At 45.7% G+C, this 72,089-nt stretch overlaps 2 protein-coding genes across 7 annotated transcripts in view; one reads left to right on the top strand and one right to left on the bottom strand.

Moving 5' to 3' along the window:
* Positions 1–4,156: 4,156 nt before the first annotated feature.
* Positions 4,157–59,774, bottom strand: LOC143528424 (spermatogenesis-associated protein 16-like). The gene is made up of 11 exons (XM_077024133.1): positions 59,740–59,774; positions 54,096–54,567; positions 52,957–53,102; positions 42,096–42,185; positions 28,299–28,383; positions 23,668–23,815; positions 22,099–22,242; positions 19,783–19,895; positions 16,294–16,458; positions 12,309–12,392; positions 4,157–5,134 (listed from the first exon to the last, which is right to left on the bottom strand). The coding sequence occupies exons 2-11, from the start codon at positions 54,558–54,560 to the stop codon at positions 4,853–4,855; spliced, it is 1,722 nt and encodes a 573-aa protein (XP_076880248.1). The 5' UTR covers positions 54,561–54,567; positions 59,740–59,774; the 3' UTR covers positions 4,157–4,852.
* An 11,354-nt stretch (positions 59,775–71,128) lies between these two features.
* nlgn1 (neuroligin 1) overlaps positions 71,129–72,089 on the top strand; it is a 191,744-nt gene continuing 190,783 nt past the window's right edge. For 3 of the 6 annotated variants that reach the window (XM_077023395.1, XM_077023399.1, XM_077023401.1), the window contains exon 1: positions 71,130–71,751. The gene's annotated coding sequence lies outside the window, so the exon portion shown is untranslated. Of the gene's footprint in view, positions 71,752–72,089 lie in introns of all 6 variants that reach the window. The other 3 variants (XM_077023400.1, XM_077023402.1, XM_077023398.1) reach the window with 2 other exon arrangements.

Consider the following 72,089-nt stretch of genomic DNA (forward strand, 5'->3'; position numbering starts at 1 on the left):
AATAAAAGACTATGGGGACAATAACTATGCTACACCCAACTGCACCAGGGACGGCTCATCCACCACTATTGTGCACTACTGGACAGTGTGAAACAGCCACAGATTTACACCATGGATCACTAATTGAACTATAGACAATATGGTGTAACAGTGATATCAGTACAGTGATAACAGTGACATAATATCTGTCCAGTCTGATACGTAGTGTGTCCCCAGCTACTGTTATATAATCTGAATCAGACTGTGTGCTCAGCTTTTGTTATATAGTCTGACTGAAGTGGGAACAAAAGAATGTGTGAAGCATGGTGTCTTACATTTAGGTTGGATGGGTCTATGATCTGATTACATTTAGATGGAATAAGTTTATGATCTGATAACATTTAGGTGGAATGAGTCTGTGACTAAATGACCTGGTCGAGTGCCACAATTCCTTACTCAGATGGTGAGAACTACACTACCCAACTACACCACACAATTAGACCTCCCAACTGCATTGCTCAACTACACTTCCCAGCTACACTCTCAAACTACACTACCCAACTACACTCCCCAATTACACTACAACTACACTCCTCAGCCACACTCCCCAGCTACACCACCAAACTACACTCCCCAACTACACTGGCCAGCTACACTACCAACTACACTCCCAAACTACACTACCTAGCTACACTACCCAGCTACACTACCAACTACACTACCCAAACAACACTACCCAAACAACATTCCCCAACTACACTCCCAAACTAAACTACCAACTACACTCCCCAGCTACACTACCCAACTACAGATACCAAACAACATAGGATAAAAGGAAACATCAACATTTCCACCACACTCCCAAACTACACTACCCAACTGCACTCCCCAACTACACTACCTAGCTACACTCCCAAACTACACTCCCAAACCACACTACCCAGCTACACTCCTAAACTACACTCCCCCTGCTACACTACCCAACTACACCCCTAACTACACTACCCAACTACACTCCCAAACTACACTCGTAAACTACACTCCCCAACTACACTCCCCAGCTACATTACCGAACTACACTCCCCAACTACACTGCCCAACTACAATACCCAATTACACTCCGCAACTACACTCAAACAAATACATGACAAATAAACTTGAAACTTGAACACTAAAGGGTAGTTGGGTAGTGTAGTTGGGGAAACTACACTACCCAGCTACACTACCGAACTACACGCCCCAACTACACTGCCCAACTACACTACCCAATTACACTCCTCAACTACACTCCCCAACTACACTCCTAAACTAGACTCCCCATCTACACTGCCCATCTACAGCCCTCTGTGTTTTGGCTGTTTTGGAGTGCTGCTGGCTTCATGCCTCGTCCTGCACCACTCTGGTCTTCTCAAGCCCGCTCTGCTTATCGCAGGCATGATAGCAGGAAGTGTGGAAGCAGCTTGGAGTCATTTCAGTGTCATCTGTAATCCCTGCTGATTACAGGAAGGCTGTGCAGGGTGTATCTGATCAAACCTCCTCAAACCACTGTCCTACCTAAACACCAGTCCAGTCCCTGCTCTACACGCAACTATTACAACAGAGCTGCATTTTACACAGGCTCTCGGAGTTGCAATGACCAGATAATTTAGGTCTGCCACAGCACCTTTTGTAATAATAGAGGTTATATCTGCTTATCATTGTGCCTTTCCAAATAAGGTAAAATACTTCACTTCTAGCCTAGTTTATTGAAACTGTGCAGAAGGGATGAGCTGATTGGATAACAGTGTCTGTCAGCATCAGAAAGTTATAGTCTCAAACATACCTTTGTGTTAGCAGTCATAAGTGGAAAATCTTTTTTAGCTATTCCATTCTCAATATTTCATGTATTTCAGATCACTCCAAAACATGAAGTTACCTCTCCAAAACACACTCTCCAAAACACACACTCTCCAAAGTTTCATACTGTGCTACAGCAAAGCTTCCAGGATTTCATCATTGTAAAGTTATTCTGAAGGGTGCCATGTTTGGATTCTGTGGTCTGACTGTGGGGTGTGCAGAGATCAGACACACAGATCAGACATTCAGAGATCAGATACTACTGTGAACTGTGTGCATGCTCTAGTGACGCTTTTCAAAACTTTATATGTTTTATTTCATCATTTTCTTTGAGTGACTCTGGGATTGGTTAACACTGCCTGTGCTTCAGGAGGTCAACACTTCCTTCACTCCCATATCAGCCAGTCACATTTTCCCCCTAAACACACACATACACGTATATACATGCATGTGTATACACACAGAGACACATATACGCCTGTGTGCGCGCACACACACATAGAGACATGTCTCTGCATGTATGTGTGCACACACACCCCAGGACGAGATGACCAGCTTCCATTACCCGTTTTCCTGATCTTTTTATAGAGGATTCCTTGTTTCTTTCTTGAGTTCATCAGCACGCCCGGCCGCCCACTCCCTTTATCCGCCGAGCAGCATTGCCGTGTCAGCCTCCAGAGGCAGTTCAAACACGCTCTTGCCATTTGAAGCTTCTATTCTCTGTGCTTACAAGCACGACAGTTGATGACACATCTTCTGTGACGTCTGTGCATCTTACCCTTTTGTTTTCATTTTGCCCTATGCACATTAATGATAAGGAGACATTTTTAGATTTCACCCGGATGATGAGCAAATTCCTAAACTTGCATCTGTGAAACAACCCATACCCAGATATGTAGTTTGGATCATCAGCGTCACATCTCACACCCAGATGTCAAATATAAACACCAAGCATAAACACTTAAGATAAACACTAAACATTTGCTTCATTTTGGATTTTGCTTTCGTTTTGGTAACTTGCAGGTTAATACACCAGATAGCTTTGTCATGTGACTGTACTATGCCAGTCTAATCTACCTAAAAATGTTTTATTTTTGTAAATAAATTACATAATATCTGTGACATCTAAATGTATGTTTGTTGAGATGTATATGTATATTGGAAGGATTTTTACTTTTCAAAACAAACCAAACAACAGCAGTACCATTGCGGTCCACAGGGCGGCTGCGGCCCACCGGTTGAAAACCACTGGTGTAGATCATCAGATCACACAGGGCACCCACATGTGGTCTCGATGATGATTATCACCACTGCCACTTAGATATGCAGTCTTGCTCATCAGTACTTTACTGTAAATTATAACTGGATAATTGTAACATTATCTGCTGTAGCAAATTGCCACAGACAAAAAATGTATACGTCTCGTCTTCGTTTTAAAAACCAAAACAGAATCATGATGTGCAGTGCGTCTGTCTGTGACCGGTGTTTTGCAATGAATTTGTAAAGAGCAGCCTAAGGGATCAACAGTGTAAACGTGTCGAGATGTCTCGGCTGTACCGCTTCCATGGCGTTGGGCGCTATGTGCTGGACTCTGGTAATTGTGCTACGACGTTCCTCTACCGCTGATTGGGGCCCTCATTGGTGTTTGTATCCAGGTGTTTCTTGTTTCGTTTCTGTCCCCACACCGGTCTGGTCCCACACTTATAGCACTTAAACGTCATAGCTATTTTTCATCACTACAGTTGAAGATATTAAGTTACAGCTAACTCTGTATGCTTTCAAATACACTCCAATCACTTTAAGCAAGCCTCTCTTCATTGTTGTGGATGGTCAGATCACCATCTTTTGATTGGTGTCTATATTCAGGGACGTCAGTGGGTACTCACTGCCTTTGATATTAGACTTCAGGCATTGAGGTTGTTCTAGAAGAAGTGAGTGGTGATTTTTGTCACCAGTGAAGTCCCAGGTCATGTTAATCCCAACCTAATTAAGAGGCCTAATTAAGGAAACACAAGAACCATGTGTAAGGAGGCGTGAGATGAGCACACACTCTGCTGGGTTAATCATAGAACATTTCCGTTCCAAGTTCTCTTCCTGTCCCACACTGCCATGTGCACCAGTGGCCCTTTGACTCAGCATATTCACCGTTTCCTTTATGCCTTTATGCATTATACATGTAAGCCCGGATTATAATAATTGTTTATCAATTACACAACACCACAAGTATAATTAATCTCTACAACATGCCAATTCGGTACAATGCAAATGTGTTTCCCCTTCTGACCACTCGATAAGCACCATTAATTTATTCTGCATTGAAACGTATAGACATTCTTACTGCTGATCACAACAGTGTACAGACCAGCTGCCAGACCCTGATTGCTTTTAGGCCCAGCCCAGCCCATTCAAAACAGATTAAGCGTTAAGCACTAGATAGTCAGAGTGTGTGTGTAATAGGGGCTGGTTAACAGTGCTGGCATGTCACAAAACACTGGGATTCAGCAAATGAGTCAGCAACGAGTGACACGTGCAGGTGTGGGTGTGTGGTGCCTGGTATAGGGAGAGTCCTGTCAATACCGCCTGTTGTTGAGAACAGCTCCCATGGTGAGGTTCTGTGTGTGTGTGTGTGTGTGTGGCAGAGTGCCCCAGTGATGATTGCACACCATGTTTGAGTTACATGATTAATCTCCGTCAAGACTTCTCCCTGTGAGCCAGCACAGGCTGCTACGGCTGTCCTAACTGCTGCTAGCAGTGCTGTGCAGAATCATACATGACAACATCTTTTCTTACAAAACCCACATTAACAAAGCAATATCCCAAACTGTCAATATTAACCCCCGGTATTAACCCTCTTATTTGCATGACCCTCTTAATTCCTTTTTCCCCACAGTAATGTTCACTGTAAAATGATTGTGTGTGCATTAAACAGACATGTGAGATCTTCGCTTCCTCATGTGCTTTCGGAGGATTAAACAGATGTTCATAAATCAGAGGAGGGGCTGCTTAACGGTGTACAAAACGCTGAAGTTCAGCGCCTTTATCTCTGGGGCTGTGGTGTACAGGACGTCAGCGGAGGGCTCAGCAGGACTGTGCTCAGGGGCTCAGACCCTTGGCCTCCAGGGTTGGTCCCGGGCTGGGGGTCGGGGTGGGAAGCTCCATGCGGGCTGGGGGGCAAAGTAGTCCTCTTTTTAGGTGGGGAGACCATGGCATCTTTTAAAGATTTTCTCAGGGAGGCTTTCTGTTTCCTGGTGGCCTTCAGAGCCTTGGTCTTCAAGTATGTCTCCTCCAGCTTATAGATCATGTCTTCAATCAGGCCCACCTGTAAGAGTAACACGCATGCACACACACAAACACACACACACACACACACACACACGAAAGCTGTAAGAATGTCTCAGGTCAGGAGTACAAAACAGCTGCCCTGCAGTGCATGTCAGTTATGGAGAGGTTTGCAGATCGATGCATAAGTGCCGTCCTCAGCCGTGCCGAGTTAATTACCTCCTGAAAATGGAGGGATTACAGTTCTTCCCCTCGTTTGGGGAGACATGGCTGGTGAGGGGAGCTTTCTTCTGCAGTCAGAGAAAAGGAAATAAATGAATAATGAAGAAATGAATTAGAAAACATGTTTGCAGACAGAAGATTGCATGAAAAAGGAAAGCTTCTAAAATGAGTGGAAGACTTCATGAGGGGGATGGAGAGAGAGAAGAGAAGAGAAAAGAGGAAGAGAGAAAAAGAGGGAAGCTAGCCTGGCAGAGTGAAAGTCTGAGTGAGGTGCTAAGGTCTGTTTACAAGTCTGGTCTGAATTCAGCTCAAGACTGTGTGTGTGAGAGGGTCTTCCTCTGGGGATACACATAAATTCAACACACCAGTGTGCTGAACAGTCATTCCATTTCCTAAATGCACTCTCTCTCCCACTTCTTCAAATGGAGCAATGGCGAGGCTACCCATCCACAAACACACACACACACACACACACACACACACACACACACACACACACACACACACACACACACACACACACACACACACACACACACACACACACACACACACACACACACAGCAGAACCAGGCACCAACTAAACAACCATTAGGACTTCTATTAATGTGCAGCTCACATCACTGCTGTATGTGTGTGTGTGTGACGGAGCTGGCGAGGGTCATACAAACACAAGTGCTTCACAAGGTCTGGGTGTGGTGCCAGTGAGGAGGTCCCTGTGGGCCCCTGTGGGCCCCTTCGCGGCTGGAAGGACTAAGGCCCAGAACAGTGGTTCTTCTGGCCACATAGCAAAAGGCTCTGGGTGTTTTTTTAAATGGATCCTTATTGTTGGGTATTTAAAATATGCCAAATTGATTTTCTCTAAACCATGAACCAGGCTTGTGTGTTGAACCTAGTAGGTAACACTGGTTTAGAGTTCTCTACTCAAACAGTATTCTGGTTTAGAGTTTTCCACTCAAACAGTATTCTGGTTTGTCTTCTTCTATTGTTTCTAAGCTCTCTGTTGCACACTGTGAAGTTGAACCAAACCGATTACTTCATGCACACCAACAAACACAGTGTCAAATTAACACATCCAGTGTGGAGTGAACTGCTAGAGAGTGCATGTGTGTTTATCTGGACTTGACTCCATTTTTATAACCAGTTTTCTATTCCTGTCCACAAATCCATTATGTATGTTTTTCATTACTGACAGGACGCCTCCTCTCCAGGCTCTTCTGCCCTTTCTTGGCAGGCTTCCCCCCTCACTCTACTGCCTGATAGGTTCTCACGTTTGTCCTGGTAGGTCACGTCTTTTTCGGAAGCCCCTTTGTGACTGTGGTTACATTTATCTCTCGACAATGTGTTTGTGGATCCCGCGGTGCAAAAGCATTAGCGTCCGCATTATCACTCTTCAGAGTCGAGATAAGGGAGACAGATTTCAGCATGTAGCGTGACGCCCAGAGTCCTCTACCCAGACGTGTGTTATTGGGGTCACCTGCTCTCACGTGTGCTCAGTCTGATGGGCACAGACTGAGTCTAGAGTGTGGACAGGTGAGTGCGGACAGGTGAGTGCGGACAGGTGAGTGCGGACAGGTGTGTGTGGACTGGTGTGTGTGGACAGGTGTGTGTGGACAGGTGTGTGTGGACAGGTGAGTGTGGACAGGTGTGTGTGGACAGGTGAGTGTGGACAGGTGTGTGTGGACAGGTGTGTGTGGACAGGTGAGTCAAAACTGAGCCTTCAGCATTTTTGTCAGCTAGAGATTTTTGTTTGAGGGTTTCAGCCCGCGGTTATGCAGAGGTGAAAGAATTGTGTTAGTGGGGAAGCAGACCGGACCTGCCAACAAAAACATACGGAGGATAAACGACGCCGTTTGATCACTGATTAGGGATTTCTGTCATTTACAGAGAAATAAATTTGTGCTCTTTCGTAACCTGTGAAGTTTATGAGGTGATATTTGCTTCATCTCATCATAGTCCAGAAAGGGCCAGCTCGTAGCAGAAACTCAAGATTGAACTAGTAAATGATGTACCAGAGCACATGTATTCTTAAATCTGGATTAGATGACTCCGGTTTAGATGATTCTGGTTCGGATGATTCTGGTTTGGATGATTTTGTTTTGGATGACTCTGGTTTGGGTGATGACTATAGAGTGGAACAAACAGCCTGAAATTTCATCAGTTTGTTGTTGTGTTCAATCTCAGAGTTCCATATTCCTGTGATGTGTATTTAAACCATGGCTGCACTGAGATCAGTCCCATATTCCTGAAATGGGTATTTAAACCTTGGGTGCTCTGAGGTCCCATATTCCTGTGATGGGTATTTAAATCATGGCTGCACTGAGATCAGTCTGGGGCCTACCCTCTTGGCTCTGCAGAACCAGCAGTGGATGATGTATGGGACAGATCTGGAGGAAAAGTGGGCCATTTGTGTGAGTGTGTGTGTGTGTGTGTTAAGGAAGAGAGCAGGGCTAAGGTGTGGAAGTCTGATGGGGTGATTAATAATGTCCATCCATAACCTGCGGCAGCATACTGCTGTGTGTGTGTGCGTGTGTGTGTGTGTGTGTACGTGGGCATGCGTGAAGTGTGTATGTGCCTGGGAGTCTCTGTGCTGCTGTCTGAGTGTTTCTCTCCAGACTCAGGGTTGTTCCTCACCACCACACCCAGGGGGCCGTGCGGCCCCGTGCGCCTGCCCTGAGCCTGCCTCACACTGTGCCCCACATCATGAAGGCATGTCACTCACAGGCCAAACACCAGCCGCTCAGTGCAAACAGCACCTCTGCAAACCTTCCAGCTGCCCCATTCCTACAGTCACCACGTCAGACAATCACGGCATTCTTACAGTGCGCAAACCACTTGTGTCCTCTCCCCCCATTCAACACAGAACTTCCACAACACAAGACAAACTTCCTGACACTGGATTGACTTATATGTATGTCCCACATGCTGTGATGTTTCTAACATCTAACCATCACCTGGCACTACACACACTCCATCACCATCACCTACACCTGGCACTACATACAAACCATCACCATAACCCACACCTGGCACTACATATTCACCATCACCCACACTTGGCACTACATATTCACCATCACCCACACTTGGCACTACATATTCACCATCACCCACACCTGGCATACATACACTCAATCACCATCACCAGGCACTACATGCTGTCTCTTTGTTGTAGGTAGGACAGCAGCGACATTTACTCACATATGAACTAATGACTAATCACATCATGTAATCATGACAAGTAATCAAGTAATCGTATTGAGATACATATGATTGTTCTCATAGCTCCTGTCCTGTTTCTTCACAATCAGTATTGTTTGAACTCAAATATACTGGAATTCATGCACTGTACAAGCTAAACATCCATCCATTCATCCATCCATCCATCCACTAAATGATGGTGACCACAGAAATGTATGTTTTTCTTCAGACTGTCTCTCAGAGCCTTTAGACTGTCTCTCTCTCAGTCTGTATATTGTCTTTTCTCAATGTTTCTTCCTTGTGCCTTACCATGGAGGTTTTTTGTAACTGACACCTTTGACTTATCTTAGAATACAGGTTACTTATAGATTACTTGTAGTACAGGTATGGAGCCAAAGAAACACAGTTATCTAACCAGAAGTGCAAAATACAGTATTATTTACATATAAATTGCAAGAAGGGAACCATGTCTACAATATGTACAATAAAGGGCAGAAGAGTAGTTGAACAATCTAGATGTTTCAGGTATTTATGTAGTATTCATATGTAGAGAGTGAGTGGAGAGAGTGGATTGCATCCTGGATGATGTTTCTTTCCCTGTGCAAGCAGCGTTTGTGGTACATTTTGTGGTGGGTAAGTGGGTGTCAGTGCCATGTGGGGCACCTCCCCAATCCCTGGAACGCTTTGATCATCCTCTGCTCTGGCACCCTGTGCTGCCCTGTTGGGGCAGTAGGCAAATTGGTGTAGGTCCAGTGTAGACACGATGTCGAGAAAGAACAAGGTGGTGGACATCGTTCGGGCATGAAGCAGTCGAATGCTTTGGCACCGTCACAGTGCCAGTGGTCTCAAAGCTAGTTGGGACACTGCCTGGGCCAGCGAGAGATTGAAGATGTCCATGAAGAGCCCGGCCAGCAGCACAGTGCAGGCTCTAAGCTCGCTGCCAGATCCTCCGTCAGGGCCAGCTGCCTTCAGTGCTTTCACCTTGCTCAGAGTGCGACAGACATCCATGGTGGAGAGTATTACTGTTCATGTTTTGTAGATGGCTCCCTGGTCAAAGGGAGCCTAGACGTGGCTGAGCTCACTGTGAAGTGAGGCACAGCTGGTAAGGGGCTCAGAACTCAGGGGGTCAAGTCAGTGGTTGTTTGCCTTTCCATATTGGGGTCAGAGGAGCTGAAGTACGCTTCGGTCCACTGGCTGTGGCTGTGTTTAGCCTTTTGGAGAGACCTCTTCTGAGATTGAGACAATGCTTCTAAGATTGAGAGACCTCTTCTGAGTTCCAGATGAGTCTTCTGAGTTTCAGGTGAGTCTTCTGAGTTTGAGAGACCTCTCCTGAGTTTCAGATGAGTCTTTTGAGTTTCTGATAACTCTTCTGAGTTTCAGGTGAGTATTCTGAGTTTCAGGTGAGTCTTCTGAGTTTCAGGTGAGTCTTCTGAGTTTGAGAGACCTCTTCTGAGTTTCAGATGAGTCTTTTGAGTTTCTGATAACTCTTCTGAGTTTCAGGTGAGTATTCTGAGTTTCAGGTGAGTCTTCTGAGTTTCAGGTGAGTCTTCTGAGTTTGAGAGACCTCTTCTGAGTTTCAGATGAGTCAATGAAGCAATGTGCACTGTTCTTGAGGTAATCTGAAGACCACATGAAGTTTGGATGTCTGCATCTGCTGACCGCGCTCCGTCAGTTTTACGTGGTCTACCACTTCGTTGCTGTTGTTCCCAAACACTTCCATTTTCTTATAATACAGCTCACAGTTTACTGTGGAATATTTAGGAGGAAATTTCACAACTGGATTTGTTGCACAGGTGGCATCCTATCACAATTCCACGCTGGAATTCACTGATCTCCTGAGAGCTACCTATTCTTTCACAAATGTTTGTAAAAACAGTCTGCATGCCTAGGTGCTTAATTTTATACAGCTGTGGCCATGGAAGTGATTGGAACACCTGATTCCGATAATTTGGATGGGTGAGCGAATACTTTTGGCAATATAGTGTATATCAGGACAGAGCTGGGATATAATGTCATTGTTAATGTGAGAGTGTGTAGTCGTCTGGCCTGCAAACACACTCCAAACTTTGAGCTGGAGTTGGTGTTGAAGAAGGGTCTGCCCGTTCCATCCAGATCTCGACAGACCTTGTAGTTTCACACCGCTGAATGGAAAACGGTCATACTGTCCCAAGATGGGGGAGGGTGTGGCTCTCCATTGGCCACGCTGGTGTAAATGTGCTCCAAAGGAATATGTCCCCTTGTGGTGGAGGAGACACTCTCATATTTCAGTGATCCAGATGACCCACAGTGATAACATCTCCATCCAGATTCAAACTTTGCAGTTTGCTAACAGCACAAAGACCTTTCATAGCCACATTATTGTTAGCACCTGGAGAAACATAGACGTGATGACGAGTCGGCTCTGAAGACACACACCTTCAGTCTCACCACTCTGTTAGAAACACTGCTGCTAAAACATGAAACTGCAGTCCAGAACTTTTGTGTGAGGATCCAAGAACTTTCATTCTTCCAGCTAATTGACTAGATGATGTTAGATAGCACTGGCCAGCGTGGGTTTATCCACACAGGCCTCCATGCTTACCCTGTCTGAGCAACGATGGTTAATTGCAAGCAGTGTTTGTCGAATGAGAACTTCACATGAATGAGTGGAACGAAAACACAGGAAATGGGTTTGTAAATAAACAATGTTTTGTTGAAAACCAGTGAGATGCTGAGCATCATGATGTGTATGATAATACATGGCAAGTATTCCAATGAGATATAGACTTGTGTTCAGTAGCAACATGCACACAAAACTGAATGAACCTGAACACAGAATTAAATTTAATATGCAAAATGTTCAGTAAGCAGTGAGATTCAGGAATCTCTTAGTTTAACAACTGACTTGGAGGACAGGGCCACCAGTGCAGAGAAGAGTGAGATTTATTACGGACAGATCCATATACAACCAGGAGGGCAGTCAGACACAGATCAGTAACCAATATGTAAAGACGAATGAACTAAAGCAAACACCAAAGCCACAATAGAAGAAACAGATACTAGGAATCAACAAGACAAAAAAAGCTTCAATTAAACAACATCATAAAGGTACAAACTGAAGCGCAGAAACACAGAGGTTCAAAACTCAGGGGCTATGTACATAACATAGGGTTTAAATACATAGCTAAACAAGGAACTAAACTAGACACAGGTGAACACAATGACAAAGGGTGGAGACAAATGACAAGGCGTGGCAGGCTGGACTAATAACATAAGCGCATGGAAGGAGGAAACACACACATGACTGACATAAGGGGCGGAGCAAAGCGTGACACTTAGCTTGCAGTAAGCAGTGTGATTCAGGAATCTCTTAGCTTGGGCTTCTCAACTGGAAACGGCTGTGTTCCTGCTCCGAGTAACAATTTCAAATGTCACAGTAACACTAATTAACAAAAGAAAATAATTTGGACAGAAATATTAAATAGCCACCTCCCAAGCTGACAGGCATGCCTTTTGAATGTTCAGAAGCGCCTGGTAATTGTAACAGAGATGACAGCCACGACAAGAGAAGCTTCTTACCCTCACAACCCCCCCAAGCTCCCCCACTCCAAATTAATGCTTTCAAAATGTATTTCTGTCTCTGATTTGATATGTAAAATCTTTCTTTCTGTGCAGAGCATGAGCATGCTTCTAGATGACACAGTGGCCATCTTTATGCATGTGTGCGTGTGCATGAATGTGTGTGTGTGAGTGGGCACAGTGTGGCATTTGCACACACTCATTGTCCTTATCCATTTTTCCCTCTATTTACCGTTTGCATCGCATTCCACACACGTCCCCGGTCGGTCCGCTTGTCTTCTAGGGTGTCCACGGTGTCTGCCATTAGTGCTTGCAGCTGTGGGCCGGAGATAAAGATTATCAGAGCACAATTCACGTGCCTGCCATAACTCCTCTAAACACAACGCCTTAAAGGCTAATTAAAAAATCATTTGTCGGTGGCCGATTTTTAGAACTCATTCCTCATACAATGAGAGCTGTCATGTCACTGGCCTCAACTGCTGGAAGGCCAGGATGGGGGGAGAGGGGGATAGAGAGGGAGGGAGAGAGAGAGAGAGAGAGAGAGAGAGAGAGGGAGAGAGAGAGAGAGAGAGAGAGAGAGAGAGAGAGAGAGAGAGAGAGAGAGAGAGGGGAGGGAGAGGGAGAGAGAGTAAGGTGGAGAGAGAGGGAGTAAGAGGGAGAGAGAGGGGGAGAGGGAGAAGGAGAGAGAGAGAGAGAGGTAGGTAGGTAGAGAGAGAGAGAAATAGAGGAGAGAGAGTAGCTTTATTTCCCTATAAGCTTGCTGGGTCCGAGGGCCACAGACAATGTGAACAAATTGACAAACACCAGTCGTCCATCACAATGCAGGGGGAGGAAGCAGTATACAGGGGACAGCCTACTGAGCTCTATTCATCTAGACAGGAGAGAGAGAGGGAGAGAGAGAGGGAGGGGGAGGGAGAGAGAGAGGGAGGGAGGAGAGTGGAGGTCCAGACTCTGAGGAGGTGACAGCTGTCTGGGAGCCCTTAGCCAGGGTTTCTCTCTCACCCACCACTTTGGTGGAGTGCCTTCTCCACTCCAAACAACATGCCCAACATCTTGAATTATTCTGACTTCAGAGAGCGAGAAAGAGGGGAAGAGAGAGAGAGAGAGAGAGGGAGAGAGAGAGAGAGAGAGAGAAGATTGAGCTGCTTATTTCTGACCTTAGCTATATTCAGGGCCAGGATGAGAACACACATCTTCTTCCTATATGTGCAGCAGTACTATAGACACTACAATAAAGACTGTTTATGGATGACTGACACTAACATGTTTGTATGAGGTACATTTCTGTTGTGCCATCAATCCGCTGTGAAGAGGCTCCTTTCTAATGTACCAGAGCCATTCTAAGATTTGTCTTATTGTTCCAATACAAGCGTCCCACTAATTGGATGCCCCATGACTCCCTATTCATGGCAGATTTGGTTGCAATATCACATACATCACACTGCACTGATCTAATCTAATCTCACCACTGTGAGACACTAATCTAGTAAAGAGGCAATTATAGAGCCTCAGCACTGTATACCAGAATCAACGTTATGACAACCCTCCTCTCTCGCTCTCTCTCTTCTCTCATGTATATATATATATTAATATATCATTTTCCACTGCTTTCACACATGTACAGGGTGTGGTCTTCTACCAATTTCTTTGTCTCATAAATATTCAAAACATGTGCTGCTTATTTGCATACATAATTCAGGACTTTGTTATGACAAGCTAGATGAATTGTGTGACAGCATGGCTAGAGAACCTCAGCTTCCTTCTCCACAGCACCAGTGCCCCTTACAGCTGCCCCCAGTCACACCACTGCCCCTTACAGCTGCCCCCAGTCACACCAGTGCCCCTTACAGCTGCCCCCAGTCACACCAGTGCCCCTTACAGCTGCCCCCAGTCACACCACTGCCCCTTACAGCTGCCCCCAGTCACACCACTGCCCCTTACAGCTGCCCCCAGTCACACCACTGCCCCTTACAGCTGCCCCCAGTCACACCAGTGCCCCTTACAGCTGCCCCCAGTCACACCAGTGCCCCTTACAGCTGCCCCCAGTCACACCACTGCCCCTTACAGCTGCCCCCAGTCACACCACTGCCCCTTACAGCTGCCCCCAGTCACACCAGTGCCCCTTACAGCTGCCCCCAATCACACCACTGCCCCTTACAGCTGCCCCCAGTCACACCAGTGCCCCTTACAGCTGCCCCCAGTCACACCAGTGCCCCTTACAGCTGCCCCCAGTCACACCAGTGCCCCTTACAGCTGCCCCCAGTCACACCACTGCCCCTTACAGCTGCCCCCAGTCACACCACTGCCCCTTACAGCTGCCCCCAATCACACCACTGCCCCTTACAGCTGCCCCCAGTCACACCAGTGCCCCTTACAGCTGCCCCCAGTCACACCAGTGCCCCTTACAGCTGCCCCCAATCACACCACTGCCCCTTACAGCTGCCCCCAGTCACACCAGTGCCCCTTACAGCTGCCCCCAGTCACACCACTGCCCCTTACAGCTGCCCCCAGTCACACCAGTGCCCCTTACAGCTGCCCCCAGTCACACCACTGCCCCTTACAGCTGCCCCCAGTCACACCAGTGCCCCTTACAGCTGCCCCCAGTCACACCACTGCCCCTTACAGCTGCCCCCAGTCACACCAGTGCCCCTTACAGCTGCCCCCAGTCACACCACTGCCCCTTACAGCTGCCCCCAGTCACACCACTGCCCCTTACAGCTGCCCCCAGTCACACCACTGCCCCTTACAGCTGCCCCCAGTCACACCACTGCCCCTTACAGCTGCCCCCAGTCACACCAGTGCCCCTTACAGCTGCCCCCAGTCACACCACTGCCCCTTACAGCTGCCCCCAGTCACACCACTGCCCCTTACAGCTGCCCCCAGTCACACCAGTGCCCTTTACAGCTGCCCCCAGTCACACCACTGCCCCTTACAGCTGCCCCCAGTCACACCAGTGCCCTTTACAGCTGCCCCCAGTCACACCACTGCCCCTTACAGCTGCCCCCAGTCACACCAGTGCCCTTTACAGCTGCCCCCAGTCACACCACTGCCCCTTACAGCTGCCCCCAGTCACACCAGTGCCCCTTACAGCTGCCCCCAGTCACACCACTGCCCCTTACAGCTGCCCCCAGTCACACCAGTGCCCCTTACAGCTGCCCCCAGTCACACCACTGCCCCTTACAGCTGCCCCCAGTCACACCAGTGCCCTTTACAGCTGCCCCCAGTCACACCACTGCCCCTTACAGCTGCCCCCAGTCACACCAGTGCCCCTTACAGCTGCCCCCAGTCACACCACTGCCCCTTACAGCTGCCCCCAGTCACACCAGTGCCCCTTACAGCTGCCCCCAGTCACACCACTGCCCCTTACAGCTGCCCCCAGTCACACCACTGCCCTTTACAGCTGCCCCCAGTCACACCACTGCCCCTTACAGCTGCCCCCAGTCACACCAGTGGAAGATGAATGAAGGTGAATGAATGAGCATGTTTGCATATATATATATATGTGCAAAACATGCTTATTCATTCATCTTCCAAACTGCTATAAACAACTGATACCGGTACTTGTACTGGTAGCTATAAACATTTAAAAAGTCAATTATACCACTAAAACTTTCCCCAGGATGTTTTAAAAACTTGAATTTCCATTTATCTTAGCAAATAATTTGGTAGGTTTACATTTTGATAGATTTAAAGAATGTAAGTCACACATGACTCAGTCTCCATCTGAGGTAAGAGTGAGTCTGCAGCCTCCCTCTTTCTTTTAAGGTGGCACTCGTATGTAATGTAATGTGATGTCCACTGCTACTGTTACTTATTCATCCAAATACTTTCTTTTAAGGTGGCACTCGTATGTAATGTAATGTGATGTCCACTGCTACTGTTACTTATTCATCCAAATACTTTCTTTTAAGGTGGCACTCGTATGTAATGTAATGTGATGTCCACTGCTACTGTTACTTATTCATCCAAATACTTTCTTCTAAGGTGGCACTCGTATGTAATGTAATGTGATGTCCACTGCTACTGTTACTTATTCATCCAAATACTTTCTTTTCTGTGAGTAACACATAAATACACCCAAAGAACAAAACCACATAAAAAAAAGTTTTTAACTAAATAAGTTCTTGATTAATACAAATATAAAGTAAAAAACATGTATATGTAGTAGTAATGAATACAGACATATGTGCAGAGCAGGGTGTTGGGTGGAGACTCACCTGGGTGGTGTCAGTAGGGCTGAGCTCCTGTAGGTATGGTGCTAATGCTAACTCTGCTAGCACGTGCTGAAGCTCCTGTGTGTGGAGAGTGCTTCTCCCCAGCTGAAGCAGGCAGTCCGCGTACTGAAGCCTCTCTATCAGACCTGACCCTGCAGAAAGCCCAACCTAATGCCCCACACACACACGTGTCCATTTATTACTTTACTGACTTGAATATGTAGAAGACACAATCTCCCATTACTACAGTCCAAATGAACTGGATAAAACTCTCCAATCTCAGCTATTACAACACACTTACATATATAATGCGTGTTTTTATGGCTGTACATCACATCTTTCTAACATGTTTCCTTGCCATATTGAGCGTGTGCATTTCTGAGCACTTTGATTCCTGAGGCGTGAATACCAAATTGGCATAAAAAGACGAACAGTGACCTTTCAAGACAGGCCAACAACCCGTATGATAATCAGGCGTGCACTTTTACACAGCGTGCACTGCCCCCCACTGCTGCCACGGCCCTGTAGGGGCTTCACGAGGGCCTTCTCCTACACCGGAGCAGCATCTCCACCTGGCCTGCCCCTCCATCACAGCACCACCCGCCACGCTCTGCTTTGTGTCTGCTGCAGGGGGAGGGAGGGGGGGGGGGGGGGGGGGGTCCTTTTATTCTGCCCACTGAAAGGCTTCAAATCATGATGAAAAATTGAAAAATTACAATTCATTACTTCTTTTGTTCTGCTTTTTTGTGAGGCTAGCCCCCTCTCGCACATGTCCCTGTCACACAAGCTAAACACAAACCCCTCGGTCCTCAAGGCTGACCCCCACAAGGCAGAGCTCTCCCAGAAGAGCTGTTTTTAGTCGTGGTGAGGTCTCGGGTTTAAATGATGCCTCGCCCCACGCCTCCTCAAGCCCCTCCCTTTACTGCCAACTCACCCCACTATTATCCCCACTGTCATTCATCCTGTTTATGGCCATTTTTATTACAGATACATATCCTCCAGCAGGCCTGCCCCCCCCCCCCCCCCCCCCCCCCCCCCCCGACACTGTCTCAGGGCTGGGGCAGCTTCCGGGACTCCACTATGGACCACCCTGTGATGTTTACTTTCAACAACTCAGGGAGAGGGAGGGGAGGAGAGAGAGAGAGAGAGAGAGAGAGAGAGAGAGGGAAAGAGGGAAAGAGAGAGGGAGAGTCCTGCAACTCCCATCTTTACGAGTGATGATGTTTTCCTCTACTGAATATTTCATGGCTTCTGTTCGTTGTACACCAGCAGTGCACCAGTTTCTGTGGTTGGTTCAGGATGATGCAGTATAAAGACTCGTGAACAGGACTCCTTTATAATTATCTACATGAAACCATTTTACTTATACTTAACTATTTTACTACATCAGTGCTGCTGTGTAATTGCCTGTAGAGCAGCACTAATGTTTCGTTAATTGTCGCATTACCATTTTGTTAAGAATGTTTCAGCGAAAACATAAATCACTTCTATATTTTTTTTCTTCACTGTCAGCAAATGTTCTGGGGCTGGGATACAATATACACAGTATGTCTGTGTTCCTGAGCTTGTATGTGAATTAACATCTTCAAGTCTTGCTGATCATCCATTCATTTCCATTGACCAGTGCAATATCGATATATTCTCATTTGTAATTTTGCGTAATTCAATATTCAGTGCCTTGACTGAGTGATCGAGAGCATAGTACCCAGATGGACTTTACTGGGGCCTGTTATTCACAAAATTAATGTTGCTCACAATTCAGATCAAATCGATCCTGTTTTTAATAGCAGGGTAATGGAATTTCTTTTGGCTGTGACATACTAATGCAATTCGTGATGTCGGCCCTCGGCTCAGTTTGAAACCCATCATGGAGACACAAGGGGCCGAGAGAGACGCCGGTGTATGTACGGCAGGCAGGACGTCCCATCTGTGTGTTTCAAGTGTAGGACGTCCCATCTGTGTGTTTCAAGTGTAGGACGTCCCATCTGTGTGTTTCAAGTGTAGGACGTCCCATCTGTGTGTTTCAAGTGTAGGACGTCCCATCTGTGTGTTTCAAGTGTAGGACGTCCCATCTGTGTGTTTCAAGTGTAGGACGTCCCATCTGTGTGTTTCAAGTGTAGGACGTCCCATCTGTGTGTTTCAAGTGTAGGACGTCCCATCTGTGTGAGTGTTTCGAGTTCAGTGGGCTGTGGTCTGCTGCCCTGTGTCTGGTGTCTGCAGTGACATCTGTACACTGTATAATTTCATTATGGAATTGAGTGAGTGATAGTAACGATGCATAATTTCATTATGGATAGAGTGAGTGATATTAATGATGCATAATTTCATTATGTAATTGAGTGAGTCTGAGTGGATCCACAGGTACTACAGGTGAAGAAGGAAGCTACATCACAGCTCCACCCTCTGTTTGTTAAAGGAAGTGCACAATGGCTCATGAGCAAGATGTCAGTGCAACACTCCACCCAGGACACACACTAATGTATTACTCCACCAGGACACACACTAATGTATTACTCCACCCAGGACACACACTAATGTATTACTCCACCCAGGACACACACTAATGTATTACTCCACCAGGACACACACTAATGTATTACTCCACCCAGGACACACACTAATGTATTACTCCACCTAGGACACACACTAATGTATTACTCCACCCAGGACACACACTAATGTATTACTCCACCCAGGACACACACTAATGTATTACTCCACCCAGGACACACACTAATGTATTTCCCACCCAGGACATGCACTAATGAATTACCCCACCAGGACATGCACTAATGTATTACTCCACCAGGATATGCACTAATGTATTACTCCACCTAGGACATACACTAATGTATTACTCCACCTAGGACACGCACTAATGTATTACCCACCCAGGACACACACTAATGTATTACCCACCCAGGACATGCACTAATGAATTACCCCACCAGGACATGCACTAATGTATTACTCCACCAGGATATGCACTAATGTATTACTCCACCTAGGACATACACTAATGTATTACTCCACCAGGACACACACTAGTGTATTACTCCACCAGGACACACACTAATGTATTACCCCACCCAGGACATGCACTAATGTATTACCCACCCAGGACATGCACTAATGTATTACCCACCCAGGACACACACTAATGTATTACCCACCCAGGACACACACTAATGTATTATTCCACCCAGTCCGGGTTCATTTCAATTATAAATTGTAGACTAGTCCTAGCACAGTCAGTCCTGACACAGTCAGTCCTGACACAGTCAGTCCAACACAGTCAGTTATATGTATTATCAGGAATGCCATCTAGTATTCGATGTTCTGCAGGAGTTCACACCCTTGTGTTGAGAGCTGATGTCACGGATAAACCACCATTCACTGCCTCATCCAGGATCGGTTAAAAAACCTACAGAGCAAACAGTATACCCACAGTACACCCACAGTATACCCACAGTACACCCACAGTATACTCACAGTGAGCTTCGTGCAAGAGATAAAATCTAGAACAGGCAGGATCCTCCTTTCTAAGGTCTCACACATCCTGGGAAGAGAGCTGCAGTCCGGTGCCACAAATGGAGCGTGGGGCCCTTCAGAGTGAAACAGGAAGAGCAGGACTTACATCCATGTTCATATCCATTATTATATTACACACACACACACACACACACACACACACACACACACACACACACACACACACACACACACACAGGCATACATTATTATTTTTTATCTAGATTTATCTCACTGAAATCTTGAAGTTAATCTAGATTAATCTAGATTAAAATGGCTCATTCAGAATATGCGTGCTACCCAAGTAATGACTAAAAGTCAGTTTTTGAGATAGGGTTTCTTAATACAGAGGATGCATTAGACCAGGGACTCATCTTCTGTTTCCTAAATGCATCAATGACTGCTTGAGGAAGCTGTTCTACTTTGATACTTTTTGAAAAAAAACATGCTCAATAAAATGTAGGCTACTCGTGTTTATTCAGTTAAACATGAAAATAGTACTGTATGCCTACATACTTTAAGAGGGCATATTCAGTCAAACATGAATTTGTAAGCCTACATACTGTACATTAAAAGGAGTTGATAACATGTTTATTCAGCTAAACATGAGATTTGAAATGTAAACCAACATTTAGTACATTTAACCTGTTTTCGGCGGTGGCGACTCTTCCCCTGGGCTGCATCAGTGCTTGACCCAGCGTCAGCAGCATTAGCAAACGGGTGCTTTGTGTTTAAATGGTACTTCAGACTGGTAGAACTCCTACAATAAACTAATTCCACGTTGCATAAGGTGCAAACAACTTTAGTCTTGTCAATGTCTCCATTAGGAAGCTTCTTAAAAATGAATTTTCCATGAAGCAAACCTGGCGGCTTCGTGGCTGCATCCATGTAAGCACACGTGCGATTTGTTGTGGGTGGTAATTCACAGGTTTGAAAACTCGTTCTCGCCCCCTACTGTGCAATTTGTTTACGAATATAACCAAGCTAAACTATCAAGGTGAATGTCATCAGTTTGCTTACTTATTTTGACCCAGTTCCCAACCCAACTTGAATAGATTAACGGCGATAGTTTTTATATCGCCCGATAAGAGTATCACATTATCGAACACCGTTAATGCAGATAACGGCCCAATACTAATATATATAATACATAATACATTATATTGCGCTTAATCTTTTATCACGTTACATCATGTTTCACTGTAAAATCTAAACTGCATGGTGTACTGACAACATTATCACGCTCATGGTTATTGCCTGTGCAGGTCAGAACATGTCCTAGCGGGCTGCTCCTGCCTGTGTATGTCAGAACGCGTCCTAGTGGGCTGCTCCTGCCTGTGTATGTCAGAACGCGTCCTAGCGGGCTGCTCCTGCCTGTGTATGTCAGAACGCGTCCTAGCGGGCTGCTCCTGCCTGTGCAGGTCTGTTTCGTATGCTGTGCATGGGAGCGAGAGCTGCAGAGGAGACGCGTAGCCGGGCGTTTGTGAGAGGCGGCCGCTGTTCCCTGCTGATGACTGATGACTTTACAGACCCATGTGGAGCCCAGACCTTTGATACATTACACAAATGCATTGATTTTCCTCCTCTCAGAGCTGCGTCCGCTCGCCGCTACAAGGCCGGCAGCACTGACCCGATCCACCTTGCTCCCCTGTCTGACCGGGGCAGTCCATCTGCACGCCCCGCTGCCTCCACACACACCCCAGTTCATTAAGAAATTATATGTCAGGCCAGTCAATGGCCCTGTAAGCCCCTATAAGCCCTGCGCTACTGCACCAGTTACCATGAGATGCTCTCATCTTGGGACTTGATGCTTTGCTAATTCAACTCTCGTTGTTTTCAGTCGTATTCCCATAGGATATTTCACGAGAGACTGAAAACTAAATATATGAATAATATCCATGCAATAAGAGCTAAAAACAGATATAAATCTATTTTAGTATTTTTTCCACCAAGAACGTCTTAGTCACAGAAAGGGCTCTGGCTGACTACATACACTGGGTGCTCTAGCTGTTCCAGTTCTGCGGAGGAGAACATGTGCTCAGCCATGTTATTCAACCGGACCTGCTGCTGATATATAAACACAGTATGCAGCTTGTGAGGGACTCCAGAGTAAAACACCCACCGTGTGATGTCACAGCTATTTATCACCAGAGCACAACCCTCAATAACCCCCAACCTGTCTCGTCTATGCACTAAACACGTACTCATAAATGTGAATATATGTATTCATAGACTTAAAAATACTCAAAAAACGATGTTCTGTATGTAGAAAGGAACCTGTAAAGGTGGGGCACTTCCTGTGAAGCAGTTTGTCCAGGAAGTCTCCGTCCTGTCTTCGCCTGAAGCCCAAGGTGAGGACGTAGTGCTGGGCAGACACGCTCCAGTCTGTGCTGTGGGGCAAGACGTGCCCTCCATGTGGGTCTGAAGGAGAAGAATACCAGGGAAGCTGCCTTAGTCCCACACCTGTCCCACACCTGTCCCACACCTGTCCTGACCTCTGTGTCCCCATTATCAACATGCCTACACACTGAGAATCAACACAGCACCCTGACGCCTCACTGCATTGTGTCTAATGTCACGGTGAGAGCATTCGTTGGGACTTTTGGGGGAAAAACAAAAACGTAGTGAGAATGTCTGTCAACCTCATATACTGTATCCTTATACTAAGTAATGACAAATACACTGAATTTATAACTTGAATTTACATTAACATACCTCATTGCTTTTAGAGATAATTTTCCCATTTATGATTAGTTTTATTTATTAATTTTTTTTAGGGCAAATTTTTCCTTTCAAACAAAATGGGCACTTCCTGGATCCAGCATCAGAGCAGAGAGGAAGTGTGTGGAGCGTACCACAGATACAGCCCCACCAAAGTAGACGAACAGCCACAGTGTGAGGAAGACGACTCGTGGCGCATACACAGCACGCTGCAGTAGGGTAACGTCAGCGTGGCCTGAAGTCAAGCTCCGCTTCACTGGGTAAGAGTCACAGTGGGTGATTCCCTTTAGTGAGTCTCATGAACACCGGGGAGCATCGCTGGTGAGCCAAATGCCTTAGTTAATACTAAGCAACGGCAAATGGGCCGGAGAAGGCTCTGTCTCTAGGGAACGAGAGCGCTGACATTTCACCCTGCAGGGAGCTTGCTGAGTTACATGGGAGCAGGTGACACATGTCATCCCTGTCGCGGGGAAATGAGGAACTACACAACAGGCTGCGCCAGGCGGCTTCCTGCAAATAGCTGAATGGCATCAGTCGGCAGAAGGGGTGTGTGTGCCGCTGCCTTTGACTGAGCTAAGCGAGCTAGCAAGAACGCAGCGCTAACCTGCAGCACACCGGGGTCCATGGTGATTCTACATACTAAGGTTCTTCCAGCGTGTTACACTACTACTAGGCAACGAGGCTTTCTTCAAAGCACCAGAAAACTAATTTTCAAGATTGGGGAAATGTAAAGGTAGAGAAACAGCATACAGTCTCAGTCTCTACAGGCACAACTCTCACCACACTCATCCCCAGCCAGACAAGCTCACCGATTCGTTCCAAAAATGAGCAAATCCATATGGTAAGAACAAAATCCTGGTTAGGACAATGACTTTTTGACCCCCACTAGGGAAAGGCAGTCATGGCTGAGGCCAGGGTCAGGAAGGAGCTGTGGGTTACACAGTTCATACGTTTCATGAAGTAAAAGTTTGTGGACATTAAGTTTGCGAATTGAAGAGGAGAAGATGAGGTCTGTGAGGCAAACCCACCTCAGATATCCTCACCCAGTGCTGCTTCATTCACCTGGTACAGATGTAATTCCTTAATGCAGAATTCCGTCATAATTTGTTTTGTGATGTCTCTTACCAGTGAAGATGTAGGTGGTGAAAGCAGGATGCAGCGTTCGGAAGGTCTCCTCTGCGTGTAGGACTAAGCACCTGGTGGGTTTCCCAAAGCAAGGTGTGTACAAGACAGAGAAGTCATCCTCCATGGTGATGGCATCTTCCAGCAACCCCTGCAAGAGACACACAAGAAAGAGAGACTGGCATGTAAAACGGCACCTGTACTCAACAAGATCATCTGATTTCCAGGTGATTAAATCCTTAACCAGCTGCAAATGAATGTAATGCAATATGTGATTCTATGGGACGTGATTATATTATTTGCCAGTCCTATTGAGTATTCTGTGCACCAAACACAGAGAGGTAATGTAAAATTCTCTGGGTACACCACTGGCACACTCAGCCTCTCATATGGAAAGAAAAGATTTCCTTTCTGTGCTAAGACAGCACTGATGTTAACATAGCGGGTAAGATCACACACTGCCCCATCTTAATCCATTTTATGCTCTAATCCACGTGGAATGAGCCGGTGGTGCGATTATTTTCCCACCAATCCCTGGTGACCAACACAAATAATTCAGGCCTTTCACACAACAATAAAAAAATATTTGCTATAAAAATCTTGCTGTATTTGATATGGTATGGCAGATATTTCTTAGTGAAAAGACAATCATAACATTTTGTGCTATAGGTTTGATGAACAAGCAGAGGTTGTATATCAAACATCTAGAGAACATGTACATTACTCATGGCCTTCCTTTATATGTGCTGATTGAACCACTGCTCACACAAAGTGCCGTTAAAATGAAGGCAAACATATGCAGAACTGATGATGCAAATACCACAGCCACACATGTGGAATTCAGACTACATTGCAAACGCTTGATGTGGCCTCGTCCATAATGGCTGTGTCTTGGAGGACAGGGGCAGACAGGAGGCTCAGCAGCCTGATGTAGACCTCTGTCTCAGGAGGCTGATGGAGACCTCTGCCTCAGGAAGCTGATGGAGACCTCTGTCTCAGCAGCCTGATGTAGACCTCTGTCTCAGCAGCCTGATGGAGACCTCTGCCTCAGCAGCCTGATGTAGACCTCTGCCTCAGCAGTCTGATGTAGACCTGTCTCAGCAACCTGATGTAGACCTCTGCCTCAGCAGTCTGATGTAGACCTGTCTCAGCAGCCTGATGTAGACCTCTGCCTCAGGAGGCTGATGTAGACCTCTGCCTCAGCAGCATGATGTAGACCTCTGCCTCAGCAGCCTGATGTAGACCTCTGCCTCAGGAGGCTGATGTAGACCTCTGTCTCAGTAGCCTGATGTAGACCTGTCTCAGTAGCCTGATGTAGACCTCTGCCTCAGCAGCCTGATGTAGACCTCTGCCTCAGGAGGCTGATGTAGACCTCTGCCTCAGCAGCCTGATGTAAACCTCTGCCTCAGCAGCCTGATGTAGACCTCTGTCTCAGCAGCCTGATGTAGACCTCTGTCTCAGGAGGCTGATGGAGACCTCTGTCTCAGCAGCCTGATGTAGACCTCTGCCTCAGCAGCCTGATGTAAACCTCTGCCTCAGCAGCCTGATGTAGACCTCTGTCTCAGCAGCCTGATGTAGACCTCTGTCTCAGGAGGCTGATGGAGACCTCTGTCTCAGCAGCCTGATGTAGACCTCTGTCTCAGCAGTCTGATGTAGACCTGTCTCAGCAGCCTGATGTAGACCTCTGTCTCAGGAGGCTGATGGAGACCTCTGTCTCAGCAGCCTGATGTAGACCTCTGCAGCTCTTCTGAAGAGAACGTGGCTGGACTATACGACATCGCCCCTGACAGTCAGGGATGCTTGTCAGTTCTTTTTGCTGCAGCAGTTATACAGGCTTTCCTGCCTCGCAGGTCTCAGGCAGTAGATGCCATAAATTGTTTCAGAAGTATGTCCCCAGCCACAAGAAAGTGCATGCTGGGAAAATATCAGCAATCGCAAAGTACCTGACTGACGTATACTGACAGGTACTGAGAGGTACTGACGGGTACTGAGAGGTACTGACAGGCAATTTCATATTACAAAATCAAAGAAGAAATTCAAGCATACAAATCAATTTCATTTATTATAATTAGGATCATTTGTTAAAATTAAGATCATATTACATCATATGCTGTTAATATTTGAATAAAATGACAAGGCAGAAACCACAGAAGACTTCAAATAACTCTTACAGAGCTGAGGAAAAGGCAGTTATATTGGAATTTGCTGGAATGTGTCTGAATGATACACAGGGGCATTACAGCTGATGACACCAGTGTCCTTTTCATGTAAGCTGTCCTCACTTCTCAAAACCCTGACAAAGATTTCTTTCCTTTACATACCCCAATACACCTTGCTAAGTATGCTCAAAGTAGAATGACTACTGTGTGTCACTGCCGTGCGTCTCTGGAGACTCTGGTTTATTTGGGCTACTTTCTTGAGGCCAACTCATAGCCTGACAGATGAAACCAAGAGTGGAGTTGTCAGATCAGCGGCTCAGTCACCGACTGGTACATCACCCGTATTGTTCTGAAGAATGACTTGAACTACTTATCAGAGGCAGGTAGTCTTGGGGAGGACTTTTGTTTTGTAAAGCTAAGCCTCTGCACATCACTTGAATGAAATTTCCATTTTTGGTTTTATTATTATTGTGTAGTTTGTAGAATTATTATCTGGTTAAAGACTGTCAGGAAAATCTGAATGTAAGAGTGCATAATAGTGATTCCTTGATGCTTGATAATCTGCAGAATAAAAACCTCAAGGTTGTCAGACCAGACCAAAGAGAACAACAACAACAACAACAACAACAACAACAATAATAAAAATAGTAAATACCACTGTGTATTTAATAGCACACTACTGCATTCTTGGGCTAGTATACAATTGTAAACTCCTCACAGCACACTGCTAGCATACTATAGCATTGTACTTTAGGAAAAACTTTAGATTTTGGTACCATTTCACACTTGTTATGGGTGTTACACACATAAGAATGACAGTGTGTTGTCATTGTGCATAAGACATAAAAGCATATTGTGTGTGTGTGTGTGTGTGTTTGTCTGTGTGTGTGTGTGTGTGTGCGCACGCGCCTGGTTGCTTGCACTGTGATCTTGCGGGTCTGTCAGTCACCACAGCCCAACACGTGAACTGAATACAACATCAGAAGCCACTAGCAGCTTTTTCATTGGGCCCCTGTGGAATAAAGAACTCTGCTTAGATGGTAGACAGAAGTGAGTGAAGAGGGTCAGTGTCCTGTTCAGTGTCCTGTGTTTGTCACACAGCTCTGACTATGCATGCACACCTGTCACCAGCAGGGGCAGCACTGAGCTACACCCAACGGACAATACTCAGAGGGCGTTGTGATCTCAGAAAGGACCACCTGTTTGGACGCTACGCAGTTAAATGTGCAAAGTGACACTTTTTTCTTCCTTTCAACTTAGAAGACATAAAAGCCACTGGTCTCTGGGGCGCCAGCGTGGACACGTGACTGGCGTGGTAGAAGTACGCTGGCACATAGCTGAGCCTTCCAGCGGGCAAACGTGGCACTGGGAAGACGGAAAAAAAATGGCCATCGCCATGAAAACACACAGAGATGAAGCGAAACCCATGTGGGATGGAAATTAATGAACAAAAATCGAGAAAGCACTTGATGTGCGCTGAAAGCTAGTCTATTCATCTCACTTCAAGAGAATGCAAATGGCGCCTTGGTTGCAGACACAGGCTACTTTAGGGGGTCAACTGCATATTCCTTTTTTCTTTCTTTTTTTTTTTTTGTTGCTCTGAATAAAAACTCAAAACCATCTCTCTCCACAGACGGCGAGAGAGAACTGATCCTGGGAGAGGTGCCTAATCGCTTAGTCTTATAAATACAGACATCTCGTCCAGCTGGAGTTTGTGTTGGTGCAGAAGAATGCAACCCCAATTCTGTGGACAACTATTTAACGCCCTGACTCATCCCCAACATGGCACCTCATAACCTGGCAGTGATCTGGCACGTGTTAGTCTGCTTGTGTGCTAGTAGATTGCAGTTTAACTTAAATAGGCTTCCTTGACACTTGTAAAAGCTACGGTAAAAAGTATTCTGAAGGCCTAACTGTTTGAACAATGACACCTGCATGAGACCATCAGGATGTTTTTGTTCAAAGACGGCAATGTTTACGCTAAGCATGTGCTCAGAAACACTGAAAAGTCAATATATACACATCTTACATCCAAAAATCCAGATTAAACTCTTCACCTACCCTTAACATTATGCATTCATTCATATAATAATTCCTTTAGTCTGAGTACATTTTCTTCAGTTGCATTTGTAAAATCTTTAGCTACCCTGACGCTCCTTCAGGTGCATAATTACATACTTTTCCTTGACACCTAATTACATTACACCTTTTGTCTGTATATCATTACGCTTAATCATGATGTGCCTGATAAGATCAGCTCACTGATCAGATCTTTCTGTTAAGGTCTGAATACCCGGGATCATTGCACCTACCTCACCGTTTCCCATTTAAAGCACTTTACAGTTCTGCAGGGGTTCGGGCTGATTGATATGCGCGGGGCGACGTCATTGGCCAGTCTCTTAAGCAGTAATCACTCATTGGGCTTGCGAGCGGGTGCCGGGCCCCGCGTGTGCCTGCTGGCCCATTCGTCCTCACCTGCCAATACAGTTTGATGAGCTTGCTTATGTGGGCCTCGCCGTCTCTGCACAGCCAGTGGACGTAGTCAGCAATCATGGCACTCCTAATGACAAGGACAGAGAGATGCAGACAGCATCAGACAACTCTCCATCACGATGCTACACTCTACCGAGGGACGAGGCGCCAGACAGCAGACACAATTTCAACATGTGGAGACGGGCAGAGACGGGTGGAGGGGTGGAAGGTAGGCAACTTCTAATGCTTCTGTGTGTGTGTGTGTGTGTGTGTGTGTTTGTATGTATGGGTGTGCATATGTGTATGTGCCCATCTGTGTGTGCATGCATGTGTGCGCGCGAGTGCGTGTGTGTACAGGCATGTGTGCATAGGTGTATGTGTGTGTATGTGCATATTTGTGTTAGTGTGTGTTTGTGTGTGTGTGTGTGTGTGTGTGTGTGTGTGTGCATTTGTGTGTGTGTGTGTGTGTGTGTGTGTGTGTTTAAACAAACAAATCAGGAATAGATTCTGAATGAATGAGTCAGGTCCAATGAATTTGGTCTGAATGCAGATTATGAATAAGATTTTTATACCTCCTCTAACCAGCCATGTGTTGAAAACATCAGAACAGTGTATGAAGTCTAAACATAACCTATAGCTTCCTTTAGTTTCAAAGTTGCCAGTTACTATAACAACAAAACCATAGTCACCATAACAATTAAAATCTCAGTCCTGTCCTTGTGATGCTGATGTCATGAGACCTACAGTACGCTGGCTCAGCAAATAGCTGAAAATCAGAAGGCAGAACCAGCATTTTCTTCTGGACCTGTTCACTGGATCCCAGCAGCCCTTTACACTGTTGTGTTGAGCTTCTTGCCAACCATTTAACAGTTTCAAACATTTCAACTAGAGCTGCATGGACGGCATTAGCAGGAGCTGGTGTCAGGCCACCATCACACTATCAGCATTCGATACAACATCGACAGCTATAGGCCAACAGCACAGTACAGTAGGACATGCAGCAGATATCAGCCCAGGGACAATCTACTGCTGTGCAGCAACACCAGGACCTGCTCCCACTCACCACCCACTCACCACACACTCACCTCCAACTCACCACCCACCCACCACCCACTCACCACCCACTCACCACCCACCCACCACCCACTCACCACCCACTCACCCCTCACTCACCACCCACTCACCACCCACCCACCACCCACCCACCACCCACTCACCACCCACTCACCTCCCACTCACCCCTCACTCACCTCCCACTTGCCACCCACCCACCCACCTCCCACTCACCACCCACCCACCACCCACTCACTCGCCTCCCACTTGCCACCCACCCAACACACACTCACCACCCACTCACCTCCCACTCACCCCTAACTCACCACTCACTCACCACCCACTCACTCCTCACTCACCACCCACTCACCACCCACTCACCCCCCACTCACCTCCCACTCACCCCTAACTCACCACTCACTCACTCACTCAACACACACTCACCCCTCACTCACCTCTCACTCACCACCCACTTACCTCCCACTCACCCCTCACTCACCACCCACTCACCCCTAACTCACCACCCACTCACCCCTAACTCACCCCTAACTCACCACCCACTCACCACCCACTCACCCCCCACTCACCAACCACTCATCCCTCACTCACCAACCACCCACTCACCACTCACTCGTCTCCCACTCACCACGCACCCACTACCCACTCACTCGCCACCCACTCACCCCTCACTCACCACCCACTCACCCCTAATTCACCACACACTTACCTCCCACTCACCCCTCACTCACCACCCACTCACCTCCTACTCACCCCTCACTCACCACCCACTCACCTCCCACTCACCACCCACTCACCCCTCACTAACCCCCCACTCACCCCTCAATCACTCCTCACTCACCTCACACTCACCACCCACTCACCCCTCACTCACCACCCACTCACCCCTAACTCACCACCCACTTACCTCCCACTCACCCCTCACTCACCACCCACTCACCTCCTACTCACCCCTCACTCACCACCCACTCACCTCCCACTCACCACCCACTCACCCCTCACTCACCTCCCACTCACCCCTCACTCACCACCCACTCACCCCTCACTCACCACCCACTCACTCCTCACACTCACCACCCACTCACCCCTCACTCACCACCCATTCGCCTCCCACTCACCACCCACTCACCCCTCACTCACCCCTCACTCACCTCTCACTCACCACCCACTCACCACCCACTCACCCCTCACTCACCACCCACTACCCACTCACTCGCCACCCACTCACCCCTCACTCACCACCCACTCACCCCTAATTCACCACCCACTCACCTCCTACTCACCCCTCACTCACCACCCACTCACCCCTCACTAACCCCCCACTCACCCCTCAATCACTCCTCACTCACCTCACACTCACCACCCACTCACCCCTCACTCACCACCCACTCACCCCTAACTCACCACCCACTTACCTCCCACTCACCCCTCACTCACCACCCACTCACCTCCTACTCACCCCTCACTCACCACCCACTCACCTCCCACTCACCACCCACTCACCCCTCACTCACCTCCCACTCACCCCTCACTCACCACCCACTCACCCCTCACTCACCACCCACTCACTCCTCACACTCACCACCCACTCACCCCTCACTCACCACCCATTCGCCTCCCACTCACCACCCACTCACCCCTCACTCACCTCTCACTCACCACCCACTCACCACCCACTCACCCCTCACTCACCACCCACTCACCTCTCACTCACCACCCACTCACCCCTAACTCACCACTCACTCACTCACTCACCACACTCACCCCTCACTCACCTCTCACTCACCACCCACTTACCTCCCACTCACCCCTCACTCACCACCCACTCACCCCTAACTCACCACCCACTCACCCCTAACTCACCACCCACTCACCACCCACTCACCCCCCACTCACCAACCACTCACCCCTCACTCACCAACCACCCACTCACCACTCACTCGCCTCCCACTCACCACGCACCCACTACCCACTCACTCGCCACCCACTCACCCCTAATTCACCACACACTTACCTCCCACTCACCCCTCACTCACCACCCACTCACCTCCTACTCACCCCTCACTCACCACCCACTCACCCCTCACTAACCCCCCACTCACCCCTCACTCACTCCTCACTCACCTCACACTCACCACCCACTCACCCCTCACTCACCCCTAACTCACCACCCACTTACCTCCCACTCACCCCTCACTCACCACCCACTCACCTCCTACTCACCCCTCACTCACCACCCACTCACCTCCCACTCACCACCCACTCACCCCTCACTCACCTCCCACTCACCCCTCACTCACCACCCACTCACCCCTCACTCACCACCCACTCACCCCTCACTCACCACCCATTCGCCTCCCACTCACCACCCACTCACCCCTCACTCACCCCTCACTCACCTCTCACTCACCACCCACTCACCACCCACTCACCCCTCACTCACCACCCACTCACCTCTCACTCACCACCCACTCACCCCTCACTCACCACCCACTCACCCCTCACTCACCACCCACTCACCTCCCACTCACCACCCACTCGCCTCCCACTCACCCCTCACTCACCACCCACTCACCACCCACTCACCCCTCACTCACCATCCACTTACCCCTCACTCACCACCCACTCACCCCTCACTTACCTCCCACTCACCCCTCAATCACCACCCACTCACCCCTCACTCACCACCCACTCACCCCTCACTCACCACCCACTCACCTCCTACTCACCCCTCACTCACCCCTCACTCACCTCCCACTCACCCTCACTCACCACCCACTCACCCCTCACTCACTCCTTACTCACTCCTCACACTCACCACCCACTCACCCCTCACTCACCACCCACTCACCCCTCACTCACCTCTCACTCACCACCCACTCACCACCCACTTACCCCTCACTCACCACCCACTCACCCCTCACTCACCCCTCACTCACCACCCACTCACCTCTCACTCACCACCCACTCACCCCTCATTCACCACCCACTCGCCTCCCACTCACCCCTCACTCACCACCCACTTACCCCTCACTGACCACCCACTCACCCCTCACTCACCACCCACTCACCTCTCACTCACCACCCACTCACCCCTTCACTCACCTCCCACTCACCCCTCACTCACCACCCACTCACCCCTCACTCACCACCCACTTACCCCTCACTCACCCCTCACTCACCCCTCACTTACCTCCCACTCACCCCTCACTCACCACCCACTCACCCCTCACTCACCACCCACTCACCCCTCTCACCACCCACTCACCACCCACTCATCCCTCACTCACCCCTCACTCATCCCTCACTCAACCCTCACTCACCACCCACTCGCCTCCCACTCACCCCTCACTCGCCACCCACTCACTACCCACTCACCCCTCACTCGCCACCCACTCACCTCCCACCAACCACTCACTCACCTTCAAACCACAAAAACTGTGCCAAGTGTTCATAATATGTGCTATCAGTTGATACTCAAGAGAGGAGCATTATTAGAAACCAGACCATGATAACGGAGCACTGGAGGCAGTTAGCACTACCACATGTGGAGAAGCAAACCCTGTTGCACTATTGGAAGGGCTTCACGCTACATAACTTGTACAGCAGTGGTGTCCCTGACCAACTCCACATCCCAGGCTGTCTGTGCTTCACGTGAAAGAACAGGAGCATGGCCAACCCTCACAGTGGTACGATATAGGACAGAGGTATGAGACAGGACAGTGGTACGATATAGGACAGAGGTATGAGACAGGACAGTGGTACGATATAGGACAGAGGTATGAGACAGGACAGTGGTACGATATAGGACAGAGGTATGAGACAGGACAGTGGTACGATATAGGACAGAGGTATGAGACAGGACAGTGGTACGATATAGGACAGAGGTATGAGACAGGACAGTGGTACGATATAGGACAGAGGTATGAGACAGGACAGTGGTACGATATAGGACAGAGGTATGAGACAGGACAGTGGTACGATATAGGACAGAGGTATGAGACAGGACAGTGGTACGATATAGGACAGAGGTATGAGACAGGACAGTGGTACGATATAGGACAGAGGTATGAGACAGGACAGTGGTACGATATAGGACAGAGGTATGAGACAGGACAGTGGTACGATATAGGACAGAGGTATGAGACAGGACAGTGGTACGATATAGGACAGAGGTATGAGACAGGACAGTGGTACGATATAGGACAGAGGTATGAGACAGGACAGTGGTACGATATAGGACAGAGGTATGAGACAGGACAGTGGTACGATATAGGACAGAGGTATGAGACAGGACAGTGGTACGATATAGGACAGAGGTATGAGACAGGACAGTGGTACGATATAGGACAGTGGTACGATATAGGACAGAGGTATGAGACAGGACAGTGGTATCACACAGGACAGAGGTATGAGACAGGACAGTGGTACGATATAGGACAGTGGTACGATATAGGACAGAGGTATGAGACAGGACAGTGGTATCACACAGGACAGAGGTATGAGACAGGACAGTGGTACGAGACAGGACAGTGGTACGATATAGGACAGAGGTATGAGACAGGACAGTGGTACGATATAGGACAGAGGTATGAGACAGGACAGTGGTATCACAGGACAGAGCTATGAGACAGAGGCACGAGATAGGAGCACGGCCCAATCCTCATAGGATGGCGTTTCTCATCTGTCAGATGGACTGTCTTCATTCATGTCCAGATGGAGGTCCTCTCCACCTTCACCTGCACCATGTGCTGTTGTGATGTTCATTCACATCTCTGCCCAGCATTCTGCTTTAGTCTGACACCAGTTGCACTCACCCGTGTCTTCTTGTTCATCCGTCACCAGTGTATTTACTCTCCGTGTCTGGCTGTCTCATTGGGTGTTGTGTTTATATCCATGTATTCATTCTCTGACATTTTTCCAGCCTTGAGGATTCATTGATTCTGTTTTCTTGCGTCTTCCTGAGTTCAAAAAGTCTTGTCATCTTTGTTTTTCCCTCATACTTATTCTTCTGTCTGTTGGAGTTGTGCAGTTTAAAGCCCAGTTAAAGCACGCTTTCCCATGGAACTGTAATGCTAGCTTAATCAAGCTTAATCAGACGACTTGACTCTTTTGTGTGTGTTTTACCATTTTTTGCTGTTGCTACTTATGAGTCAGATTAATAGGATGCAATGATAACATGGACATTGTCAGACTATTATCTGAGGATTTTCCACCGAAAGAGTTCTTAAATGATACATGTTTAAATGTATCATTTATATCTCACACACACACAACTCACACACTCACACACACACACACCTCACACACTCGCTTTGATGGTTTGATTGTGCAAGTGTGTGTGTATCACTTTCATCTGTGGAAATACTGCGGTAGGACATTAACGGAGCTGTCATGCTGTGTCTTCATCAATTCACAACAAGCTGAAGAGACGTCTGGGTCAATAGAGAAGAGGCGTGTTGTGGCATGACCCTGTCAGCTATTTCCTTAATGGTCTAAAAAACAGAACATGACCTGAGCAAAAAATTCAAAGTCATACTTAGCTACTTAATACTTTTGCATATGAACAAAACCATGAAATGTAATATGCTCCATGACTAAACATGTGCTGTCGACTATAAACCTCCTTGACCAGGATACATATTCTCATCCAGAGTGGAGCAAAACAACCCTGTCTCACAGGCTCTCCTGCCGTAATATTAATCATCGCCCTCAACCAATAATTCATATTGCTATGATGAAAAATGGCCATTTGCTGAGCGTGGACTCTGGGTGCGGTGTCTATTTATCCTTGCTCTCTTTCAGGCTAGGGTACTGCTTAGTGTGTCTTCAGAAGACAGCTTACTTTGTGAGCAGCACAATATACTACCATCCCCACACCATCTCCAGACCACCCATCACCCCATCACCCCACCTTCACATCACCCAACGTCACTCAGTGTCACCCCGTGACCCCTACGCGCCACCCCCATGTCATCCCACGCCACACCCACGTCAGAAGGAGACTGCTCGGAGATAATCTCAGTAATTACTGCAGATTTGATCCTGAGTAATGACAGCTGACCGAGACGGCCACTTCTCGCCCGATAGCTCAATGCCTGCTGATTGCTCGCTAACTTGGCAAGGCCCTTCTGTGAAACAGATCAATGTGGCCCACACACCATAGTATCTGAGCCGAAATGGCCGTCCCCCAGAGGATGAGCTTTGTGTTAGTAATGAAGGAGCTGTCTTAACGAGCCCGATATGCCCGAAGGACATGATTGTTTAGGGGCTGGTTACCCAGCAGTGCCTTAACATCGAGCCCCCTCTGTGATCCATCAGTTTTGAGTTTGTCAGCGAGCGAATGGATGGCTTAGGTCTGCTCCGTCTGTGAGACGCATCGAGGTGCTGGAATGATGCCGTTTGCTAGCTCGGCGTCATTAGGGCACCTTGTTCAGCTTGCCTGATTAATCCTTGATGAGGAGGCACAAGTGTCCTGCTGGGGCAAACTGTGCAATACTCGTGGGGGTAAATGCCAATTAAATGTTTACAAATAATTAAGCATGCTACCTCCTTGTCTCCTCTGGGACTGAAATGTTGTTAGTAAACATGACATTTACTCAGTGGGGTTCAGCAGACCTGGTGGAGTAATACCTACAAGTGCTGAGGGTTGCCCTGCTCAGACCCATTCTGTTGGGGTGTGACGGGTCTATCCTGGAGCAACAACTTCCAGTCTTCCTGTCTGTCAGTTGGTTTCTGCTTAAAAGCTATAGCACAAAGAGCTAACTGGTAGCCAATGAAAAGCTTCTGGGGACAAAGCCAAGACAAGGTCCTACCACCTGTTTTTTTTTGCTTGATTGTTGGTTTGTGAATGTTGTGTGTCACCGGGCTGAACAGAAACCAGTAATGGGACAGTGGGTGTGTGTGTGTGTGTGTGTGTGTGTGTGTGTGTGTGTGTATCTGTGTGTGCAAATATATGTGTAAATACATGTGTATGTATGTGTGGGCATATGTTTATGCATGTGCATAAGTGCATGTTCGTGTGTCACATACAGTACCTGCATGTATATGTGTGTGTATGCGTGTGTGTGCAGGCATGTATGCATGTGTCTCTGTGTATGAAGCACTTATCTTCCTCCTCCATATAACAGGACTGAAACGTCCTTTTTAGTGCTATTTAAAATCCTGTCATGCCCCCTGTGCACTATACCAGAGCTGAACTATAAAAAGAGCTTGACCACTTAATTCCCTTTCCACAGTGCCCGAGGTAACAGGGGTGATAACAGTCAATAATTCTATTTCACCACAGTCTCCTCACCACTGAGAAATGAGTCTGGATGAGACACATATGTGCTGAACTGTGGGTTTGTTCAAAATAGCAGAGGAATCCAGAGACTGCTGTGTATTCTGTGTGGGTTCTGGGGACTGAGCTGTGTGTTTGGTTCTGGGGACCAGACTGTGGGTTGGGTCCTGGGGACCGAGCTGTGTGTTGGGTTCTGGCAACTGGGCTGTGTGTTGGGTTCTGGGCGGTGTGTTGGGTTCTGGGGACTGTGTGCTGGGTTCTGTGGACTGGGCTGTGTGTTGGGTTCTGGGGACTGGTCTGTGGGCTGGGTTTTGGGGACCCCCTGGCTCTGCTTGGGTCATGTCCACTGGCTCTTGCAGTCGACAGTGCCATGTTCGACCCGCCATGTTGCCCAAGCTAATTTCAGAGTGCTGGTTATTCCTCTTGCACTGGTCACATGGGGTGTTGAACAATAAAATATTTTTCTGCTCAATGGGAGAAGAAATGACAGAGGGCAGAGAAAAGCATCAGCACCAGGCACTGATCTCAGAGCAGCACATCAGGCCGTGATAATAACCAGTCTGACAGTGCGGCTCGTTATGGGCACAACAGCAAAATCACTGTGCCTTTAGGAATTGGACCAATGAGGTGTGACTATTACACCCCCAGGAAGAGTCGTATGTGTGTGTGTGTGTGTGTGTGGGAGAGAACTGCGCTGTGTGTGAACAGTTGTACAGACATGACAGAAAGCTCCATGTTGTAGCCACAGTTGTGCAGCTTTCCCTTGGTGTGATCTTCCTCAATGGTAGTCTACACATCGTCGATAGGCTGCAGTGCTGGTAAAACAGGGCAAACGCACAGGCAGCAGCGACGGCCCGAGAACATCACAGCGAGCCCTAATTCACCCAGCGTGGAGGAGACAGGAGTAGGTTCCTCTGCATTGTTTTCTTGTGATTCAGCGTTTTGTGCTCTCTAGCCTCCACAGGTTGGCTCTGATGCTCTGATGCCCTGGTCCCTCATCTCTTCTCAAAGATCATAACCCAGAGATCTCCTAACCATAACCCTAGTCTAACCCTCACCCTAGTCTAACCAATATCTCAGACTGGGTTAAAAGCCAAAGAGAAAAAATGTGTTTTAAGAGCGCATTTAAAAGCAGTCCTGTATCAGTCGTGTATTAGTCCTGCATTAGTCCTGTATCAATCGTGTATTAGTCCTGCATTAGTCCTGTATTAGTCCTGCATTAGTCCTGTATCAGTCGTGTATTAGTCCTGTATTAGTCCTACATTAGTCCTGTATTAGTCCTGCATTAGTCCTGTATCAGTCGTGTATTAGTCCTGCATTAGTCCTGTATCAGTCGTGTATTAGTCCTGCATTAGTCCTGTGTCAGTCGTGTATTAGTCCTGCATTAGTCCTGTATTAGTCCTGTATCAGTCGTGTATTAGTCCTGCATTAGTCCTGTATTAGTCCTGCATTAGTCCTGTATCAGTCCTGTATCAGTCGTGTATTAGTCCTGTATTAGTCCTGCATCAGTCCTGCATTAGTCCTGTATCAGTCGTGTATTAGTCCTGCATTAGTCCAGCATTAGTCCTGTATCAGTCGTGTATTAGTCCTGTATCAGTCCTGCATTAGTCCTGTATCAGTCCTGTATCAGTCGTGTATTAGTCCTGTATTAGTCCTGCATTAGTCCTGTGTCAGTCGTGTATTAGTCCTGCATTAGTCCTGCATTAGTCCTGTATCAGTCGTGTATTAGTCCTGCAATAGTCCTGTATCAGTCCTGTATCAGTCATGTATTAGTCCTGCATTAGTCCTGTATCAGTCGTGTATTAGTCCTGCATTAGTCCTGTATCAGTCGTGTATTAGTCCTGCATTAGTCCTGTATTAGTCCTGTATCAGTCGTGTATTAGTCCTGCATTAGTCCTGTATCAGTTGTGTATTGGTCCTGTATTAGTCCTGCATCAGTCCTGCATTAGTCCTGTATCAGTCGTGTATTAGTCCTGCATTAGTCCGGCATTAGTCCTGTATCAGTCCTGCATTAGTCCTGTATCAGTCGTGTATTAGTCTTGTATTAGTCCTGCATTAGTCATGTATCAGTCGTGTATTAGTCCCGCATTAGTCCTGCATTAGTCCTGTATCAGTCGTGTATTAGTCCCGCATTAGTCCTGTATCAGTCGTGTATTAGTCCTGCATTAGTCCTGTATCAGTCAGATCAAAAGCACAGCAGAGCACACAGTTGAAACAGGGCTTCACTCCACCAGTACTGCCTATGACATCTTACACCAGCGCCCTTCACTGAAATGAAGGGGACTGTCCCCAAACCTGGGATGCAGCACCCCACCATTACCCCTCTCCCACCAGCTGGACAGTCAGCCCGGTACTCTGGTGGCTGCCCAGCCCAGCTCAGCCCAGCTCAGCCCAGTGGTCGGCCTGACGCTGAAGCAGGAGAGTGAAGCATGTGTGCACCTTGCCGCCGGCCAGTGTGAGCTACACCTCTCCCAACACACACCTTGGCACCCAGCGTCTCGTGAGATGCGTTAGGGAGATACGTTAGGGAGACACGTTACGGAGACACGTTAGGGTTATGAATGTTCCTGATGGACAGCTTTTGTGCTGATGTTGCTTCCAGACCTAGTTTGTATCTCTGTAGTGACTAGAGTACAGGTGGGATTTACCATCATCAGCATGACATACTCTGCCCATGTTGGTTTATGGAGATTGTACAGCCATGAGTTTCATTTTATACACCTGCTAGAAATGGGTGTAGCTGAAACAATTAAACTCAATAATTAGGAGGACTGTCCACATACTTTTGCCCATAAAATGTAAAGTATTATTGGAAGGATGGTCTTAACATAATTTGGCATTTACAATTTCCATAATTTAATTATAATCATAAATTACATATTCAGTTGACATTTAAATACAAAGAACCTGTCTTTTGCTTTTATTGATTGTGTTGGTATTAAATTGTTCCACTATTCAAAAGCATATTTTGCTGAGATTTATACAGATTATGAGAAAAGGTTCTTCTGATTAATTTAATTTCTATTTCAGGCCAATTACCCCCCCTGCACAAATCCAATAATAAATCCTTCCTGAAGTTCCATATCTTGAATTCATTCTCTATTCAGGATGGTGCAGAAGTGTCACTCACTCTCTATTGGTCAGAATGGTGTCAGAGAAGTGTCACTCACTCTCTATTGGTCAGAATGGTGTCAGAGAAGTGTCACTCATATGCAAATCGATTCTGAATCGGAAAATCGATTTTTTTCAACACAGGCCTAATGGTGTTAGAGAAGTGTCACTCACTCTCTATTGGTCAGGATGGTGTGAGAGAAGTGTCACTCACTCTCTATTGGTCAGGATGGTGTGAGAGAAGTGTCACTCACTCTCTATTGGTCAGGATGGTGTGAGAGAAGTGTCACTCACTCTCTATTGGTCAGGATGGTGTGAGAGAAGTGTCACTCACTCTCTATTGGTCAGGATGGTGAGAATGAGGCTTGGTAAGAGTAAGAGGTAAGTAAGAGGTGAATCCAGTTCAGCCTGAACGTCACATTTTCATAGGAGTGATTTGTGGGTTTGTTCACATTTAACTCATATATTCACCGTATTTCGCCACGCCCACTTTCAAGTGTGTGTTTCTTCCACCTTTGTGTTAGAACTTCCGGTCAGCTATTTTTGCATTAGTGTACACTACTACATTTTAATGATTTTTTTTTTCATAAAATAGGCATTCTTGTCTTCTTACAATTACAAAATGAATGCAAGGAAAAGATGTGGCCACTGATTATAAAATAGTTACTTATCTGATAGCCTCACAAGCACCCGACGCATTTGCTTAATCGGAGCTTCATAACCGAGCCATTTCTCGGGATAAGGATGATCTGGTGTTGGTTTCCCCTCCACAAAATGATAAGACGTATGGACATTTGGGTGGATGTTTTAAATTTAGCGCCTTCAGCCTTAGACGCAGGTCCTCTTCTTTGGAAGGCGGTGGATATAAGTTATAAGGTGCCCCACAACACTCTGATCTTTTCGAGCTGTGGTCAAGCCAAGTTTTCCTCTTCTTCCAATTATTGTGACACCCTCTAACTGAACATATTATGCTAGTCATTTTGTGTTTGTTGTTGTTTTGCTTGTAATCGGTATCATCGTATCCGTAGCACCGGAAGTTCTAACACAAAGTCAACCAAGATGGCCCTGCCCAGTGTTGTCATGGAAAATAGCGTGAATAAGCCAGGACCTGTAGGAAACAGGACAGATGCAGGATGGGTACAGAGCAGGACACAGGGGCTCATGGGCCAGGGAAACATACAGAACAGATGAGTACATACCTAAAGAAGTGCATAAAGTCAGTTGGGTACATACTTAAATATCAGTGGGTACATACTAAAAGATCATGGGCATACTTAACATTTTGACTACAAGGTAAAAGTGGATGAGAATTCAGTGGAAATGGGCTATTGTTTTAAATACAAGTACACATACCTTATGAATAGAGATGGAGATATAGAGAGCTATTGAGAGAGATATAGAGATAGATATATAGAGATATAGATAGAGAGATTGAGAGCAAGAGATGTTGACTAATAACAATGTTATTAGTACTGTTATTGCCATTATTATATTATTATTACTATTACTGGTAGCAGTTATACTATTGTTGTGTATTCTATGTCTATTTGATATTTCCAATGTTAATAGCTTTGGCAAGACAAATGTGCATATTTGTCATACCAATAAAGCACCACCGAATTGAATTACATTTAACTGAGAGTGGAAGAGAGATAGAGAGAAGGCGGGGTGGAGGGGGGGGGGGGGGTGTTTAATAGTAACTTGGTGCCTGTCCTAATCTGTTCCATGCCATATGGGTTACCATGGCTTTGATAATGATGAAACATAATAATACACTCTCAAAATAAATACCAGCATTTACTTTACCATGGAGTTTACCCTGGCTGACGGTTTATACGATTTACTGTTCCAGTCAGTAAAGAGATCCGCATATATACAGTTGATAATTATATCATTAGAATGCAAATGGAACCTGAGCAGTGTAGGAAGCGCAGACAGAGACCCCCTTTGGTATCATGGGCGTGTGCAGCAGCGCCGTAACTGGAGTATTATTGTTCTACCTCTGCATTCACAGGCCGCTCAGCTGGCAGTATTGATGTATTTCTATACATATATTATCCCACAACAGGTTGGTCGAAAAAATACTCAGATACTGGGCCACCAGCAGAGGGGATGTTGGACCCGTGTACCAGCAGAGGGGATGTGTCCCGTGTACCAGCAGAGGGGGCGTGTCCCATGCACCAGCAGAGGGGGCGTGTCCCGTGCACCAGCAGAGGGGGCGTGTCCCGTTGAGCTGCAGGTAAATGACTGGAAGCTTTTCTCTGCAGTGAATTTGTCTTCATCGGGAGGAGAACACCCCCCAACCCCCCGGTACACCCATTAATACTAATTCTTACCTCACTGCTCTACAGGGTTTGCCAAGCAATCGATACACCATCGCCTGCTGAAGATGACTCCGGAGATGAATGGGATTTAGGTGGATGCTCCTGTGAATTAAGAGGGATACTTAAAATCGTGTTTCAAGGAATCAGCTTTAACACGAGCTAAAACTGAGTTCCTTTATTATTACACAGTGCTGGTCATATAGTACTCACAATAACTATGGACACCATGCAGACAGACGACCAAAATGGCTAAGAAAACCTGTGTATCATGTATCAGCTTCACCTTACACTGTCAATGTGAGAATCTGAAATTTCCAGTGTGGTGAAACAAATAGCTGCAAAAGAAAAGTCCTTATCAAATATATGTGTAACAATTACTAGCATCCATTTATTTACAGTTTTGCAGATCTTTTCCAAAATAATGGTATTGAGAGGATCTGATACCATGCCTCCATGGTACAAGTCCCAACATCCTCAGTCCAGGACAGAGACCTCAGACCAGCTGAGGTTGTGCCTTAGTCCTTGTGCTTCCACATTTTTGCTGGGTTGTGTCATTTGTTAAGCTCAAATGGCAAAATAGTGAAATTAGCTAAAGGTTTTCATATCAGTACAACTCTAGGCACATTGTATTCATTTTGTTTCTGCCAGTGTGAGATACCCTTAAACAGCAGTTCATTTTCCAGCACTGTATGACAATACAAAAAAATAGTTAAAGTCTAGTGACCTGAAGCAGCTCAAAGTGTGAGGAGAGTGGCAAAACATAGTGTTCCTGTGCTGGTTTAGCACATAAACTCACTTTAAGATCTTTCCTTATAATAGATTTCAATGGAAATTAAATTGCTTAACATAAAAACTTGTGCTTTATCTGTATTATGGGACCATGCCTTCCACAGTAGATGGTGTTTATTACTTGTGAGCTTTGAGAGAAGGTTTGTGTTTCGAGGTCATTGTGTGTGAAGTCTACATTAATGCACATTAGGCACAATGTCTCTCAGACTTCCACTGTTAGGAAGCAAATGGCAGAGTGTAAACATTAAACTGTAACTTGCCACCCGACCAGCACAGGCTGCAGGGCTAGGCTACCACAGCCAGCACAGGCCGCAGCACTAGGCTACCACAGCCAGCACAGGCCGCAGCGTTAGGCTACCACAGCCAGCACAGGCCGCAGCACTAGGCTACCACAGCCAGCACAGGCCGCAGCACTAGGCTACCACAGCCAGCACAGGCCGCAGCCTTAGGCTACCACAGCCAGCAAGGCCGCAGCGCTAGGCTACCACAGCTAGCACAGGCTGCAGGGCTAGGCTACCACAGCCAACAGTGCTATCAGCAATGCTTCTCCTGTTAGCCTACTACCAGCGACGACTGCACTTAAAGCCCAGCAACGCTGCCACAATCACAACAGTTGCTGCAGCCAATTAATTATTAATTAGTATTAAGAATTATTACTCCTGCCGAAGGTCAAATCAACAAATAAAATATTTTTTCAGGCTTCCACTTTTCTACCAAACAGTTCTTAACAGTATTTCTAAAACATTTATTGACTATGTACTGACAAGAAAAACAAATTGGGTCTCTGTTTTTGAGCAGGCAGTGATACAGGCATGAATGTGAACAAGACAGGCAGTAGCACAAAGAGGCCGAGATGCAGTTGTCCAGCGAGACAGGCAGGTCGTCTCCAGCAGAAGCGGGTCATGCCTCCTCTTCAGTAAGTCCCTGTATCGGGCAGACAGGCATCACGGCCGTCTGAAGCTCCCTCCCTCTTCGTTCAGTACCGGCACCTTGTGTTCCACACACACTCACACCAGCACGCCTGCCTGTGCTGGACTGAACCGGCTGTGCGTTCGGGACATTTCCACATGCTGGATCCAGCTCAGACTATGTAATTGACTGGCTAGCACCTCTTTTCAGAGGGCCAGATGAATCATCATGACTCCTTCAGATGCCATAAGCACAGTGTGAGAAGGGTCAAGGGATGTATTCTACAGGTGTACAGTGCTCACGTCTGCTTTCCTCTGTCCACTGACATAGCAGACTCTCAGTTTGGACAAACAAAATCAGAGCCTACTAAATGCTTAAATGAAAATGTAAATGTAAAAGTGCATATACTGGGACAGAGTGCATTTAAATTATTGAGTTCAGGGTGAGTTCAATGTGAGTTCAATGTGAGTTCAGGGTGAATTCAAGGTGAGCTCAGGGTGTGTTCAGGGTGAATTCAGAGTGAGTTCAGCTCGAACTGGTTATCCCAACCATTCCAGCTGTTCCACTTTCCTCTTTGAGGAGCTTTCCAGGGCACGACCCAGAGTTCCATACTCCTGACTCCACCCACACCACACATTATCACACAGACACAGATCTGATAGGGTGGAACATACTCCTGACTCCACCCACACCACACATTATCACACAGACACAGATCTGATAGGGTGGAACATACTCCTGACTCCACCCACACCACACATTATCACACAGACACAGATCTGATAGGGTGGAACATACTCCTGACTCCACCCACACCACACATTATCACACAGACACAGATCTGATAGGGTGGAACATACTCCTGACTCCACCCACACCACACATTATCACACAGACACAGATCTGATAGGGTGGAACATACTCCTGACTCCACCCACACCACACATTATCACACAGACACAGATCTGATAGGGTGGAACATACTCCTGACTCCACCCACACCACACATTATCACACAGACACAGATCTGATAGGATCAAACCATGTGTTACATTTCCCTTAAATATCATGCAAAGGTACTGTAATTAATAACTGTAATTATTATTTTATTAATGACAATATGATTAATTAAATAAAATAATTATTATAATTATTAAACAGTTATCCTTGAGAGGGCTAATGATATGAGTTGATAATTAGGTTCATTTATCAGGCTAACAAATAACCCACATATGGCAGGAATCGTGCCATGTGAAGTTTTGTATCCTAATTTATTTTTTCCTACAGCTCCAAACATATTTGCAAAGCAAACTCATGAAACCATGTATGATCAAATACAGACCCTAATCTTCATAGACAGCTGTTTGATACAGCTGAACTGGTTCTGTTGGGTGAAGCTGAACTGGTTGGGTGTGATGAAGCTGACCTGGTTCTGTTGGGTGAAGCTGAACTGGTTCTGTTGGGTGAGGCTGAACTGGTTCTGCTGGATGAAGCTGAACTGGTTCTGTTGGGTGAAGCTGAACTGGTTCTGTTGGATTAAGCTGAACTGGTTCTGTTGGGTGAAGCTGAACTGGTTCTGCTGGATGAAGCTGAACTGGTTCTGTTGGGTGAAGCTGAACTGGTTGGGTGTGATGAAGCTGAACTGGTTCTGTTGGGTGAAGCTGAACTGGTTCTGCTGGATGAAGCTGAACTGGTTCTGTTGGGTGAAGCTGAACTGGTTCTGTTGGGTGAAGCTGAACTGGTTGGGTGTGATGAAGCTGAACTGGTTGGGTGTGATGAAGCTGAACTGGTTCTGTTGGGTGAAGCTGAACTGGTTCTGTTGGATTAAGCTGAACTGGTTCTGTTGGGTGAGGCTGAACTGGTTCTGCTGGATGAAGCTGAACTGGTTCTGTTGGGTGAAGCTGAACTGGTTGGGTGTGATGAAGCTGAACTGGTTGGGTGTGATGAAGCTGAACTGGTTCTGTTGGGTGAAGCTGAACTGGTTCTGTTGTTCTGCTGCCTCTCACCACCCCTCTCTTCAAACACTGGTGTGTATTCTATCCATCTTCTTACAGACAGAGCTGTATATCAGAATAAGAGTTTGCAAATGAAATACTGAAAGATTCGTACTGTGATATAAAACAGCCTTGTTAGAAAACAGTCCCCTAGCCCCAACAACAAAGATATGTCACAGAGGGAAGAAAGATTTATCAATGTACCTATGTAAGAAGAATCCTGAAACAACACCAGCTGTATTTATCTGGGCACTGAAACTAGCTAATATGCGAGATTCAGCCCTGCAGTGAAACCCCTACTGAAAAGGAAGAATCTATTCTATTCTATTCTATTCTATTCTATTCTATTCTATCCTATGCTAGATAAAAATTTGGAAAAATAAACATGTGTACCGTCCTAATGAAAAAAGTATTTTTTATTAAAGGTAAAAAAAAAATGAAATAGTACATATTTAAGAAATGTACTGTACTTTATTATGTTGGCAATCACAGATCATTATTCCTGTCCATTTTTACGGTTTCTTGTAAACTTAAAAAAATGTGTATTGTGTTATTTAAATAACATTTAAAGAACATTTTGATCTTTAAACGGTAAAAGTCTTAAGGGTGAATTCATTGGATTTATATTTCCTGGTCGGAAAACGTAAGCGACACGTAGGAGGAGTTGGATTAGATGCAGCTCCGCCCCCTGGACCGACCAAAAGAAACTATGGACGGTGGGAGGAGTTGGATCTAGATCCAGCTCCACCCTCTGGACTTTTGATTCTGCAGCGACGGGTACTTGCCACTACACAGAACCGGACATGTTTCCACTACACAGAACCGAACATGTACCCACTACACAGAACCGCACATGTATCCACTACACAGAACCGCACATGTATCCACTACACACAACCGGACATGTATCCACTACACAGAATCGCACATGTACCCACTACACAGAACCGAACATGTACCCACTACACAGAACCGCACATGTATCCACTACACAGAACCGCACATGTATCCACTACACACAACCGGACATGTATCCACTACACAGAACCGCACATGTACCCACTACACAGAACCGCACATGTATCCACTACACAGAACCGCACATGTATCCACTACACAGAACCGGACATGTATCCACTACACAGAATCGCACATGTACCCACTACACAGAACCGAACATGTATCCACTACACAGAACCGAACATGTACCCACTACACAGAACCGCACATGTACCCACTACAGAACCGCACATGTATCCACTATACAGAACCGCACATGTATCCACTACACAGAACCGCACATGTATCACACAGTGTCATACAAAAAACATAAATGATATATTCATTAACAACTATTCAGGCTTAACCACATTAAATTCTACATGCATCCCCCGAAAATGAAAGCCCCTCCCATCTGCTCAGAGCCCCTCCCCCTACTCCTACTGGCTCCACACCTCATTGGACAGGATTGTGCACTATATTGTTTCTCCTCACTAGCAACATTCTAAACCTTCAATAAAATGATGTGTGGAAAATTATGTAAATTAGCAAAAAACAAAAATGGTTAAAATCATATTATCAATCTGGCACATATAAATATTAAACATGTACATACAAGCAAAACTTGTATTATAGAGTTTTATAATACGTATATGTATATGTATTATACAACTGATTATAGAATAAAGATAACAGTACAGTATAAGTAACTAAGTATATAGTTTCTTTCTAGGATACACATTTATATAGACACATTATGTTGGTATGATTTTTCTGTTTGTTTATTCATTTATTTAAATTATCTTAAATATTATTTATTATTATTCATAAGTCATGTGAGTAAAGCATTATAAATTTAATTAATGAGGGAGATAGAGAGAGATCGAGAGAGATGGAGAGAGAGGGGGAAAGGGAGACAGAGAAGAGAGAGAGGAACACTGTGATGGAAACACCATGATGGATGCACCGTGATGACTGTGTGGCTGAAAGCCCTTTGCTACCAGAAAAGTTCTATGTGAACGACTCTGTCAAGTTCCAGGCTGATGGGTACAGAGTTGATATACAAACTCCATCCTCCAGAAACGACAGGGCTGCCAGCCCCACCCTGACCTCTCAGTGAGGGGACCACAGCCCTGGAGCCCAGCAAAACCAGTGGATTCTAGACCAGCACCACCACGCCGCTGTCTACACGCAGGGTGTCAGTACCACCACACCAAGAACAGCAGTGAGAGATGCAGAACTCCACGCATCAGTGCGGTACCATGGTCATGTGACCAGAGGTTATTCCATCAACAGCTTGTGGTATTTGGGGGCATATGGGAAACATGGAGTGTCCATTGTGTGTGAACTCTTCCCCAGCCTTTACAGCTCACGCACCCAGAGCCTTCAATAGATCTTGGCCTTCAGCGGACAGCCCATCTGAGCACAAGTAATTAAATTGGCCTTTGGGGTCACGTTTGGAGAAGTCTGACATGGTTAAAGGCTAATATTTCTACATATTTCTTGAAGATCTTCAAAATGAAATAAAAAACAACAAAGACAGAACTTGCATGAAGCAGGTATTTATAAAGACACCATCAAATGTTAAAAGGTTACCTATGATCTACAGATTAGGCACTCAAGTTAAAACCCAGTTCTCTGAACATTCACGGTGCCCACTAGTGGCTACTAATATAACACTGACATGTGGGATTCTTGTCTTATATGTGGCACAATTTTTTTGTGTATTATTTAAAATTTTTCATTGTATCTACCCCTTTAGTTATTTCCCACAATGCTAGGAATGTGAACTCTCTCTGACTGCCTGAATGGCTTGTAAATTGTTCCTAAGCTTTTGTTTGTGTGTGTGTTCAAAAACCCTCACACCACAGCATGTATGACTGGTTTGACATTGAACTCTCCATTTAGCTGAAGGTTCTCATCAAGTTACAGGTAACGAATGATATTTCCCTCAGGTCCCATCTGACTCCATTACATGCCGCCTGATAAATAAAGCGTTTCCTCTGTTTTCAAAATGGCGAGCCGTTTGTGATAGACCAAGGTTCATATTCTTTATTTCTCTCTCTTTATGAGTCCATTTGGAGTGTTCTAGGTCTGCCATTTCATGCTTAATGTTCACAGCCTGCTTGGGTTTCCAAGGGCGACGTGGACATTACAATCCCTTTTCTCCCTTGCCTGGAAGAGGCAGCGTAAAGCAGACAGACAGAGCCACTGCAGGGTGTCTCATGGCCCAGGATGAGTGTCTCATGGCCTAGGACAAGTGTCTCATAGCCCGGGACATGTGTCTCATGGGCCAGGACATGTGTTTCATGGCTGAGGACAAGTGTCTCATGGCCCAGGACGTGTATCTCATGGTCCAGGACATGTGTTTTATGGCCTAGGACAAGTGTCTCACGGGCTGAGCCCTTTTATTCCTCAGCCTAGCACAACAAACTGCCCTTTAACCCAAACCACAATGCTTGACAGGCCATTGTTAAGGCATTTCACTGCACACAGCTCATCCCTGTGCTCTCCCACAGAGCTCTGAATAATCCTAATAATCACTGTTAATCACAGTTAATGCATCTGCTTCACACTATAATTGAAGACAACCAGAATCAGTACTGTTATTATCAAAATCATACATCCTGGCTATCTGGCAATGTGTCTTAGCACATTACCTATCTGAAACATATTTACCATTACTGTCCATAACCCATAATGAACTCCAGTTTAGCACCAGAGGAACCTTTTCAAAGGTCAGAGCTGGTCAGAGTGAGTGCTGGTGAGACACACACCCTCTCTCTTCTCTCCCTATGGCACTACAGAGGACACCTGGGCCAGGGCCAAGAGCCAGAGCAGGTGCTGATAACCGGTCAGCTAGTGGACATCAGTGGTCACCTCTGCACCTCTAATCACGCACACCTTACGCACCTTCTCCTTCTACACTGTGGGTTAAAAGTATCTTGCTCAGGGACATCCCCATCTATCACTTAACATCACATGACCAGAGCGCTGTGTTTCTGCAGAATGCTGTTGAATAAAGATATATGGTGAAGCCATGGGATCCATTCCCAGTGTGCATTTCACCCTGCAACATTGACAAATGACAATGGGCATTTCACTCCTTGCCTTTTATCTGTGGTCACTGTGCTACTGTTCCGGTCACTCTGACCATTCAATTCAGTGGTGTGGAACACACCCCAGTAGTGTAGAACACACCCAAGTAGTGTAGAACACACCTGGTAGTGTAGAACACACCCCGAGTTGTGTAAAGCACACCCAGTAGTGTAGAACACACCCCCAGTAGTGTAGAACACCTCCAGTAGTGTAGAACACACCCAAGTAGTGTAGAAGACACATGGTAGTGTAGAACACACCCTGAGTTGTGTAAAACACCCCCAGTAGTGTAGAACACCCCCAGTAGTGTAGAACACATCCAGTAGTGTAGAACATCGCCAGTAGTGTAGAACACCCCCAGTAGTGTAGAACACATCCAGTAGTGTAGAACACCCCCAGTAGTGTAGAACACATCCAGTAGTGTAGAACACATCCAGTAGTGTGGAACACCCCAGTAGTGTAGAACACCCCCAGTAGTGTAGAACACATCCAGTAGTGTAGAACACCCCCAGTAGTGTAGAACACATCCAGTAGTGTAGAACACCCCCAGTAGTGTAGAACACATCCAGTAGTGTAGAACACCCCCAGTAGTGTAGAACACATCCAGTAGTGTAGAACAACCCCAGTAGTGTAGAACACGCCCAGTAGTGTAGAACACCCCCAGTAGTGTAGAACACATCCAGTAGTGTAGAACAACCCCAGTAGTGTAGAACACCCCCAGTAGTGTAGAACACATCCGGTAGTGTAGAACACATCCAGTAGTGTAGAACACACCCCAAGTAGTGTAGAACACACCCCCAAAAGTGGGGAACACACCCCCAAAAGTGTGGAACACCCCAGTAGTGTAGAACACATCCAGTAGTGTAGAACACATCCAGTAGTGTAGAACACCCCCAGTAGTGTAGAACACATCCAGTAGTGTAGAACACACCCTGAGTTGTGTAAAACACCCCCAGTAGTGTAGAACACATCCAGTAGTGTAGAACACCCCCAGTAGTGTAGAACACATCCAGTAGTGTAGAACACCCCAGTAGTGTAGAACACATCCAGTAGTGTAGAACACCCCCAGTAGTGTAGAACACCCCCAGTAGTGTAGAACACATCCAGTAGTGTAGAACACCCCCAGTAGTGTAGAACACATCCAGTAGTGTAGAACACCCCCAGTAGTGTAGAACACATCCAGTAGTGTAGAACAACCCCAGTAGTGTAGAACACATCCAGTAGTGTAGAACAACCCCAGTAGTGTAGAACACGCCCAGTAGTGTAGAACACCCCCAGTAGTGTAGAACACATCCAGTAGTGTAGAACAACCCCAGTAGTGTAGAACACCCCCAGTAGTGTAGAACACATCCGGTAGTGTAGAACACATCCAGTAGTGTAGAACACACCCCAAGTAGTGTAGAACACACCCCCAAAAGTGGGGAACACACCCCCAAAAGTGTGGAACACCCCAGTAGTGTAGAACACATCCAGTAGTGTAGAACACATCCAGTAGTGTAGAACACCCCCAGTAGTGTAGAACACATCCAGTAGTGTAGAACACACCCTGAGTTGTGTAAAACACCCCCAGTAGTGTAGAACACATCCAGTAGTGTAGAACAACCCCAGTAGTGTAGAACACCCCCAGTAGTGTAGAACACATCCAGTAGTGTAGAACACCCCCAGTAGTGTAGAACACACCCAGTAGTGTAGAACACCCCCAGTAGTGTAGAATACATCCAGTAGTGTAGAACACCCCCAGTAGTGTAGAACACACCCAGTAGTGTAGAACACCCCCAGTAGTGTAGAATACATCCAGTAGTGTAGAACACCCCCAGTAGTGTAGAACACATCCAGTAGTGTAGAACACCCCCAGTAGTGTAGAACACATCCAGTAGTGTAGAACACATCCAGTAGTGTAGAACACATCCAGTAGTGTAGAACACCCCCAGTAGTGTAGAACACATCCAGTAGTGTAGAACACATCCAGTAGTGTAGAACACACCCAGTAGTGTAGAACACATCCAGTAGTGTAGAACACCCCCAGTAGTGTAGAACACATCCAGTAGTGTAGAACACCCCCAGTAGTGTAGAACACATCCAGTAGTGTAGAACACCCCCAGTAGTGTAGAACACATCCAGTAGTGTAGAACACCCCCAGTAGTGTAGAACACACCCAGTAGTGTAGAACACATCCAGTAGTGTAGAACACCCCCAGTAGTGTAGAACACATCCAGTAGTGTAGAACACCCCCAGTAGTGTAGAACACATCCAGTAGTGTAGAACAACCCCAGTAGTGTAGAACACCCCGAGTTGTGTAGAACACACCCAGTAGTGTAGAACACCCCCAGTAGTGTAGAACACATCCAGTAGTGTAGAACACCCCCAGTAGTGTAGAACACATCCAGTAGTGTAGAACAACCCCAGTAGTGTAGAACACCCCGAGTTGTGTAGAACACATCCAGTAGTGTAGAACACCCCCAGTAGTGTAGAACACACCCAGTAGTGTAGAACACATCCAGTAGTGTAGAACACCCCCAGTAGTGTAGAACACATCCAGTAGTGTAGAACACATCCAGTAGTGTAGAACACCCCCAGTAGTGTAGAACACATCCAGTAGTGTAGAACACCCCCAGTAGTGTAGAACACACCCAGTAGTGTAGAACACATCCAGTAGTGTAGAACACCCCCAGTAGTGTAGAACACCCCCAGTAGTGTAGAACACACCCAGTAGTGTAGAACACATCCAGTAGTGTAGAACACCCCCAGTAGTGTAGAACACCCCCAGTAGTGTAGAACACATCCAGTAGTGTAGAACACCCCCAGTAGTGTAGAACACATCCAGTAGTGTAGAACACACCCAGTAGTGTAGAACACATCCAGTAGTGTAGAACACCCCCAGTAGTGTAGAACACATCCAGTAGTGTAGAACACCCCCAGTAGTGTAGAACACATCCAGTAGTGTAGAACACCCCCAGTAGTGTAGAACACACCCAGTAGTGTAGAACACATCCAGTAGTGTAGAACACATCCAGTAGTGTAGAAAACCCCCAGTAGTGTAGAACACACCCAGTAGTGTAGAACACCCCCAGTAGTGTAGTTACCTAAGCGAATGCTGCAGGGCGGTGGTGGGCTTCTTCATTCGTAGGTAGCAAGCAGCAAGTCTGGACTCGATGAAGCTGACAGCTTTGGTAACGTCTTCATAATCAGCACTAACCAGATCCCCAAACACAGCACCTCTGGAGCAGAGCTAGGAGAGGTAGGAGGACACAGAGGAGATCAGAGACACAGAACAGAGAGGAGATCAGAGACACAAGACAGAGAGATCTGAGACACAGGACAGAGAGGAGATCTGAGACTCAGGACTCAGATCAGAGGAGAACTGAGACACGGAACAGAGAGAGACATTCTGCCTTTTAAATCACATGGTGCTACTGCTGGACTTAGTGTAGCCTCTCTACACACTTTTTGGTTTTTGTTACTTAAAATACACCATTAAGACAAACATCTAAATATCTGCTTAATATTTTCAATTTTCAATTAATATTTGTTCAATTTTTCAGATGAAATGCATGATTCGGGTGAACACATGAAATTCTCAATATATTATTTTAATTTTCAACATATTTATTTTATTTCATTACATATTTGGTATTGGGAGATGTGTACATAAAAATTTGGAGGTCAAAATTGTGATGTGCTGTAAACAAAGAAAAAAAAAGAAAAAATGGCTTTACCTTGAAGCCTGTACATGCTTAATTAAAACTCAGAACCACTTCACCTATCCACCGAGTGTAGATATTGGGCTTTACGCTGGGCACCATGATGTCTGGGTGTGCTGAAAGGTTTCGTCTCACATAACGGGGAAACAGTCCTTGTCTTTTCAGAAGCTTTTGATTCATTACAGAACAGCCGTGTGGTGTATTCTACACGTCCAGGGGCCGTAAGGAAAGGAAACCGGAGCTGCTCTTAAGATAAAGCACTCCACTTAAACTAACGCCACACGAGGGTTGATGGAAAATTAGACTCGGTGACTTTAAAACCGGTTTAAACCTGTTTATAACGTGGGCCTGATAAGCTACGTCGATACTCAGCCTGCGCCGCCTCAGCGGCCACACGCCTTTATCCAGGGGGGGAGTGAATAAAACGAACGAATAATTCATTCATTTACAAAGAGCATAAAAAGAGTGAAATAAACATAGGAGACCCCGGCCTCCAGGAGGTGTAAATACACTGCGGGTACCTGGAGAGCGGCGGTAAAACGAACGGCCGCGAGTGCGTATTTCTTCCGCCGGTAGCAGGCGTCTGCATCCTGCAGCGCTGCGCGGAGCCATTCGTCAATTTCAGGCGGAGTAGGTGCGCTCGCAGGGCCCACTGTTTCACCGCCCTGACACTTTAACGGGGAGGCGGGGGAGGCCAGGCTCTCCCTCAGCTGCTGCGCAGTGTCCTGCTCCTCACCGTACACCAACTTCGTCTCTGCGTCCAAAAGGCTTTTTCTGTCTGTCCTGTCGGTTCTGATTCCTGTGGCAGACGTCAGTCTGGGCCTCGTCTCTCCCCTGTCTCTCCTCTTGCTTTTGCTAGAGCGCCTGCTCCGTAGTGCCGGTGGTGGGGTGACGGCAGACGGGTCGGCTGCCTGTCTCGTGCCTGGACCGGGCCCTGTGATCTGTGCAGGCCTCTCCAGATCATGACCTCCATTAGGATTTTCCATCACGTGCCTGAAAGAGAAAGTGGACTTCACAGAAACAAGAAGCACTAAGAGGCCCGGCTGTCTCTGTCCGCCCTCAAGGACGTGTTCCTGTGGGGAGCGCTCGGCCCGTGATGGACGGTGTAGGGGAGGCCGGTGGGCTGCTGATCTGCTGACAGATCACCTGCCGTCTGCCTTTCTACACCTGTAGGCAAGGCAGCTTGGTGTTTGTAGGTGGCCAGTGGACATTTCAAACCAACAGTTTTAAATCATTTGACGCCAGTGTACATGTTCAGTAAAGTGGGTGGTGAGTGGATGTTTAAGACTAATATTTGGATTGCTGATAATGGCACGGTGCAGTTGTGATGGGGGCTGAGTGTCCCCCACCCCTAGGGAGACACCCCTAGGGAGATCCATGGCAGCTTTAGCTCAGTAATGCAGTGGCACTCAGTGCTGCTTCATTTGGGCTTTGCAGACAGGTTTGAAGAAAGGTCAGAGTAATATACAAGCCTGTCTCGGGCTCTTAGATGTTAGACCCACTTTCAATGAGCTGCACTAGATGCAGCACGCTTAAAGAATATAACACGTACAGGCCATAACGCATAAATCATCTTAAAAGGTGAGAATTTAAGCCTATAGATGTAGCCCATTAAATGACTAGATCTATTATATGCTTAAAGCACCTCCACACAGACAACAGACCCTAACCCTATCAGGCAGGACGTTTCCAGTCAGCGAGGTCTCCATGAAGAACAGGGTTATTTCAAAGCAGGTAACGAGCGGGCCACGTTGTTTGTCGCACTGCTCCTGCAAACAGGGAGAGAGACTACTCCCTTGTAAGATTTATGAGCAGGATCAGCAGATAAACCACAATGCTAAACTTTCTCATTCTTTCAGTAACTACTCCGGCTACTTTTTTATTCATTAACCATGAATATATAAAGCACAGCCAGAAGCGCCCGCGCATGGGCAGGGGAGATGCAGAGACAAGGTGAGCAATACTCCAGGCAAACACAGCAAACACATTGTTGCTGCGCACAGGGGTGCGCAGATGTGCACGCGGCCTGTATCAAATCTGCGTCATTATTCTGCATGGACGGTACTGACACAACAAACAACCCGACAGTTCACAAAACAACAATACGTGCATAACTGTGGACTGCTGAGTGATGGCTTCTTCCTGGCTAAAGAGCGGGCTAATCGAATCTAGGTACACTTGACTGCATGTAAATCATGCTGGCAGCACAAATGCAGATATAGGTAGGCTAGCGTTAACGGCTTCTTTGTTGCAAGAGTTTTCTGTCTGAAACGTTACATGTTTTACGTTTGAGGTGGTATGGTTGTATTATACCAGTGCTTACCTGTCGCTTGCTTGTAAAGCTGTAAAGACGTACAAGTAGCTCGCATTCGAAAAATAACATTCTAATAACACATTCGAATAATATTACGCAAAAGGTGCATTTCTGAAACTTCGTCGTATTTATAAGCCAGGTAGCATCCTTTAAAAATTCTTTAAAAACTTTTTAATGCATTTGCTGTATTATTTATAATATCTCCCTCGTTCTACCTGTGTGTGTGTGGCGCTGCAGTGTGCAGACGCGGCTACATTATGAGTGTGTATATGTGCTAAGATTGCCCAACGTGCTTTGCCCTGTTATACAAAACGACAAGTTCTGCACCAAATGTGCTCTTTCTTTATTTTGAAAGAAAACAAAGAAGTCAACAATTACAATTACACAATTTCAGGGTGTTGGAAAAGATTACTTTGCATATTTTCATATTTATGAATCTAAATCTAAATATAATTTACATTATTTGTATTTGTATGTATCTGAATGACTGTGGTGCTGTGTGCGTGTGGGTATGAGATCTATGAGATGTTATATGATGAATTAAGCGTTTTGTGAGCTATTGTTTGATCAAACACCAATTCCTTGCATGTGCAAACATACCTATTCAATAAATAATCATTCTTATTCTAGTAGTTCTGCACTAGAAAAGCAATGGTTTTCTTCAGTTCATCAATTTCCTTAAAAAACCTCAATGAAAACTGTTTTTAAAACCTTTTAAGATAGAATGAATTCATTATTGTCTACTGTTGTTGCCTGAGCAAAACACTTAGCAACAGAAGGTTTTTGCCCAAAATGTCAACCTTGTCCAAAACATGAATACCTTGTGAACACCAACAAATGCCTCATTAAGAAGAAAGACATCTCCTTTGTCGACCCTGACTCACGGGGTCTGGCTTCTATTGTTGTATTGTGATAAGTTCAGTCTCTGTGTGGTTGAGTATGTGAACAGTGTGTGTTTGTGAAGAGTGTGTGTTAGTGAAGTGTGGTAGTGAAACGTGTGTGGTAGAGAAGAGTTTGTATTCAGTGTGTGGTAATGAAGATTGTGAGTGTTGGCCCTTGTGCATTTTGGCACCACAAAAAAAAAAAAATTAAAAATTTAATGATTTATTGATAAGTAGATCATTTTAACAGAGATTAATTTTAGTCTCAACTCATAAATCTCACATTCTTTTACATAGTCATTAAGCCTCTACCAAGATTAGACGCATCACCCTCAGATTGCATCACCCTCACACCACATCGCCCTCAGAACGCAAGTTAAACTAAAGTTAATTAAACTGATTTAATGTTTACTAACTAATCATCAACAACAGGATAAGACACTGAAATGAGAAAATGGGATGAGATTTCATATGTATCGAATTAAAAGAGACTGAGCTAGAACAAAAAGAAAATGAACATCAGAACTGAACAAAATAAAAGCAGATGAAACGACCTGCAGGGAGAAAGGGGTTAGTAGTGACTATTAATAATGATTCTTCTGCAAAAATAGATACTCCTCTAACTTGATTCTGATGCACAAGACTCCCAGTTACCCAACTGGTGTCAGCCAGTGTCCATATGAAGGACGTTATTGTGTCTTACTTGGTTTTAGTTCAAACTGTGCAATCCACAATTAATATTACATATTGGTAGTTCTCGTGAATCAATACAAAAATCAGTATGATGGTGTCCTTGAGATGTGTATGGACAGTGTTGTCATCCAGTCTGTAATGGAATTGTGGAAACGTGTTTAAATGTGCGTTGGTAGCTGACCCCAGTCGTGGCCCACATTGTGATACATTTGTTCAGTCAGTTGGTTCAAAGGAGAGAGGGGAGCTGTACCAGTGGATATGCAGCCGTGTGCCCTGTCCATGAGTTCTTCCTGGTAATGGTGCAAATAACAGACCAGATACTACCAGTATTGTCCTGTTGATTATACACCGAGTCCCATAGAGTGGGAGGGAAATGTTCATTTACAGTAAAAGGAACCTTTTTATCCAACAAAGGAAAAGTCAGCTGCTACAACCTGGACAATCATGAAGGCCTGCAAAGTTTTATGGATCTGGATAGGTCTGAAGGGTCTGGGAGGTCTATGCAGGTCTGGACAGGTCTGAAACATCTGGACGGGTCTATGTGCGTCTGGACAGGTCTGGGCAAGTCTGAAGGGTATGTACGGGTCTGGGCAGGTCTGTGCATGTTTGAGGGGTCTTGTCAGGTCTGTACGGGTCTGGGCAGGTCTGTACATGTTTATGGGGTCTGGGCAGGTCTGTATGGGTCTGATTGGAGCAGCTGCTGGAGACCACACACTCACACCCTGCAGACCTGCACTCAGGAACACACTGTGGCACTGTGGTCACCACTCTTGGTGAATTAGCATAATAGTTTACGTTTTCCAATATATTTTAAGTGCAGTGTGCAGGATTGGTAGCATTTGTTCACAGCTGCCCAGTGGCAATGCTGATGCTTCAGTTTCTGCATCTTAGACATGCACACATACCCGCATGCGCACGCACGCCCCGTGCATACACATGTGCTCACACACACACACACACACACACACACACACACACACACACACACACACACACACACACACACACACACACACACCCTCATACACATGCTACAAAGCAGCACCTTTCAATTTATTGTCTACTCAAGCACCTCACTCTGGACTTTCTTCTGCGCCTCAGCTGAACAGTGCCAGTGCAAGTGGACCCGGACAATCATGGGAGAACCGCACACACAGCGATTTTGTGTTGCATATTGTTTCTCTCTGATGCATACAAATAGCTGTTTATTTCACCCTTCACGTACCACTCCTTTTCATGCCAGACTCTGCTGCCACTACACAAAGTGAAAAGACCCAAGTTATTAGCACTCCGTCAGATGATCCCCTGGCAGTAAACACCCCAGTGTGAGTAGCACCAAGCATGCTCACGTGAAACACTCTCACACTCTCCCCACATCACCCCTTCAGCACCCGGTGTGTCTTTCTCAGGGAAGTTGATGCAGTTAAAAGCACTATTGTGTCACACTCTTTAAAGAAGGGCACGGCTGTACTCGTGCACGTTTTTGTACAGGTTGCCTTAATGAATGCTTCCTTTCTGTGCTATTAATGAGACACTTCATCCATATTCGGCCCGGTTAAGCAGGACCTTGAGAGGGTGTTTACTCTCGGCCGGTTCAAAGTGAACACGGAATAGGAAATGGACCTTGTGCAAAGCATGAATAAACAGATTCTTCCTTGCATCGTGTTTGATAGGAAAGAGGCTCAAAGGAAATGATCAATGCATATATTACTACAAAAGGATGTTTTGTGCGTGTGAGAGAGAAGCGTGTGTGTGAGAGAAGTGGAACATGTTGAGGTCAGGATCTCGGTGACAGTGACATGGGTGTTTTTTGTGCATACTCACGCATTAAAGGAGATAAGACAAATATGTAGAGGCTACATTTGTCTAAATGATAGAAGATTTTAGTAAACAAAATGTTAGTAAAACTAAGAACATGTTAGTAAAACTAAGAACATTTTAGTAAAACGTACGTAATGTTAGTAAAACGTACGTAATGTTAGTAAAACGTACGTAATGTTAGTAAAACGTAGGTTATGGCTTCATTAAGCCCTGTGTAAGCATTTACAGGCTCAGTATTCTGCTCTGCTCTCCCAGTGTTGCCACAACAATTGTGATTTGCAGAACAAATGTTATGATTCCACTGTTCTATAGTGTTCAGTGGTGTGTTGTGTAGTCAGTCACCCTCTGGTTCCATATGGACGGCTTTAGAATAATCTGGGAGAAAAGGACTCCTTGGGCCAAGCAAAATGGCACATAATACTACAGTATCTTTATGGAGTCCATGTCATTATTTACCTGTGTGTGAGATAAGGGAACAGGCGTGAGTCTTCACAAACGAAGGTGAACGCAGGTCAAGCCAGAGGCAGAGGGGGAAAACAAGCAAGGGTCAAAATCCAGGAAAAAAGCTAAAAAAAAAAACTCACCATGAAGTAGTGCTGAGATACAGCGAATGACACAAAAGGACACAGAACTGGGATCATAGGAGTGCTCAGTATGAGAGTACAGGGGGAGGGGCTCAATTTGAAGCATCATCATTGGGCTGGGGATCAGGCTGGGGATTGTGGGTAGTGTAGTTTAGCAGGTAGGTTGCAACAATGGGAGTTCCATTAATATAACCATCTTATTGGTAAAATGTAATTAGCCTAAATCTCATGCTCACTAGTTTCAGCTGTTCTCCTGGGCCTTGCATTCAGGAAGAAATCAAGTCTGTTATTTCTCTCGTGTCCAAATATCTGCCCTGGGTGTCTGGGTCCTGTCTTCCATGACTAATCGTGCGGCTCGAGACATTTTCATCAACTTGAGCTTTGAAAATGGCCCCTCAGCTAACACTATTGTAACAAGCAGAAGTTTGAAAAAGCATCAGGAGTTAATAATGAATTACAGTAATGATGATGACTGAAATAATGCTGATCTGGATGAAGAGTCAGGGAACAGCCAACTTGTCACCTTTTCTCAGAACAAGTTAGAAAACTTCTCTAGACACCAAATTAAATTTCCACAAATAACACCATAGTCAGGTTTGAGAGTTGGAGATGTTGATTACGTGGCTAATTACGATTTCACGTATTTCAGCAAATAGCTTAATTGGATGTGAATAATGTGGAAAACCGATGGTGTAAGATGGCTTACATTCAGATAGAGGCTAAATGTCATGCAAAAATGATGCAGTCTTATTATTCTGAAATTATGCGTCAGTGACCTGGGAAATGTAGAGGGCTTGTATGTGACCTCAAAGTAGTGCTGCTGCTCAGAGACATTTATACAGCCAGAAAATGGTCTAGAAAATGATCTCGACTTCCTGCCCTGCTGGAGGCGGGTGGGGAATGTAGTTTCAAGGCTTTGCTTTCCAGCTGGAGCAGTCGGTTCTCTCCGCTGCAGGTGTTTCTTTGCTGACCTTATCATTTCCCATTAACATATGAAACATCTTTTCATCCTTTTAGTCTCCAACGTATTCTGAGTGCTGTCAGGATTCGGCTGCATTCTGTTCTCTTCTGTCTTACTTAATTGCTCTGTCGCATTTGCATGTTTTGCGTGCCGTTCGTCGACGGTGAATACTTCGGTACTTTGTTATTCTGACTCTCAAGGTGCACGCCGCCGGCCTGGTGATGGTTGTTATTGTCTACAAATGTTCATTCCTACGTAATGTGAATGTGTCGCCCCCACATCACTATTCCATCACAGCAGTGAGTTAGGTATGTCAAAACAACCGTCTAGGAATGGAGAAGAAAACTGAACTTCTACAGTTCAGCGTGTTCAGCGTCTCGGTGTGTTTGTTGCACGTTGTTGGCGTCATGCCATGACGACCAGACTTTGTTTAGTCTTCATAATGATGGCAGCAAACTGCAGGGAGAGGAGTGATTCCTCCAGTGTGTGAAGAGAGAGGGTGAGGTGAGAGAGTGATTGAGTGAGGAGGTAAGTGAGAAAGTGAATGAGGGAGTGAGTGAAAGAGTCAGGATGTTAGAGATAAGTGAAGGAGTGAGGGAGTGAATATGAAAGTGAGTGAGTGATGGCATGAGAGAGTGACTGAGTGATTGATGGCATGAGAGAGTGAGTGAGCGGTGTGTGTGAGTGTGTGAGAGATTGAATGTGAGTGAGTGAGGGAGTGTGCGTGTGAGTGAGTGAGAGAGTGAGTGAGGGAGTGTGTGTGTGAGTGAGAGAGTGAGTGAGAGAGTGTGCGTATGAGTGAGAGAGTGAGTGAGGGAGGTTTCTTGTCAGCTGTGCTACAGCTGTGGACATATCTGCCTTCTCACAGCTAAACACAATAACAGCAACAAATGCTTCCATTAAGATCACAGCACAGAAAAGCTTACTTCTCCTTCCAAGGAGCTTCAGGAAGACTTCAGTCTTCTGACATCCACCTTAGTGGCAGAGGCAGTACGGGCGACATACACAATGTGTCTGTAGAGAAGGACCGATGTCTTACAGCCCACAGTGGGCTCATTCTGGGCCGCCAGCATGACGGGTGACTGGTGTGTTTTGGCCACGCCCACACAGCGCTCATGTGGAAGGATCTCAGGTACAGGCAGAGTCAAAGCCTGCTCTAGAGGAAAAAGACACCCACAGTGAGGTAAACGTATCAGTACCCGGGTTGCTTACAGAGCTTACCTAGAGCAATAACAGGACCCAGACTGAGACTACTGATCTGGGATCCTTCTCTTTCATCGATAGTAAATACTGGGGTTGCAAATGGAGTGAAAATTGAGGAGGGGGTGCCTGATCCCAGATCAGCATTCTTGCTATCGTTGTCCTTTTTACATGTAGACCTGGATCATAAAATCGGGTGAGTTGAACTGTGCATTACATCACTGGACTGTCATTATATCTCTGGGGCCCAGCTCAAATAATAAACCTTAACTATAAACCTTACACCAAGCCAATGCGTAATCCAATCCATATGTCACCTCATTTATACGGGCGTAAATCAGCACGAGGATAAGTATCTGCTTCCTAGATTAATAGACCTTGGTGGGAAATAAAAGTTGATTAGAAAATGCTTTAGGGCCACATCAGGAGACCTGCTGCTTCCTGTATTATATATTTTCTCAAGGAATGACCCAGTTAAACTTCAAAGTAAAAGTAAGAAAATATGCGAGAGCTTGGGTGTTTATCACTTACCCTTTAGAATCACACATTTAGAATCACACATTTAGAATAAAGTATTTAGAATTAAGTATTTAGAATCGTGTATTTAAAATTATGAATTTAGAATCATGTAATTAGAATTATGTATTTAGAATAATGTATTTACAATTATGTATTTAGAATTATATAGAATCACATATTTCTGAGTGAGGCTACATTCACTCCCACAAATGCCACATAATGAAGTTGGCAATATGAAACTTTCGGAGATTTGTGCAATACCCTTAATTACAAGTACATGTATATGCGTCTGTCTGATTGGACCTGTCCAGGTTGTCCAGCCCTGCACAGATCTGGGTCGCTCAAACCTACCAAGTGATAGAGCTGACATCACAGCTTGATTAATATGTAAATGTGATTGGAACATTTATTGAAACCTCACAAGACTGTAAGTAAACTGTAAGTAAACAGATTCATAAGAGACAGATGGACATAAAAGGCAGGTACAGTCTAGGACAGATTGATGTAAAAGTCAGGCAGGTACAGTCTAGAACAGATGGAGGATTTTTCTGGTCACTGTTTTTCAACAAATGCAAAAAGGAAATGGAGACATCCGTCATTTGATTTACAGATGTTGGTGAGTGTGTGATAGTTGTTTTTTACAGCTGTGTGTGTGTGTGATGGTTGTTTTTTGTCCAGCTGTGAGTGTGATAGTTATTTTTTACAGCTATGTGTATGTGATGGTTGTTTCTTGTCCAGCTGTGAGTGTGATGGTTGTTGTTTTTTGTCCATCTGTGAGTGTGATGGTTGTTTTTTACAGCTCTGTGTGTGTGATGGTTGTTTTGTTTTTGTCCAGCTGTGAGTGTGATGGTTGTTTTTTACAGCTCTGTGTGTGTGATGGTTGTTTTTTGTCCAGCTATGAGTGTGATGGTTGTTGCTTTTTGTCCATCTGTGAGTGTGATGGTTGTTTTTTGTCCATCTGTGAGTGTGATGGTTGTTGTTTTTTGTCCATCTGTGAGTGTGATGGTTGTTTTTTGGCCATCTGAGTGTGATGGTTGTTTTTTGTCCAGCTATGAGTGTAATGGTTGTTGCTTTTTGTCCATCTGTGAGTGTGATGGTTGTTTTTTGTCCATCTGTGAGTGTGATGGTTGTTGTTTTTTGTCCATCTGTGAGTGTGATGGTTGTTTTTTGGCCATCTGAGTGTGATGGTTGTTTTTTGTCCAGCTGTGAGTGTGATGGTTGTTTTTTACAGCTCTGTGTGTGTGATGGTTGTTTTTTGTCCAGCTATGAGTGTGATGGTTGTTGTTTTTTGTCCATCTGTGAGTGTGATGGTTGTTTTTTGTCCATCTGTGAGTGTGATGGTTGTTGTTTTTTGTCCATCTGTGAGTGTGATGGTTGTTTTTTGGCCATCTGAGTGTGATGGTTGTTTTTTGTCCAGCTGTGAGTGTGATGGTTGTTGTTTTTTGTCCCTCTGTGAGTCTGATGGTTGTTTTTTGTCCATCTGTGAGTGTGATGGTTGTTTTTTACAGCTATGTGTGTGTGATGGTTGTTTTTTGTCCCGCTATGAGTGTGATGGTTGTTGTTTTTTGTCCAGCTATGAGTGTGATGGTTGTTGTTTTTTGTCCATCTGTGAGTGTGATGGTTGTTTTTTGTCCATCTGTGAGTGTGATGGTTGTTTTTTGTCCATCTGTGAGTGTGATGGTTGTTTTTACAGCTCTCTGTGTGTGATGGTTTTTTGTCCAGCTGTGAGTGTGATGGTTGTTTTTTGTCCATCTGTGAGTGTGATGGTTGTTTTTGTCCATCTGTGAGTGTGATGGTTGTTGTTTTTTGTCCATCTGTGAGTGTGATGGTTGTTTTTTGTCCATCTGAGTGTGATGGTTGTTTTTACAGCTCTCTGTGTGTGATGGTTTTTTGTCCAGCTGTGAGTGTGATGGTTGTTTTTGTCCATCTGTGAGTGTGATGGTTGTTGTTTTTTGTCCCTCTGAGTCTGATGGTTGTTTTTTGTCCATCTGTGAGTGTGATGGTTGTTTTTTACAGCTATGTGTGTGTGATGGTTGTTTTTTGTCCAGCTATGAGTGTGATGGTTGTTGTTTTTTGTCCATCTGTGAGTGTGATGGTTGTTTTTTGTCCATCTGTGAGTGTGATGGTTGTTGTTTTTTGTCCATCTGTGAGTGTGATGGTTGTTTTTTGTCCATCTGAGTGTGATGGTTGTTTTTACAGCTCTCTGTGTGTGATGGTTTTTTGTCCATCTGTGAGTGTGATGGTTGTTTTTGTCCATCTGTGAGTGTGATGGTTGTTTTTTACAGCTGTGTGTGTGTGTGATGGTTGTTTTTTGTCCAGCTGTGAGTGTGTTGTTTGTTTTTTACAGCTGTGTGTGTGTGACGGTTGTTTTTTGTCCAGCTGTGAGTGTGATGGTTGTTGTTTTTTGTCCAGCTGTGAGTGTGATGGTTGTTTTTTTACAGCTGTGTGTGTGTGACGGTTGTTTTTTGTCCAGCTGTGAGTGTGATGGTTGTTTTTTTACAGCTGTGTGTGTGATGGTTGAGTGTGAGTGAATGTAGGAATGAGGGAATATTTGTGCATGAGTCTCTAAATCTCTTTTGTTGCCCAACCATCAAATTAAATGCTAATTGTGTTTCTCTGTGTGTGAAGAATAGTGCCATGTTGAAGAATGCCTGAAAGATCTCAATCTCTCTCCTCTCTCTTTCTCCCTCTCCCCCTCTCCTTTTCCCTTTCTCCCTCTCTCTGTCTCTCCCTCTCCTTCTCCCTCTCTCTCCCTCTGCCTCTCATTGTCTCCCTCACTCACTCTGTGTGTGTGTGTGTGTGTGTGTGTGTGTGTGTGTGTGTGTGTGTGTGTGTTTACTTTGCATGTTAAGCACTGTAATATGTAAATTGAGCCCTTGCCAGACAGTCCTCTAGTAGAGCTGTCCTTCTCTTCCTGGCTGGGTAGCCTGATGGTTTGGTGTGGGCAGCTTTGATCAGGACATGGAGTTCCTAACTCGAGGCAGTCTGCAGTATGCTCTGTCTGTGTTGCCTTCATCTTCTAAAGGTCAAAGGTCATCAGGTGGAACTGATTTATGTGGGAAAGAGTGGGTCCTTATCATTTAATAATCTTGCAACACATATTTGCTCATATGCCTTGTCAAATTGTCATAATTGTATATGTCAATTGATGTTAATTAGAAGTGATTATATCACTTTGGCTCCAGTCCCTGATCTATTGTTGAACATTTCAAATAGTTTTACATCTTGTGAGAGGGAGATCATTATAAAGCCTGCTGTGATGTAGCTGTGATTGAGTTGTGATGGTGAGTGAGGAAATGTGCTTCATCATGGGTGGTGGAGTTAGTGAGTGTACTAGAAGACTCAGAATGCAAGAAATGCAAGAATTATGAGACGTGTGGGAGAATGAGGTGCGGAGAGAGTTAGAGATGAACAGAATTACTGTACCAACACAGAGAGAAGGTGGGAGAACCGTGAGGGAGTGAGATAATGAGAGAGAAGTGTAAAGTGTGTTTGGGTTGTTGTGTCAGGGGAGGTAACACATTCCTCATGTTCTCCTTGGATTTCACGTGATATCACTAGAGAGTGTTAAGGGTGACAATGAGGGTCACTGGAGCAGTGAGAGTCAGTACCCCCCATCAGTACTTATCCCCCTGGAGCAGAGAGGGTCAGTACCCCTCCCCCCCGTCAGTACTCATCCCACTGGAGCAGAGGGTCAATACTCACCCCACTGGAGCAGAGAGGGTCAGTACCCACCACACCCTCAGTCCCTGGAGCAGAGAGGGTCAGTACTCACCCCACTGGAGCAGAGGCTCAATACTCAACCCAGTGGAGCAGAGAAGGTCATTCCCCCGCCCAGATCTGCTGTATTTTTAGTGTGGAGTGTCCTAGGGCTATTCTATCTGCTGTTTTTTAGCCACACATCTGAACGTTTATCACATTTTGGTTGCAAATCCTGGAGTCAATGACCAGCAAATATGAGCAGACACTGAATCTCTTTCCTAAGGCGTGTCTATTGCAGCCCTTGTCTTCTCTTTATTAACTGTATGGTTAGTGGTGTCCAGGTTGATTTTCACCTTCAGTCCTTCTTTATTATGGGGGTTTGGGTTCTAGATATGTTTCCCAGTGAAGGACATTCCACATTTAGGCCATTGTTTTAGTTTAACACACTATGAGCTGGTATGAGCTGGAATTAACTGGTGTGGGCTGATATGAACTTGTATGAGCTGATGTGAGCTGTTATGAGCTGGTATGGGATTGTATGAGCTGGAATGAACTGGTCTGGGCTTGTATGGACTAGTGCAGTGGTTCCCAAAGTGGGGGGCGCGCCCCCTAGGTGGGGCGCGGAGCTATTGCAGGGGGGGCGCGGAGCTTGAAAGTAAAACGTGCACATGTGTCTTAGGGATGCACCGATTCCGATATTAATATCTGAAAAAATTCTAGATCGGGTATCGGTGACAATGTGACCGATCCATAAAAACAGATCTATTCAGTCTAGTTCTATGCTTATATTGCTTGCTTTTCGGAGTTAGTTCAACCTTAATACTCGTGCTGGTGGTATTCCACTTAGTCCGTTTATTTGCTGGTTGACCAAAATAAACCTGGGCTCCAGCAATACTTCACTGTTCATACATGAACTGGTGAGTTGTCCAAATCTCATTTAATGCGTTACTTACAGAAATGAAATAAAGAGCAGTGGTCTGACTCGGCAGAAAGCTAAAAAACAACAATATTCCATACGCGCACGCAACTCGCTCCCTTAAAGAGACAGTACACATATTTCTGGCCGTTACATGCTTTGTGCTCTGCGTGATGTCTGCGCTTGCAAACTAGCCGCATATGTATTGCTGTTTCTCTTATTTCATCTCCTTATTTATTTTAAATTATATTTAGAATTCTTGAACCATTTAAAAGGTTTCTTGCAGTTTATTTTTTTCATGTTTGACCAAAGTTGTGAACCTATTGTTTTTGTAAGTTTTCAACACATCCCTAGTCAATATGGGGGGGGGGGGTGTAGGGGGGGCGCAAAAATATTCTCATCTACTAAAGGGGGGCACGGCAGAAAAAGTTTGGGAACCACTGGACTAGTGTGAGCTGGTATGGGCCGGTTTGAGCTGTTTTGAGCTGGTATGGGGTGGTGTGGGTTGGTATGGGATAGTTAGAGTTGGTGTGGGCTGATGTGAGCTGGTTTGGGTAGTGAGAGCTGGTAAGGGCTGGTATGGGCTGGTTTGAGCTGCTTTGAGCTGGTATGTACTGTTATGGGCTGGTCTGAGCTGTTTTGAGCTGGTATGGGCTGGTGTGGGCTATTGAGAGCTGGTATGCTCTTCTTCTGCTGTGTTCTATTTTCATCAGTCTGGCACAAGCTAATCTAAATTTCATCTGTCCATAAGACAGCCCTAGAACTTCACAGTCTGTAGGGCATTTCATTCATTGTTCTGCGTCGTGTGATAAATCCTCTGAGATTAAGCTGGTGTATTTTGTCTTTATGGTAGTCTTTACTACATCTATAATTTTCCCTGTATATTGGCTTTGATCTGTTCTCGGTTTTGTCTTTATGGTTCTTTAGTATTCTTTGGTCATGCAATAATGTGGTTTTCAGTCAACTTCTAGATACTTCTAGTGTCTGGTTGATTTAGTGTGATTTCTTAACCTTATAATGACCCGGGTTACTACTGTTCACTAGTGTCCAGTTTCCTGGTTCACTAGCATTCAGTTCTCATAAAGCTTTAATAAAAAATTTTTTCAAGGATCAAACTTTAAAGTTTTAGTATGTTCTATATTCGGACATAAACCTTACATTTAAAAAACTGTGTACATCTAGACGGTCCACTTCAGTAGGGCACTACAAACCTCCCCTTGCTGATGTCTTTGCGTACACATCCCATGAAATATATGAGAAACCTTTAACATTAGGTGCCAGCCAATTTTGTAGACTGATGCTTCACAACAGTGGTTATCCCCAGTCAGGCTGTTTTGCACTCGCAGGGATCCGATCTGATCCAGATCCCATCTGATCCAGGTCCCATCTGGACTCAGGGATTGGAACTAATGGGAAGGCCAGTATTCTTGATGCGGTGAGCTGTGTTCTGCACACACTCTCAGAAAATAGCAGCGTTAAACTCTGACTGCAACTGCCTCTCCAACACGGTTCTTCCCTGCATTCTGTAGAATTTTAACATACCACGAGAATGACCCAGAACCGTCAAACAAAATTTAAAATGCAGAATGTGTGAGGACCATAACTTTCCATAGGCTTAGCACATCTAGCATAGCTCTTAAAAAATGAAAGATAGTTTAATCTTGACTGCTGTTTATAGTGTCACAGCTTCTCTCTTTTACACTACTGCATAGATCCAAATAGAAATTGTAAGCAAAAAAAAAAAGAATGATATTGACATAAGAAAGTTGAAGTTCTGACCCCATGTACTGAAGAAAGAGAATAAGAATATAAGTTAATATTTACGCATTTTATTTGTAAAATCTTAATTATTACATTAAACGTTTGATCACTTCCTACGTTATTTTCAGGTTCACTATTTTGAATGGACATACTTCACCACTGTGGATATACTTGAGTGTTCGAAATCAGGTGCATGTGTCATTTATATATTTACATAGAAATGGCCTCCACTGAAGACGCTGGATTAGACATAAGGACCAATAAGCTCATTAGCTCATGTATAGTCTATTAAAAGAGACTGTTATTACAGAAATCAAATATCTTCATTACATTATAAATGCTGTTCTTATTAATTTCACATGAAGGATCAATGTAGTCTGCAAAAATATGCTTGTTACAGTTATTGAATTTGACATGTTACACAGTGCACATGATCTCACTGGTCTGTTAAATCAATAGCATATTGAATAAGTTTAACTCTTGCACAGGGGGACAGAGGCATAGTGTCTGGTACTGGGACCTTGGAAAGACCTGAGAACACACTATGCTGTTGTTTTTATAATATCATCAAGGATAACAGAGGACTTTTTTTTTTGACAGGTCTCCTAAACGAAACTGCAGGTGAGCAGCTGGTTTTCATCAGTTCTGTCATTCTTGTCATGATATACCATACATTTTACATTATACAGAATATACAGTACATGCACTCTATATATGGCCACACTGCCCATCCTTGAAATAAGTCAGTATGCATTGTTCAGTCCATATGGTAGCTGTGCCTAGCGTGGCCTCAGTGATGATTGTGTTGTGTTGTGTTGATTGTGTTGCCTCTAACGGGCTGGGTGGTCATTCTGCACCCCCAGTCGTCTTCTCTTGGCTGTGTGCCTTCATTTAGGCTGACTGGCAAATGGCACAGATTTGAGTAAAATCATCTCATATGTTGTGTGCAATAGCCAAGAATTCTAGTAGCATACATTTTCACCAAACTAGCTATAACATCACCCTGAAATGTTGTGTAAACAATGCCTCATTTCAGTATTCACATTTACCACCTAGAGAATGGCTGTATGCCAAAACTTCTTTCTTAGAAGAAAGTGACAGATGTCTTCCTGTGGTGCACTCAGTCCTACAGGCATGAATCCCACAGCAAGGATTCAGGTTCGTCTCTCAGTTGTTCCACATGGTGTTTTCTGGGAGTCCCAGAGGGAGACATAGCAGGGTGTCTCCCCCCCCTTCGGTATGTGACATAACCGCCAGTGTCTCAGTACGATCGGCTGCTTACTGTTCCTCTCCGAATGCAATGAGGACTTTAACAATGATGCATGACAAGTTTTTCAAAAAGATTTGGGCTCCGTGCTTGTCAGTGTGGCATCATGCTCACAGTTGGAGACGCTTCTGGGAGGTCGTGGAGAAGTGCAGAAGCAGAGACCTCCACAAGGGGAGTCTGATACCACTAAACTGAAGGAAAATGCAAGAAACATATAAAAAGAAGGTTGAACAAATAAAAGTGACATTAAAGGTGGTGATTACCAAGTGCACCCATCTGAGCCCAGGAAGGAGAGTGTGTTTGCACAACCACTGAGGATATTCCACTTTACCGAGCTCTCTGGAGGACAGAGGGTCCATGACGGCTTCTTTCAGATACTGCATCTGGTTAGAGCAATTGAGCTCTATGGCTGATTGATTCTTCCCCCCCCAACCCACACACACACACACACACACACACACACACACACACACACACACACACACACACACACTGTCACTGGAATATATGAACTTGGACTGAGCCACTGGTAGAACATTTCTGCTTCCCAGAAGGCCCACGTGGTGCTGGGTATCCGGTTCCCTTCAGAATCCCACACAGGTTTTATATTGAGCATGTACTCTGTACAAAACTCTCATGTTCCCTTGTGCAAACTTTTGTCGACAGCTAATGGAATTATTTCGGTGACTAATATAGTTGATTTTAATGGGCAAACGATTTGAACACACTTTTAAAGTCACCCACGATTCACAGTAAATCACTCGTATAAGAGGCGAACCTGTGCATGATTACTAGAGAGCACTATTCCCTTCCCACCGCGATTCAGTTCTGAGGTGGTTTCATTATATACATCTGAGGATGTGTTTTGGCGAATTGAAATGAAGGGCTGGAATAAAGTGTAAGTTCCAGTACCACTGTGAGGTGGAATATGCATTATCCTGTGTTCTCGCCGCCTTTCGCTTCTCAAAACACCCATCTGCGTCATTCATCTGCGTATGTGCAGCTTTCTGCAGAACATCTCTCCAGTTTGGAGCCATCGCGGGGGAAAGACACCGCGCTCCGCTCAGGTTCCTTATAATCACCCGCGTGTCTGCGTACCATAACCTGTTATCTCCTTCTCCTTCCTCCTCTAAACACGGAGCGTTACTGTAACGTCGTATGTGACACATACCGGACATCTCCGCCGCTTCTCGGACGTTTCCTACCGGCAGCATCAAATCACGAACCGGTGGAGCGGTCCAAAAAAGGGCAACGATTTTTTATACGAAACTTTGGAGCGAAAAGGGATTGCGCAAAATGTTGTAAGTAAGACGCGGTGGGCGTCTGCGTGCTCCATCACCTCAGCAGAAGAACATGTGAACTCTGGCGCTGATTCTGCTCGGTAATGTTGGGCTGAAGCCATCACTGCTCTTCTCTGTGCTGATACTACACACCAGAATGACTCTTTAGATCAAAACTCAACGCTGTTTGTATTTTGGAATTTCTGTTCGAAAGTAGTTACAGCAATCTAAGGATTTTCGGTGGGTCGTGAATATAGGACGTCGGTTCTCTGGCAGAGGTAGGTGTTGATGCTGCTTTTACATTATCACAGCATTAATCCCATTTTCAAATGATTCATATGGCAGCTAGAGCCTTGGATGATGAAGTGGTCGTTTCGTCAGCATCACTGGCATTAGATGATCTGTCTGTGCACAAGCCTCGGCTGCAATTATGATTTCGCCCCAAACTTTCCTAAATGATCCGTTTTAATTATTGCTTTAAGGATAATCTACTTTTGATAAGGACTGTAAGCCTACATACTTTCCGTGTTGAAACGCGTGTGTATGCGTGCGTGCGCGCGCGTGTGTGTGTGTGTGCGTGCGTGCGTGCGTGTGTGTGTGTGTGTGTGTGTGTGTG

Source organism: Brachyhypopomus gauderio, chromosome 12 (genome assembly GCF_052324685.1).
Source record: "Brachyhypopomus gauderio isolate BG-103 chromosome 12, BGAUD_0.2, whole genome shotgun sequence".
In the NCBI taxonomy this organism is placed as follows: Eukaryota; Metazoa; Chordata; class Actinopteri; order Gymnotiformes; family Hypopomidae; genus Brachyhypopomus; species Brachyhypopomus gauderio.

Bases quoted from the DNA above. Each gene is read 5' to 3' on its own strand.
- LOC143528424 (XM_077024133.1), bottom strand. From the start codon at position 54,560: ATGGAAAATCCTAATGGAGGTCATGATCTGGAGAGGCCTGCACAGATC. The intron at 42,186-52,956 runs GTAACTACACTA...CTTAATTCACAG, and splicing joins GCCCTGCAGCATTCGCTTAG to GAGCATCCACCTAAATCCCA. The intron at 19,896-22,098 runs GTTCCTTTCTAC...TTCACTCTGAAG, and splicing joins GAAGTGCCCCACCTTTACAG to GGCCCCACGCTCCATTTGTG.